We start from the raw sequence: 72089 nt of genomic DNA, 5'->3' as shown, positions 1-72089 counted from the left end.
CATCAACTATTGGCTGAAAGTGAAGCAGTAAGGAAAGACTTATGCAAAGCTGTGACTAACTGGTAGTTGGTGGCATCATCAAAACTAATATGCAGCTTCAGAGTATTATCACAGTTTCATTATTTGTATTCAGATATTCATACATGTGCAGAAATCATACTGCTCAAAGCAAACACAACATTTATCAATAAAGTTCGTTTTTTGTCATATAAGCTTTCTAAACTAATGGTGACTGAATAGTAAATATTCTAATGAGGCGCTGCTGTATTTCAGGGGAGAATGGAAGAATGCATTTTTGACCTGTGGCTGTATTTGTTTTCCTAAATAACGTGAAAGCATGAGTCTTCACAGTTGTATCCAAATAGTATACTGTATAATCAACACAAAAAGTTAAAATCCATAATAGAGAGTTACCAGACTACATTGTAATATTGCCCTCCATTGCAAGTCTGGAAAAACTAAAATATACTAAAAGGACTGCAAGTAAACTTTGCACCATACTGCTGGAACATCTAGATTGGTGACATATTTCACACCGTCATCTTTTGTTTCATCCTAGATAGTTAATGACCATGAAATAAGGTTAGGAAGTACATCAACATACAGCTGCATGTTAAACCTCTGAAGCCTATTTCACATTTGTCTTTTAATGCTTTTCTTGACAAAGACACATCAGGAGCAATTCTTTTGTTTTTAATGCACCACACTGGGCATGTTTGGAAGCCCTCTTCCCAAGCGATATTTTGTGATTTGTCATGTCTGAGTGAATGAAACATTTTAAACATTTTTTTACAAAATTATATATTGTAGAGAAATTACAATCATGCAAATATCCATTTGATTTGAGCAAGCACAAAGGTCCTCTGTGCTCAATAAATGTAATTGCATGTTTGCCATTATCTAAATAAAATCACAATAATGATTTCTCTCACTTAGTTTTCACTAATTTCCCTTCTTTCTATTTCCCTGCTCTCAAACACTTGAATGCTCAGAGTGGCTTTCTTTCTCTTTAACAAAGAAGTGATACTACGTGTTGCAATTTCAGCTGCCAGAGATTGTCGCCGATGAAGTGTTGCTCAAGTGCTCGTTGATGAAGTTATGTCGTTATATAGCACGAGGTACGTGAAGTTAGCACTTCAATGCGTCATTGGAGCTATGAAATGGTTGAGACCAGATCTACTTTGATTTCTATTGCGTCACGCAGCAACAAGTGTCTGTATCGCTCATAGTGTGAACACATTATAATGCCTGATTCATACTCCTGTTGCTGTGCGCCTATGCAGGCACCTCTTGCCATAATAATAAATTTCATTTGTAACGGACTTTTCATTTTTTCAAATCTCAGAGTGCCAAATAGAATAGCTGTAAAAAATAACAAAATCACACAAGCGGTAACAAAAGTGTCAAGAGGAGCGTGCGCCAGCGTACCCTCTTGTGCACGTCAGACATACATAGTACTGTGGTGGATAACGAGTATCATGTCATTTCTTTTCGATTTGGACCTTTGATTGGGCACCTTGCATGGTAGCCCCTGATATCAGTGTATGCATGTGTGTGAATGGGTGAATGATACCATGTAGTGTGTTGTGGAATATTTCTGTGAATAGTCGGGAGAAGAGTGTTAAAGTGTTAACAAATCAATGTCAAATGAAACAGAGTCTGGATGAACGATCAAAGTTGTAATAGTCAATTTATTTGCTTGCAAGCAAAGAGAACACAGTCTCACAGACACATCACCGTCATCTGCGAGAGGTGCTCTGACAACATAGTCAAATGCCTGGACCTTTATTCTCAGAGAAGGAAACCAGTCTTCCTTTGAAGCACAGTGTCCTGTCTTTACGATACCCTGAAGGCGCTTTATGGCCGGTTTACGAATCCCTTTGTTATCAGTTTGTCCCACAATATTTATGGAGACATCAGATGCTTCCTTTGATGTCACTGTTAACTAGTCAAAGAGTTAAGTCACAGTATTGCAGAGACGGAATAAACCGGTGAACCATCACCCATCATAAATACCTAAAGAGGGTCATGCTTTGAAGACAAATAATGCACAGGAAAACAGATACCAAGATAACAGATCACAAGACCCCTGGATCCGAAATTTACGAGACTCATTTAGAAGACACAAGGTTTAGTGCCTGCTCTTCTAAAACTCACATTTCTTAACCCTAAAACAGTAGACTGACATATTTTCCCATAACATTCCACTCTTTGATTACATAGTAATCACACAATATGGTAAAAATATGTTATAAGGACATTTCAATAACAACAGAAGTATTACCCACAAGTATGATTCGAAAATACATCACTTGAGAGAACTGCAGAAAAACTGTTCTTGTGAGATAAAAGATCCCATGAATGTAGCAGGCAATATAATTCAATAAACACAAAAGAATAAAAAGATAGAAATCAAAAACTGTCTTGAGTGCAACAGCCACCAGTTTGTATGGACTTCACCCGAGCAACTGGTTTGTGTGAGCAGCTTTGCTTGTGTTGACACCGTGAGGTTTCCACAAAACTGTCAGAGACACTGTTATCATAAAAAGTTTTTCGTCCTTTAGAAGCCTGACCGTTGTCCTTTTCTTGTGTTTGTTGGCATAAACACGTGTCGAGAGGGGCTCTTCCAGCCGTCTTCCTTGCGTGGCATCCACGTCGAGTTGTAGACAGTTAACACAGAACACGCACGCGTCTGTCGGCTAACTGCCCGTCGTGATCCCGTCCGTGAATCACTGCATCTCCTCTGTCGATGGCACCATCGTCCGTCTCTCGTCCCTCGGTGGTGCCGGTTGGCTGACACTTGGTGTAGGTGCTCGCTCACCTGAAGCTTCTCCTGGGTCTGGAACCTTTTTGCAGTGTGACGCATGAACCCAAGTTGCCATCTCAGCTACTTTGACAGCCGTCTGAGTGACGAGGAGGACCTGGAATGGACTTCCTTCTGAAGTCTTTCACCACCTCGAAATCACCAGCTTATGGAGAGGTCCTTCAGCTGGTCTCTGGAGGGCAGCTGCTACCTGTTGTCTTATGTTAGATAGAGCAAACGACAATTGTGCACAATATGTTTACATTTCATGTGTTCGCATAAGGCGGTTTGAGGGAAATGGTGCTCTCGGTGCTTCCGTGCCCACATGGGGAGGAAAACCAAAGCTTTTGTCCAAGGCAGACCTGTGTCAGCACAACATTTAGCTAACTTGGTCTTAAGTGTTTCATTTAATGCTTAACATTTAACATCCCCCCTTTTGACACATGGTCTAACCCATGAGTCAACTTAGTGAGAAATAATGTTTAGGCAAACAAGTTTTACCGTCAGATTTTAGAAAACTGTCTGTGTTTCCATAATGCGCCAAAATCATATCTGCAGCCAGTGTGAATAGTCACAGTGTTACCCTCTGCGAGTTTGCAGGCTTCCATGAGTACGATAAGCTCCGCTGTAACCTAATTTAGTGTAATAATGGAAGAGACCACATAGCAATCTATCTAAGCTAAGCCATACATAATGTTATAACAATTGAATATCATAAGTGAGAAATATTTCCGTAGACACACCGAACCTAAAAGAAAAAAAAAACAATCGCCTTCACAACATCAGCTTCAGCATTTCCTGTTGAAATGGGATCAAAGGCGTTAGTGGGAGTGTCGGTGAGGTCAGGTCTCTGTATGCAGACCTGTTGAAGAGAAACTACATAGTTCATCAGCCTTCCATCTGCTGGAGGAGAAAAGAGTGTTAGGATTAAGGGTAGTATCGTTTCAAAGTAGTGTTAGGCAAATATATTGTATTAATTTGCTCTAGTCTGTAAAAAAAACAGCATAAGGAAACATGTCACAATATCACGTGCAACAGCATGCAGACAGAAGAGGTCCTGGTGCTGTGAGGTCTAACCTAGTAAAGTAACCAGGCCTTTGTCTTCCCCCCTGTTCCTAAGTCTAAACTAATGTCATGTAACCGTCTCTCAGGTCAACGTATTGTATGAACAGTGTGTCAAGTTCAGATAGTCCAAGTGTAGCTGATAGTAATGCGTCCTCTATGTCATTAAAAACAGCAGTCAAGTAATCAGTCTGGGTCAGTTTGTCTTGCGCATAAAGATATTACCATGACTCATGGAAGAGAGGAGTACCTCTCTTTCTGACTAGTTTGGGATCCACTTTCTATAATATGACGTCATTCCTAAGAAGCTCATCATTCGTTTCTTAGGTTATAGTTTAGGCACAGTTTGAATTGCCTGTAATATTTTGGGAGGGAGGGTTTTTGTCCTCTGCTGTGATCACATGTCCCAGATATGAAACTTTATCGAGAGAAAATTGCAATTTGGACGGTTAGCCATTTACATGGCTGACCATTTACAGCCAAAACCTAAATAGGACAACTGTAATTCTAAATTATTCTAATTTACATGCTTCTTCTTTGGCCTGCAAATCATGATATCATCAACATATTGTAAAAAGGCTGAACCATTTGGTAAGTGTAAATCAACCAGATTGTTTCACAAGGCTTTGTGAAATACATCAGGGCTTTTGGGTGGCAAAAGTCTTTCCCCTCTGGGGATTAATAAAGTTGTCCTAATCTAATCTAATCTCTCTGAATAACCCTAAGGACACCTGGGTCCAGGTAGAGACTCTTCCTTTATGAGAAAGCAAATTAAAAATTGACTGTCCTTGTGCACAGGTACAGGAAAAATAAAAAAATCAAATCAAATCAAATAAAATAAAATATGCATTGGCCAAGTCGACGACGAAATAAGTCTGGAGGGATGAGTGACATAATGGTGTGTGGGTTAGAAATTTGAGGTGCTCGCGGCTGCACCAAACCTGCTTACAAATGTTAGCCAAATCGTCACTCAATTGGTTCCCTCAGATCATGAATTTTCTTTACCGGTAAAGTTTTAGTGTGCACACTGGTGAATCATCACACTCCATTATTATACAGCCTTCAATAAAAACTCAAAAACAGGTGTAATACTTTCGATAGCCTCTCATTTGAGACAGCTCAGTCATGTTGACAGATGTGTGTGTGTGTGTGTGTTTTATCAAACATAAGTTGAATGACTCTTTTTACTGATAAAATTGATTTGTGTAAGTCACCTTTGTTACTGTACATTACCAGGATCCTCAATATTGCTGAAGTCAGTGAATTGAGTCTGACTTGCTGCCAGTCAGACATGTCCTTCACACCAGTCCTGGGCTTGTACCATGTGGAAACATGTGGAAACATGTGGAATCCTCCCCCTTTACAAACTCAGATTGTGTGGGACACAGAGAAACAGACAGCAGCAGTACTTTTTTGTCCAACAAACTCTTATTATACCATTATATCATTTCCACTTCTCTAAATCATACTTCCTCTAACCTTGCATCTCGTTCACGTAACCCATGTGCTGTGCAGTGAAGTGAATCAGCCTGCATGTGACAGTCTGAACATTTTCTTTTTCTTTTTTTTTCTTAACAGTTAACGTGACTTGCTGTGACTTTCTAAATCCTTCAATCTCATTCGAATACATATGTGGGTGTGAGTGGTGTTTGTCTAGTTCCTAATGTGTGTATTAAATGTACAAATTTGTCATCTAAAGAATCTAAAGTTAACTCACCCTCTGTGTTGTATTTGTGTGCGGGTCGTTGGTCCAGCTCTGGTCTCACTCCGGTCCCTGCTGCACCCCCTTTGATGGCTGATTGTCGATCCCTCCCACCACTCCTTGTTCATGGAGCGTGAGCATCTGTTCCTCAATGTTCAAGCTGCCACATTTATGGCACACAAAGTCTTCAGTTGGTGTGTGTCAAAGTCTCAAAGTGTCTTTCAGCTTCCTCTCATGCCCCGATACATTATCAGCTGGGCATGCTTGCATCTGTGCTGACGAAACTTCTCTGTTCTCCGTTGTTGAACTGATCCTCATGTTCAGGATGCTGCATGTCACACAACTCTTGTGTGATGTTCTCCAGGCTTATGGATGGCGGAAAGCCTTCTTACAAAGTTCAGTCAGAGCTGTCACCGCATGTTTATACGGCCAGTTTTCACCATTGTCGTATGCAACTCACTGCAGGTTTGAATGCCGCAGATATTTTCTGTCATTGACATGGTACCTGTAGATTTTGACGAGTCTCGTTCGTCTTCTTCATCCTCGACGTGTTGAGTGCTGGGTGTTGTTCAAGTTGTTTGTGGCTGGGGAGCATACAGCAGGAAGCGGAATCCCCAGATCAGGACCAAGGACTAAAAATCAACAAAACAGCTGCCGAAAGTTCAGCAGTAAATGTTAGACAACGTCTCATGTAGAGATACAATTCTTAGATCCCTGTGTTTCTGTGTGTGCGTGCCTCTGTGCGTGTGTGTGTGTGTGTGTCCCCTCTTTCAGCTGCTGCGAGCGAGCATGGTGTCTGTGTGTGTGTGTGCGTGTGTCTCACCCCTGCATTCCTCTCTCTCTCTGCTCATATGCCTCTCTGTCTATTTTAAACAGTTACACCTATTTTCGTTTCCTCTTGGACATCAACTTATTTGTATCTGCTTCACCTTTTTCTCTGCTCCAAGCACGTTTTGAGTTGATCAAATTTTAATCGTAGGCTAAAACTGCCTCTTTCAGGGAATCCCAATTTTGTTCATTCTTCCAATTATTTGGCAGTCTGATTGTCCTTGTCCCACATTCATTTATTATCGGAGGTAAGACCTTGGCATCGGGCTGCTCAGACTCATTCTATGACTTTTATCATTCCCAAATGTTTCACTTTTATTTCTAAGTCTTTGACTCGGTCTTTCTTCGTACATTTAATCTGTTTCAATTTACCTTCGAAATCCCCTCTTAACATTTTGAGCTTAGCGGCGCTCAATCAGCCGTTTTCAGGAAAACCAAACTCCTTTAACCAGCACGTGAGGCATTCTAAACACCAGTTTCCATATTTCTGTTGCATCATATCAATTATTGGGCCCGAGGGCTCCGCGCTTTTACTACTTTTTCCACCCATCTTTCAGGCGTGGATACGTTAACGTTACCTTTACAGTACAGTCGTCACCATACAGCGTATGTTTATTCTCTCAAAGGAAAACTTTTTGCAAAAAACCTCGTTTGAAACTCACGTTATGTTGGAAAATCACGAATACCTTATTTCAAACTTGTTTGAAACTCACGCTATGTTGGAAAATCACGAATACCTTATTTCAAACTATTTGAAACTCACGCTATGTTGGAAAATCACGAATACCTTATTTCAAATTTATTTGAAACTCACGCTATGTTGGAAAATCACGAATACCTTATTTCAAATGTTATTTGAAGTTCACGTTAGTTAGTTATCACGATTCTTATTCTATCAGTATAGAATTCACGTAATTTTAACCACGGTCTTACAACAAACCAATTGTAGTCAAGCGATCTGTGTCTACTATCACCGTATAACACAATCCTGTCTTCTACGTAAAAGCGTGCAAATAGTGAGATGCCAGAAAATGAAAAAAAGGAGTTTAAATGAACCACATGTAAAACGAAACCACGAACGTCAAAAACAATTGTTACCCAAATAATAAAAAATAAAAAATGACTACTTGACCATTCATCTGTGTCTGTTAAATCATATGACCTTATGCTGCATTCACACCGGTCGCGTTGATTTTTTGACGCACTGCAAAAAAGCGTCCAACGCACTGCAAAAAAGATGTTTATTATTCATGACAGCAGCTGTGCAGTCATATCAATAAAAAACGACTTATATTAGCAGCTACAGTATGTTCAATAACTCTGTTAAATTGAATGTTCTTCTGTGCTGCAGATATCTTGCTACTGGTGACTCCTTTAGGACCATCGCAAACAGCTTCCGTGTCGGGGTCTCCACTGTCGCCGGTATTGTCCCAGATGTTGCCACAGCTATTTGGGACTGCCTTGTGGAGGAGTTCATGGCTGTGCCCACCACAGAGGAGTGGAGATCAATTGCTGTGCAGTTTGAGGAGCGGTGGAATTTCCCTCTCTGCTGTGGAGCACTCGATGGAAAGCATGTTGTCCTCAAAGCCCCTGCTAATTCCGGATCTCAGTTCTACAACTACAAGGGAACATTCTCATTAGTTCTCCTGGCAGTTGTGGATGCGAAATATTGTTTCCGGCTGATTGTTGTCGGAGGCTACGGAAGAACCAGCGATGGTGGGAGTCTGGCCAACTCAGCTTTTGGTCAAGCTCTTAAATCTGGCACCCTCCAACTGCCTGCTGACCTGCCACTACCAGGAGCTGACCACCAAGGACTTCAGCCGCACGTCTTTGTTGCTGACGAGGCCTTTCCACTGAGGAAAAATCTCATGAGGCCATTCCCCGGCCGCATCCTTCCAAGGGACCGCCGGATCTTCAATTACCGTCTCTCCCGAGCTCGGTTGGTTGTGGAGAATGCCTTTGGGATCCTTTCTTCTCAGTGGAGGATGTACAGGCGAGCCATTGAGGTCCACCCAGAAGTTGCAGAGAAGTGTGTGGAGGCTACATGTGTTCTGCATAACTTCCTGCGGAAAACCACCCCAACAACTGCAGTGACCATACCGGTTGGAGAGGTGGAGCCACTGCCAGATCTGGGAAGAATTGCTGCCAACAACTCTGCAAGAGAAGCCATCAGGGTGAGGGAGGCCTTCACATCCTACTTCTCTGCTGAGGGAACGGTCCCATGGCAAGACACCGTGTAATGCCCAAGCGCATCCAAAACGGCTCTTTTAAGAGCCACCCACACATTACTACTGAGCAAACTTCCTGCAATGTTACTTAATATATGTTGTAGCAGTGTGTCCTTCACTATATAACTATATATATATATATATATATATATATATATATATAAATAAAAGTTGTATCCTTTCTTTATTTCTTGTAAAACTACAATAAAGAACATGGACAAAGTAACATGAAATGAAGTGCATTTATTTATTGAAAATGTATAGAAAACATATACAAAAAACAAACTAATTTTTACAAAATACAAACTAATTGTTTTTTTTTAAATTCTTGGTTCGTTCCCTGGAAAGATTGTCCCCCAGATGTCTAATCCAAATGTTCCAAATTCAGCACCACAGTGCTGGCATCATAAAGTATTTTGTGAAATTGCAATTTTATATATTCCTTTTGCTGGCGTGGCAATCTTTCCAGGGAAGGAACCAGGCTCCTCATGAAGAGTTCATCCTCAGATTGTGGAGCTGGTGGAGCTGGTGGAGCTGGTGGAGCAGGGGTGTCTCTCTCCAATGCCTGCAGAAGGCGCTTCTCTATCTCCTGCTGCTTCTCGATCCCTGTTGGCCTTTTTGGGGCCCTTCTTTTTCCTGTATGACATGGAAACAACATATTTCGTGAAACTATTGCATCCCATCACTACAATAGCTTGTAAAGTAAATATTTGTAATTGTGAAAAACATACCATGAATGCATAAATTGTATTCATACAAAAAAATGCAATCCAACTTTTGTGATGTACATACCCATGGGTGGAGCAGGAGCGGGAGGAGCAGCAGGAGGAGGAGGAGCAGCAGCACCTTGAGGTTCTTCCTCACCGTCCTCTGATGACCAATCTGTTTCATCTTTGAACATGAACAATAAAACAATTTTATGACTCAAAAGTGCTGCTTTAATTAAATAGTAATTTGCCTTCAAAGCTATGACAGTATAGTGGTTTAAGATCCGGAGCCCAGGGTTCAAAGCTCCTTTATTATAACTTATTTTTGCTCATGAAACATTTTTTTTAATAAGTATGAAGACTATACAGACCCAGGCTTTGCCAAATGAAAAAAACAAACCTCTTGCACTGCTTTGGCCTGTCGTTACTACTTCAGCTGTAGTAATATTATCTGTATGACTTAACTATGCTGTGCTTTTGTGTCTTCACGTTCAACAAACCTCTCCTGTCAATCTCAGATGGCTCTGCTGCTGCCTCTGACATGTCGTCCTGGTCTGGTCCTGCATCTGTGAAGTACTCTGCGGTACTGTCTCCCTCGACCCTCCCCATGTTACCGCTACTCTCCCTGGGAGTCACGAAGGGGTTGAGGAAAGACATAACCGCAGAGTACTTCCACTTCTTTGATGGTCCTGCTCCTGAGCCACTCTTTCTCTCTGTCTCCTCTCTCCTCTTTCTCAAATAGGTGTCCCTGAGAGTCTTCCACTTCCGTCGGCAAATCTCATCTGACAAGGAACGCATAACGTATTTAGTGTGAAAGCCGGTGGTTGGGCTAGCTTTCATGCTAACATGGTTCATATAGCTAGTTAGTAAATTACAACCGATAGCTAGAATCAAGTAACAAAGACATAATAATAACTTACCAGGTTGTCCGACGTCCTCACCTACTTTCCTCCATGCCATATCTTTCATAGTTCGGTCGCGGTAGTGATATGACGACGTATCGTAGAGCTCGGGGAAGCCACAAACCGCCACTATTAATTTGTCCTCCATTGTTGTTTGCGATTCAGCACCGGCAGGAGCTACGGCACTGATGACGGGGGCAGCAACTCAACGCTGATAGGCTATCGCGCCACAGCGTCACGCGATTATGTCGCTGAAGTTGAAAAATTTCAACTCGCGCGTTGGCGATTTTGCGGCGTCCAACGCGTCCACCGCGTCCACCGCACTGCAATAACGCGTCCAACGCGCCGCGGGATCGCAAAATCGCGGCACGCCAGTCTCATCGCGTCTGTGCATAGACTTTGTATGTAATCTCGACGCGCGTCAAAAAATCAACGCGACCGGTGTGAACACGGCATTAGTATAATTTTACCATTACTTTTACAATTGGAATTTTAACTTTCTTACCCGTTTGTAGAAATTAATTCTTTTTCGTTGGATTCGCGTGCCGTCAATCAGAAACTCCCTCGGGTCTGCCGGCTCTCTCTCTCTCGGCTAATGAGGTATGAGACAGGAAACTTCAGTTTGTGGATTCCTGGAGAGGCCTTCTCCTCCGGTCAGTCCCTCTGGAGCTCTGATAGACAGTCAGCGAATCCTGCCGACAACGCCAAATTGTTGTGGAATATTTCTGTGAATAGTCGGGAGAAGAGTGTTAAAGTGTTAACAAATCAATGTCAAATGAAACAGAGTCTGGATGAACGATCAAAGTTGTAATAGTCAATTTATTTGCTTGCAAGCAAAGAGAACACAGTCTCACAGACACATCACCGTCATCTGCGAGAGGTGCTCTGACAACATAGTCAAATGCCTGGACCTTTATTCTCAGAGAAGGAAACCAGTCAAGGCAGATGTTTTCCTTTGAAGCACAGTGTCCTGTCTTTACGATACCCTGAAGGCGCTTTATGGCCGGTTTACGAATCCCTTTGTTATCAGTTTGTCCCACAATATTTATGGAGACATCAGATGCTTCCTTTGATGTCACTGTTAACTAGTCAAAGAGTTAAGTCACAGTATTGCAGAGATGGAATAAACCAGTGAACCATCACCCATCATAAATACCTAAAGAGGGTCATGCTTTGAAGACAAATAATGCACAGGAAAACAGATACCAAGATAACAGATCACAAGACCCCTGGATCCGAAATTTACGAGACTCATTTAGAAGACACAAGGTTTAGTGCCTGCTCTTCTAAAACTCACATTTCTTAACCCTAAAACAGTAGACTGACATATTTTCCCATAACAAGTGTTAAGTACTTTGAGTGGTCGGAAGACTAGAAAAGCTCTATACAAGTACATTTACCATGAAAGCTCCGCAAACCATATCTGCAGCGCTGCCAATGCTCTGTGCAAGCTTTTCCACAGGAGTATAAATTAAGCATTCGTCTGACTTCCTGTGTGTGGGGTGGCCCCCGAAACTTTGTTCTGAACGGGAATCTGTTGCAAATGAGTGAAAATCCTGAATATTGATGAAGTCCGTAATTAACGGTTCTGCTATCGGTACTTTAGAAGTTAAGGAGCGAGATTACACATCTTTTTATATACGTTTACATTCTATGTATTTTTTGTGGTATGGCTTGTTGCAATACTATTATGTTGGTCTGGTCTGACATCTATTGTATCAGATATTTTTACCTCCCTGAATTTTTACTTATCTCCTCAGCGAATCGCCACCTTAACGTGGTGGAGGAGTTTGAGTGGCTCAGTGATCCTGGGAGCTATGTTGTCCGGGCATTAGCCCCTGGTAGGGTCTCCCAAGGCAAGCAGGTCTCAGGGGAGAGCCCAGACTAAGAGCGGTTCAAAACGACCCTCATGAAAAGCAGCCCACCCGGACCAGGGAAACCGGAGCACCCTCCCGGAGCCAGACCCAGGAGGGGAGCTCGTCGGCGAGCGTCTGGTAGCCGGGCTTTCGGCCATGGGGCCCGGTCGGGCTCAGCCTGAATAGACAGCATGGAGCAGCCACCCTGTGGACCCACCACCCGCAGGGACAAGCATCGGGGTCGGGTGCAATGCAGACCGGGCGGCGGGTCAGGCGGGAGGCCTGGGTATGCCGATCGCCGGCGGCATAGACTAGCTCTAGGGACGTGGAACGTCACCTCTCTAGCGGGGAAAGAGCCAGAGCTGGTGCAAGAGGTGGAGTGATACCAGCTAGATATAGTTGGACTCACCTCCACACAAGCTCATGGAGAGGGGTTGGACTTTGTCCTTTTCCAGAGTTGCCCAGGGTGAGAGGTGCCGGGTGGGAGTGGGGATACTCACGAGCCCCCGGCTGAGCGCCGCTGTGTTGGAGTTCTCCCCGGAGAACGAGAGGGGTGCCTCCATGCGCCTACGGGTTGCGGGAGCAAGGCTCTGACTGTGGTTTGTGCTTATGCACCAAACAGCAGTTCAGGGTATCCGGCCTTCTTGGAGTCGGTGGGAGGGGTCCTGGAAAGGGCGCCGCCTACCGACTCCATAGTTCTCCTGGGGGACTTCAACGCTCACGTGGGCAATGACGGAGAAACCTGGCAGGGGGTGGTTGGGAGGAACAGCTTGCCCGATCTGAAACTGAATGGTGTTTCGTTATTTGACTTCTGTGCTTGCCATGGTTTGGCCATAATGAACACCATGTTTGAACATAAGGTGGCTCATAAGTGTACCTGGTACCAGAACACCTTAGGCCGGAGATCAATGATCGACTTTGTAATCGTATCATTTGATTTGCGGCCGTATGTCTTGGACACTCTGGTGAAGAGAGGAGCAGAGCTGTCAACTGATCACCACCTGGTGGTGAGTTGGATCAGATGGCGGGGGACCCGGTTGGAAAGACCCGGCAATCCCAAACGTGTAGTGAGGGTGAACTGGGAACGTCTGGCGGAGGACCCTGTCCGGGAGGTCTTTAACTCCCACCTCCGGAAGAACTTCTCACACATGCCGAGGGCGGTTGGGGACACGGAATCTGAATGGACCATGTTCAAAGCCTCTATTGTGGACGCAGCCGCTAGGTGCTGTGGCCGGAAGGTCATCGGTGCCTGTTGTGGCGGCAACCCGAGAACCCGGTGGTGGACACCGGAGGTGAGGGAAGCAGTCAAGCTGAAGAAGGAGACCTTCAAGGCCTGGTTGGCCCAGGGGTCTCCTGAAGCAGCTGACAGGTACCGATAGACCAGAAGGGCTGCAGCTGCGGTGGTTGCGAATGCTAAAACTCGGGCATGGGAGGAGTTTGGGGAGGCCATGGAGAAGGACTTTCGGTTGGCCTCAAAGAGGTTCTGGCAAACCATCCGACGGCTCAGGAAGGGAAAGCAGGGCTTACCCCAGGCTGTTCTCAGCAGGGGGGGGACTGCTGACCCGGACGGGGGACATCGTCGGGCAGTGGAAAGAGCACTTTGAGGAACTCCTAAACCCGACCAACATGTCCTCTGCAGAGGAGGCAGCGCCTGAAGATCTAGGGGGAGGCTCACTCATATCCCTGGCAGAGGCCGCTGAAGTAGTCAAAAAGCTCCTTGCTGGCAAGGCGCCGGGGGTGGATGAGATCTGCCCTGAGATGCTGAAAGTGCTGGACATGGTTGGGCTGTCCTGGCTGACACACCTCTTGAATGTCGCATGGGGGTCGGGATCAGTGCCCATGGACTGGCAGACCGGGGTGGTGGTTCCCATCTTCAAAAAGGGGGACCGGAGAGTGTGCTCGAATTACCGGGGTATCACACTACTCACCCTCCCGGGGAAGGCTTATGCCAGGGTGCTGGAAAGGAGGCTCCGACCGCTTGTCGAACCTCAGATTCAAGAGGAGCAATGCGGATTCCATCCAGGCCGTGGAACAGTGGACCAGCTCTTTACCCTCGCAAGACAACTGGAGGGGTTCTGGGAGTTTGCCCAACCAGTCTACATGTGCTTTGTGGACTTGGAGAAGGCTTTCGACCAGGTCCCTCGGGGGTTCTTGTGGGGGGTGCTGCGGGAGTATGGGGTGCCGGACCCGTTACAACGGGCGATCCGGTCTCTGTACGACTGCAGTAAGAGCTGTGTCCGCATTCTAATAAGTCAGACACGTTCCCGGTGGGTGTTGGCCTCCGCCAGGGCTGCCCTGGAGGTCATCAGGAGGGAGCTTGGAGTCGAGCCGCTGCTCCTTTGCGTCAAAAGGAGTCAGCTGAGGTGGTTCGGGCATCTAATTAGGATACCTCCTGGACGCCTCCCAGTGGAGGTTTTCCAGGCACATCCAACTGGGAAGAGACCCAGGGGAAGACCCAGAACACGCTGGAGGGATTACATCTCCCAGCTGGCCTGGGAACGCCTCGGGATCCCCCAGAATGAGCTAGAACATGTTGCCGGTGAGAGGGAAGTCTAGGTCAGCCTGCTTGGCCTGCTGCCACCGCGACCCGACCCCGGATAAGCGGAGGAAAATGGATGGATGGACGGATGAATCGGGGGTTTGAAATGACAGCGATGTCTTATGTTATACAGATTGTAAAGCCATCTGAGGCAAATTTGTGATGTTTGGGCTCTATAAATAAAAATTGACTGGACTTCATTGACAGTTGGACACAAATTGGGTTTTAACATGGTAATTTATTTACTTATTTTCCTTAGTGTTTAATTAGTTGTAATACATTTGTTGCACACTGGGTGGCAAGTACTTATAATGGGACTGCATTTATACAGCAAAGGAATGCAGCCTGGGGAGGCACACAGTTTTTGACCGTTGCTATGGTGTCAGCAGGTACCATAGCGGTTACTTGGTTGCAAAAAATGAGTTGGAAGAAATAATGTAATGGCAAACAGCAAATGTAAAGACTGGACATCGTTGGGTTGTGCCCAAGGTGTGCGTGAGCTAAAGTTAGCCGACATAGCAGCAACAAAGTGACTGATTGGAAGCCACTATAAACACATTTCCATTTTGTCTCGTATATTTAGCCGTTTTACAAAAGGAGCTATTTAGTATATGTCTGTTGCACCATGGAATCGTTTTCTTAATGTATTGCGTGATCATCATTTCTGTACAAAATAAAATGTAGGTGCCATAAACCATGGTCTCTTAAAAATTATGTTCCCATACAACTAAACATATTTTCTCCCTCATTATGATCACAGTTTTAAACCCTTGGTTAACGCTGTGAAAAAACACAACAAAACTACTTTGTTTTAGTAAAAGAAAAGTAAGAAAAATAATTGTTTGTTATGTCACTTAAGTTACATGCGTAACGTTAAACATTCAACATAACATTAAAATAAGTCAATGCTAACTTTTCATATTGCATGGGACAATAGCAGCGGTCTACTGGGTGAAAGTCCCGTGTTTTTGGACCCATCTGTTGTTTCCCTCAAAATGTAAATGACAATGCATTTTGTTGTATGAGAATGTAGTTTTTAGCAGACCAGGTTGAAAGAAGTGTGTTTTGAGCATGTGGAAAGATTTAGTGAGAGTTGGCAGAAAGTCTTCACCATTCACCCAAGGTCTACTTGGTATGGTCCTGTACCCAGTGACATAGTCTGAAGCAGTACGTTTGTGGACTGACGGTAGAGAAGGACCGGCCTGGATGTCTCAGCCTCTTCCACAAATGCTCCAGCCTCTTCTTACAACTGTAAACTGTGAAAATGTCAATGATGCCGATGAAGTAGCGCTGCTCAGGCCCATCAATGACGTGCAGAGGATTCTTTAGGTTTGGCAGTAAACGTCGGTTTTGGGCCCTGAAGTCTGGAAGATCAGCTGGGTCACTGCCTGGCCCTGAATGCTCTGGGCATGTTTGAATAGGGCCAACACCTGATGCAAGTCTTGCTTGTAATTGCTCCAAATCTAAGGTAGAGTCATCTTCTAGAATTGCCCCAGGGACAGGAGCTATGCCTGCGTGGATAGGGGGGGAGCCTGGATTCACAGATCTAAAATGAGAAAGTCACAGGGGAGATAAAAAGGTGTGAGTGACAGCAATTACTCCATGTAGCCTCATTTACATTACATATGTTGTGAATTATTCATGTAGCTGAGCTAAGTGGCTAACCTGGCTAGCAATCCTGTATTCCTGTAAATGTATGAGTGTTTGCTTTAGTTAAGAGTTTACAATTGCTAATACTTTGGTTCTGTAATTCATTTTCGGTGTTTATTTCAGAAACTCAGTCAACATTGTTCAAACTCATTCAACATCTGTAAATCTGTCACCAAACTATAAAACTGTATGCCAGACTGAATACAGAAACGTATGCACCAAACAGATGTCTGCGTGTTCTCTGACCGGAACCCTGTATTGGTCAATAATCACCTTTACACCAGTCTCTCAGGGGTCGAATCCCCAACAAATGGTCCTTCGAGCCAGATTAATGGACGACTACAGAATATGACATCTGAAGATAGATCTACCCATCAGCCTCATTTCAAAGATCAGCAGCATCATGTGAGACATCATCGCATCCCCAAACACCTTGAGGACTATGTCCTTGCCTACAATCCAGAGCGACCTGCCCTTTTGTCCCATTCTACAGAGGAGCAGAGAGGAGCAGCGGCCGCAGCAGAGCGTAGCCGAGCAGATGCAGCCTCTTATCTGGACAGACACAACCTCACACAGGCCCAGCTCCGATAACCTGCTGAACAGCACTTCACTTAAACAACTCATCGAATCCATCTCTAGGAACGAGAAGGAAGAGGACGCTGAAGTGGTTCAACTAACACACACACACACACACACACACACACAGAGTATGAAACCAGATGTCGTCAGGAGCTGTTGGAATACATCACTTTCTTCTTGATGGAAGAAGAGATAGACAAGGGTCATGACACCAGGAAGAGTGCCACACCCCCATCAATACCTTCATCTCCCGTGCCTCACCCCCAGATGTCCCTCTTCTCCCCAAGCCATTTGCTTTCATCGACAGAGGAGCAGGCTAAGGACACAGAGCCTCAGGCTGGTGGACCTATAACAGGACACATGTCTGGGAGACCATAGGTTGAGACTGAAGTTAGAGTCTACACTCCTATAGCAGGAGACCAGAGACTAAATTCTGCGTTTACCCCAGTGCTTCCAGCCTCATCGGAGCGGTTGGGCTTCTCGTGTTCTGTAATTTCATCAGCCATGAGGACACCTAGTCGGGTCCAGCAGTACCCTACTAGGCCAGACCCACTGCAGCCTCATACCTCAGGGCTGCCTCGCCACCGTGGTGATGTAGGACAAGCGCGTGGACAGTTGATTGCTACTGCTGCGGTCGATGAGCAGTCTCTTACAGCTATCCAACCGCACAGCATTACCACTCACCACAAGTGATGCCTCACGACCCTTCCAGCTATGGCCCGCCTCACTATGCTATAGTGCCTTCATCAATACCACCACTTCAGCAGACTCTGTGCCCAGAGGTAATTCATCTCCAGCTCATCAGATGCAGCTGCCATCAGGTCAGACTGTGACCCCATACTGCTCTGGTCTGCCACACCGCTCTGCATATGGTGTGCCAACACCCAAAATTCCAGAGTTCTCCACTGACTGCGAAAGAGAGTTTGCTAACCTGAAGCTGGCTGTAGACAATCTGCTCGAGCCTCATACAGAACTGCCTGAGAAGTATAAATATCACGTGCTACTTGAACATCTTAAGCTGCCTGAGGCACAGATTGGTCAGTCTTGCCACCACCATCCAAACCCATACTCAGCATCTATGCAAGCCTTGCAGCTACAGTATGGTCAGCCACACCAGCTGGTACAAAGCGAGATAGCAGCCATTCTGACCACCCCAGATGACCACCCCAGCATGGTGATGCCCACATCTTCCAGAGTTTCGCTCTACAAGTCCACCTCCTAGTGAGTATGCTGCTCTCCTTAGAGGGACCCAAGGGTATGGCGCTAAACTTACTGTTATGTTGACCGCTTACTTACTAAGCTACCAAAGTACCATAGAGATGGGTTTATTGAGTATTTACAAGTTCAGGGAAAGCTGAATAGCACAAGTCTCAACCCCTACAACCTACAAGATCTCAATGGATGGCTTCAAGGTAAAGCTCAACAGCAGCGCCTGTCCAGCAGATTGGTGCAGCGCTACCAAACAGGACAACCCCAAGTAAATGGAAGGCAGATCACGTCAAAAGGCAAAGGACAAGGTGTCTCTGTATATCACAGTACAGGGCCCCAGAGTCCCTCCAGTAACCACACACAATCCAAGAAACCTTTCAAAATACAATGCCTCTTCTGTGACAGCAAAGAACATATCAGTCGCTGTCGCAGTATCACAGAGCAGTCAGCAGTTGATCTGGATAAGTGGACAACAGAGGGAAGGCGCTGCTGGAAATGTGCACGTACACATGCGCCTGAGTCGTGCAACCTCAAGAAACCTCAAGACAGATACTTGAAGTTATTTAACCTCAAGAAACCCTATAGTGCAATGGTATTCACCTCCAAGTCCTCCACGGTGTAGCACAGCGTCGAACCAGCAACTCACAGCCAGGGGCCACAGAAAGCAGTCTACCTGACACCCAGCATTACATCAGGCAAAGTACTGCTGAAAGTAGTCCCCATCCTGCTGCACAACAAGTCCAAGTCTGTGGAGACCTTTGCTATCCTGGATGATGGCGCACAGAGGACCATCATCCTCCCACAGGCCGTCCAACAGCTCCAGTTGACCGGTGAGTCTGAGACTATTTCCCTACGCACAGTCTTGACGCAGCTACAAGGATCAAATGTCAACTTTGAAATCTCCCACAGAGATAACCCACAGAAGCACTACAAAGTGCAGGGAGCATTCACAGCTGAAGGCCTAGATCCCAGTTTGGGGCTAACTGGGATCTGGGGCTATATCTGGGGCTATATATATATATACATATATATATATATATATATATATACACACATATATATATATATATACACACATATATGTACACACATATATATACATACATACATACATACATACATACATATACACACACACACACATATATATATTGTCAAGAAGAGTTGAGATCACAGAGAAAGCCACCTTGGATACATGCATACACGTTCAGGGGAAAGTCAGGATATAAAAGCACGAAGCACATACTCAGAAATCAATAGTTAAAGTATAATCGAAAGATAAGGATTGTGATCATTATATAACGAATGTTTAATGCATAGAGTGATTTAACAAATGTAAAAACTGATTATAATAATGTTCTGTGTACCGGAGCTGAGATGTGGAAAAAAGTGTTTGTCATGGTGTGTCAGCAGACCGAGTGAGTCAGGAACAGATGTTTTGGGCGTAAGTTAGGAAAACAGTCATGGGACATGGAATTCTGTTGCAAGAGAGGACTCATAGAAGCAAGACGAAAAGTCTGGTACTTTCCAGAAACAAACGCACACACATAAGGGTGGGATGAAGATCATGTGTTCAGAATAGGTGGGGGGAGAACAGATGGCCCAAATCAAGGATAAAAGGAGACGCTTGCAAGCCCCAAACTGGGATTTCTACACGAGCCGTCCAGACGCTCTGAGAAGAAGATACGGACGATTGCAACTGAAGTATTCGAGGACTTCGTCTCGGTTCACGGAAAGAAGACCGCTGTTCGTGGACAAAGAATTGAAAGACGGAGATTTTCCTCTTCCCACTGCTCGACTTTAACAACTGAACAACGGAGGAACGCCGCAGCCCTAGAAAGACTTTGTACGGAGCCTTGAGGACTGTTGAACGGACTCTGCTGCGAGAGCAGGAGGACCGAGGGTCCGGCCGGACCATCGCTCCTAACAACTCCAAAAGAACTTTTTCACCGAACCATTGAAGATCCAGCTCCAACCGAGCCGTCTCGGCATCTAAAACTAATGAGTATAATCCAAGAAGAAAATTAAAGTAACGAATCAAGTGTAGTAACATTTTATGTGAGCTGTAGCTTAACCCTTGCAAACTAACTAAATATAACCTGCAATAAATACCTAATCTGCATTTAAAGTAAAATTCTCAAGTGCATTTATTTGCTCAAGTCGTAAAAGTTCCTCGTGGCAGTAAAAAGTTAAATCCATTGTATGTCTAACAACTGAGTTCTGTAAGGTTATCCTAGAGACCGAATCCACTTAACAATCCCTTACGGTTTTAGAAGTAATCCTAGCCGTTAAAACCTAACCTGGCATTTACCAAGAGCACGGATCCAGAAGAGGGAAGCTGCCATAACCGACGCGACTGGTAGGAGCGCCCGGGGTCAGGGTGGCCCCTCGACCGAGTGCACTCAGACCGGAGGAAGCAGGGTAGACGTCGGGAGTAACGGCAGTTGAAGAGCCAGGCGATTTTCCTCGCAAGAACACCAGCTCGACAATCTTTTAATAGAGAGCTGAGTCAGTAAGTAGCCCCGTATCGGGCCAGAAGTACCCCAGGATCTAACTCGTGTGTGTATATGTGTATATGTATATACACACACACACGCACGCACGTACGTATGTATGTATATATATATATATATATCAAACTCTTATGAAGAGGAGTTGTCTGCAGCAGCTGAGAAATCGCTCTTTTTCGCTCATCTCCAGCGTGACACTTTTCAGAACATGCTGTGTGCTTGTTCTGGAAGCATACAGGTAAGCCAGCATCGTTGGCAGTGAAAGCAAATTAAGAAGTCCACGCAGAGTTAATCTCTATTTTCCTCCGTGACCTTTCTTTTTTTGGATTTATCCATTGATAGTTTACTGAGGGTGGGGGTCTGAAAATCATGATTAGCCACCTGCAGGGAAAGGCTCTTGACAGGGGTAGAGGATTTAACTGCCTGTGGGAATAATTAACATATAAGATTCTGTTCATTCTTGCTTATAAATTATATTCTCTCTGAACACATTTCTCTTTTTGGAAAACGTCACGCGAGATATTTCCCTGCTCTTCTTTCTATTTCCTCTCAGCCCCGTGTGTCACGGTGTGTAAACCTCGCTCGAATCAAGAAACTTGTCAGAATACCCATATTTGATTGGCTGAGCTGCATCACCTGATGTGATTTGCAATGCATTGGGGTACTTCTCAAGTCTCTTAATTGCATCCCCGTTTCCCTCACTTGGGTCCTTTCCTTGCGTCTTAGTCCCTGCAGGGATGCATGGAGGAAACCATGCGAGGAGCGAGGAAACGATAATTAAGAGACTTGAGAAGTACCCTTGGTCGGTGTGTTTCCTGCACCGCCGAACAAGTACCATAACGGCTGAATAAGAGGCGCTGGTTAAAGTTTAAACTCTGTGCCCAATATGTATAATTCCGAATTATCAATCGGTTTTCTGATATTTTGTGACATTCCTAACAATGGAAGCTATGGCGCAATGGAAGCAATGGTGCAACCCTATAACATCTTACCATGCATTAGGGCAAAGTAAACTTAAAAAAGCAAAGATCACGAATCAAATCTTAGTGGTTTCCAAGAACCAAACTGTAGTTGCCAAGATCTTCCCAACCGACACAAGTGAAAGAAGCATGGTTACATGCGTGTTGACGTTGAAAGGCCGAGTCAAGTTCATTCAGAGTCAGACACTGTGCTTCGGCTGTTTGAGACTTGGCCATCAATCCAAGAGCTGCAGTAGCTGGATGGTCTGTGACACCTGTTCAAAACGTCATCCCACATGCCTACACGAAGATCAATTAAAACAAAAACCATAGAGAGAACAATCTCAATAAATAAGTTATAGCAAAGAAAGAAAGCCACAGAAAACACAACTACAAGACGTTATTAATGATGTGTCAATGTTAAGTGATTCAAGCAAGGAAGATTCACAAAGTGACTCTTCAATCATTCTTGAAAACATTCTAGATACGAACACAAAACAAGTGAAGCTGAAACAATCTACATTGTCATTGAAAAAGACAATTGTACCGTGTAAAAGACTCAAAGGCCAACAAATAAGAGGGCTATTCTTCTCGAAGAAGATCACAGTGCCGACAACTTACATTGGTGAATTTATCGCTCTGGAGCATCATGCAGAACAGATTGTGCCGCCAAAGAAATGTGAAGTTGGTCTGCTGATCGGGTACAATTGCCCTCAAGCGCTAAAGCCTCGAGGAGCTGTATGTGGGGTGGAAAACCAACCCTTTGCGCAGATGGTGGTATCAGTCAAGATGATGTCATGAAGGTGCTATCTGATTTCAGTAAAAGAGTTGACGAAGAGGCAACTATCTCTCCGGAAGATCTCCACTTCTTGACTAATCTGAGAGATTGGTTCAAACAGAAAACATGATGGTCATTATGAAATGCCCTTACTTTTCAAACAAGGCCAGAAATACTGCTCAGGCTACGTGAACTTAATGAAAGACATCATTGCTCGTGGTGATGCAGAGAGGGTCCCACAAAAATAATCAACCAGTCTGGTATATTCCCCATCCAGGGTAAAATCCAGGGTGCCAATTTTGATCTTAAACATCTAGTCGTTGAAGGTCAGGTTCAATTTGAAGCAAAACACTTCATCCAAAGTAAATTTTATGTTGACGATGGACTGGTGAGTGTTACATCTGATGCTGAGGCGATCCATCTTTGACAAGGAAGCAATAGGGCATTGAAGTGCAGGCAATGCTAAAACTACATAAGTTAATTTCCAATAGCAAGAATGTATTGAAATCAAAAACCTGGATATGGCTTTGGGAGAGTCGCTCATGGAAAGAACCTTTTATCTATACTGCTGTCACAGGTTAATCTCTGTTTAACATTTACAGCAAGTATGGTTTCATGCCACTGTTAAGCCACAGAATTACAAAAAAACTACAAAAGTACATCGCAATGTTAAGTTGCAGTTTCTCTTTCACAGTATAGTTAGTCAGTCTAACAAAACTGTATTCTTTCACTTCCATTTTCTATGGCCCACAGCTCAGACCAATTCACCTCACTCAGTATCTTTGCCGCAAAGCCTTCCCTTCGATGCCACCCTGGGGAAGCTTTTGTCTTTCTCTTTTGTCTTTGTCCTGCTGAATTTACAGTACATGTCTATTACAGACCACATCCTGTAATTTTAACATGGTTATAATACCACCCAGAACAATGAGTTAAATTACTGAGGACAACAGGAAACATTTCATTTGCCACATCCCCCTGTAATGTTAGTCCCTCCAGAATGGACCACAAAACCACAAAAGCAGGGTGACAAAATGTTGGGAAACCCAGTCATGAAATGTCAAATAAACAACTTAAAGACACTGACTTTTTGGTTCTCATGATGAGAGTAGCAAAGGAGAGACTCTGGTGGCATTCATCGTGGTGTAAGGGCTGATGGGCCAAGAGGAGACTGTAGTCCAACACATTGAGCCTCCGGAGGAAGTGCGTGTCGATCTCTACCTGCCTCAAAAGCCAGGGACGCTGCCGGTCTGCACACATAAACACACCACTACAACACTACAACTCAAACATGGCTACACAGAAATACACAGCAAACGTATGCAGCATGTTTAGTATTACCACTGGCATTTACACATACCATTGTTTTTTAAATTTGAATTTGATGTTTTCCCACAGTTCATCTAAGATAGATGCATTTTCTTGTTGGAAACGATATAGTGATTGACATGAAGGGGATTCAGTTATGCTTCCCGTACTACTACACAGCTTCTTATGACTCCCAGCACACAAATGTCCCATTGCTTTTCCTTACCCAAGATGACGTACTGGCCTTCAAAGTTGAGGTCTTTGAGAACCACAATAATCTGGCTTCCCTCTGGTGCTGGCTCTGTCCACCGACTCACCTCACAGCCCTTAATGTCGTACCTGCAACACAAAACCCACATCAAATAACACGAGGCTGGACTGTCTGTTTCTGTGCTGTTAAGACAGTAATACTATGCTTTTTTTCTGGGGGCAAGCAGATCAAGCTTACCTGGAATTGATTCGATCATCAGGATAGAACACACTTTGCATAACAATGAAGTATTTCTGCAACGGACATGTGAAAAAAGGAAATATGCTTTATTACACTTTGTAACATCCATTTATTTTAATGCTAGAACAGTAACACATTTTGATCTGTACCTTACGTCTGCGTGTGATTTTGATCCTGTGAACACCTTAAAAAAAAGTGAGAAATAACTCAGTCCAATGAAATATATTATCTGAAATATTGTTAAATTATAACATTTCTTATCATTATACATCCAGCAGACACAGAGTAACATTAGTATTCATTATTGCAACGGGTACAGTAAGGACCCAGGAGTAGTACGACAAAAACCAGGGATAGTTTGAATCAACGCTTTATTTTCCTCTGGACACAACAGGTAGAAAATCACAGGGAAACAGCGGCAGGATCTCGTGGTCGAGGACAGAAGGCTGAGGGAGTTACCGGGGCAGAGGCAAGGCGGGGTAGTCCAAAACAGGCAGGGTCGGCAATGGGGAATCAGTCCAAGGGTATTTGCTGGAAGGTCTTGCATAGAAGTGGAGAACGATCTGGCAGTGAGTGTGTGTGAGACTGGGGTCTAAATAGTAGGTGCAGCACAGTGAGCAGGTGAGAGTGATGAGCTGGGTGTGACTAGGAGGTGCACTGAATGAGCTGACTAGGTGAGTGACAGATAGAATGACAGGATAGAAGTGGCAGAGCTGTGACAGAACCCCCCCCCCCTCTCAAGGGACGGCTCCAGAAGACCCACAAAACAAAACAAAAATTAAAGCTGCGAGCAGCGATGAACGGGCCCTCGCCATGTGCGCGTCGGCGTGCCGGCGGGATTCATGCCTGCGCGTCCGAGAACGTCCGCGACCGTCGGACGGCACGTCCGCGACCGTCGGACGGCACGTCCGCGAGCGAGACGTGTTTAATCCCGCGTGGACCGCCTGATGCCGGAATTAACGCTTTGCAAATAGTCCGACGCGTCCTGCGTCCTCTGCCTGGCGCTACAGAACGCGTGTGTCGTGTTGCTCTGTGTCAAGTGTTATGAAATGTGTGGGACTAAGTGGGCAGTGAGGAAAACACAACTGAGAAATAGGATATCGATGCAGAGTGCAATTGTTGTCCCCGCCTAAACCCTTAACAGACGTGAAATGGTTGAGTGTGATAGACGGTAAGTGCTTGAAAAGGTGTAAATAGGAATGTGACAGTACTTTGCTGCAACAGATCCAGTTACCATTAAAATGTAAAAAATATGATATACAATTGTGGGTATTTATTTTATATTTTTTACTCTCAAATTGAAACGTGTTCCAGGCTGTTTCCTCACAAGATGAGAGGTAATTTCAAATATTGTATTTAGTTGTTTTAGTCGAAGGAGCTCAAAACACCAAGTTAAGTATTTGATGAATAAAGAAATGAATATCCTCTGATGTAATCTTTAATCTTGAATGTGACAGGCTGAACACCCATGTGCCGTTGACTTTGTGTTTTTACGTCTCCATGCTTCCATGTATGCGAGTGTGGGGATTGGGATTGGTCTGATATGTCACACAGGATAATATGAGAAATGGTTCCTTTGTTCAGAAAAGGGTGGGTGTAGTGGCCATTTGTCAACTAAAATCAAAATGAAACAAACAATCAAATGCCACTGATGCACCGTGGTCTGTATTGTTACGCAGCCAGAAGAGAGTGAACTGTCCAAGCAGGATTCCGATTTTTGTATTCATTAAATAAAGCAAAGAAAACAAACTAACTTAAAGACTCTCCTGTCATGTGCCATGCTGCTGCTGCTGTGCTGGTAAAAACTATACGCCCACCCCGCTGCATGCAGGTCCTATCCTTCTACTCATCTATATATAGCAACAGGTGGCCACAGTAATGACCCAAAAAGCAATATAACTAAACAAATTACTATTAAAGAGAAAAATAATCTTAATATATAAAACAATACTACTTCTAAATGAAATAACAAAATACAATATCAAAGTACAGGGCAGGGACATTGCTCATCCATGAAACAGGGTATCTGCTGAGTGGAATCACATGTCACACAAGATATTACACCAAGAAATCCATTTGTAATGAAAGGTGCTATGGCCAAGTAATAGGGGGTGTGGAATTTATGTATATCAAATACTTCACCGCTTCCTGTATCCACTGGATGGCGCTCGAGAACACAGCCAAACATGCATTATGTTGCTCTGTGTCAAATGTAAACCACATTGTGTAAAAGTCATGTAAATCGGATGTTGTTTATCACAAAAGTGCAGATTACCTTTCGCCAGCAGGTGAGTACTAGTGAAAATAAGCTTGTAGACATCCTCAAGGCGTGAGTGTTATCAAGCATGTGAAGTTTGAGACCGTTTGGAACAAGTGCAGCTGAGTTACATCAGCTTTTTTAACGGGGAATCACGTAAAGTAAAAGCCCGCTACGGCTAAACGATTCCGTCAAACGTAAAGCTTTGAGTAACTTTTAATCACAACGGTCTTGACATGGTACTGGCAAAATTTAAAGTGGATCTGATGAAGTCCCTAGGAGGAGTTCGTTAAAGTCTAAAGACTAGAAATAGGCCAAAATCGGTGGGAAAATGACAAAACTGAAGATTGCCGACTTCCGGTTGGGTTTAGAGCATGGTACCAATATACTTATTTGTAGGTCTCCATAGGATACATCTGCCTACCAACTTTCATACATGTAGCTGAAACGTAGCGCTGGTGCTGTTCTTTTGAAATCTTGTAGGGGGCGCCATAGAGGCAATTTAAAACGGACAAGCCTACAAACCATATACTCTATGTCTTCCTATGACCTACGACACATGTACAAAGTTTCATGACGTTTTGAGCATCCCAACACACCAAACCATCAGCTTCCTGTTTCATGGCGAACGATGCGTCGCCACGGCAACAGCGTTCAACGAAAGCGCATAATATTCATGATGGTCATCAATGTCTTAAGGCTTTTCATGATGGTAGGCAATGTCTTAAGGCTATCCATACCAAATGTGAGACTCATCAGGTCACCTGGCTAGGAGGTATAAAGAAAAGTATAAAATATGACATTTCCTTTAGCCAGTAGGCAGCGCTATGAGTTATTGCATTTTTTTCAATTTAAATATGTTCAAGCTTGATGTAGAATCGTGCATAAGAAGTTTTGTGCGGATTGGATAATGTGCCTTGGAGTTATAACAACTTACAAGAATGTATTTTTTCAAAAACAATGAGGCAAAATGGCCGCCACGCCACGTCAAGGTTCTTCGATGAAAGCGCGAGATTTTGATAACTTTTAATCACAAAGGTCTTAAGAGCATCCTGACCAAAGGAGAAGTTGATGGCATAAATTCTCTAGGAGGAGTTCGTTAAAATACGAAGGCTGAAATCGCCAAAAAGTGACAAAAAGCACAACTTCGCGGGTTTGCTGTAGCGCCCACTAGTGGTTTAATGCAAAACAATTCTCAGGGTATGTTACAGCATGCAATGTGCACATATGCTGCAAAATTTGGAATTTTAGGACAAACGGTTGAAAAGTTGTGTATTGATATTTTGCCACGCCCCGACGAAGTTTATTGGTCCATATCTTGTAAATGCTAAGAGATATCAGAAAGCTTTTGATACCTTTTGATGAGGTAGATCCAGTAATGATCCACAGCAAATTTGGTAGTAATGGGACTAAGCATGTAGGAGGACTTCGCAGAATTGTGTTTTACACTAAATTCAAAATTGCGGAAAATCTAAGTAGGCGGAGCTTAGGGGTCTGATTGGCTTTTTTTTTAGATCTAGCTGATTGGGACATGTGGGTCAAATTTCAAGTCAATCGGACATACTGGCCGAGGGGCCTCACCGGTACGATTTGTAGGTGGTGCTAGAGAGCCATTCGTTTACACACACATATGCAAATTTGGGCAGCAGAGTTTCTACCTCAGATCTGACAGGGGTGCAAAAATGGTGAGTTTTCATAAATTCCAAGTGCCCCTACAAGCTCCATCCCCGGCAGAATAATAACTGACCCCATACAATTTCAATAGGGCCTTCGCAGGCCCGACGTTGTCGGTGGCTCGGGCCCTAATAATACCCCATGCAATTTCAATAGGGCCTTCGCCAGGCCGACGTTGTCGGCGGCTCGGCCCTAATAAATGTCTCTCAAGGGAGGGCGGTGGGGGCCCGGAGGAAGGTTAGAACTCCTCCAAGGCCACAGAGTGAAAGTCCACAGCCGGGTGGGTGGAGGGGGTCTGGAGGTAGGGTTCCTCGGACCCGGAGAAAGGACCCTCATTGTTCCCACAGGGAGCCTGCTAAGTGGTCCCGGCAGGCGCCTTGGTCCTGGAAGGTTGTTCTGGAATGTTACGAGCCGGAACCCATTGACTCTACTCCGTACCGTATCCCTCCGAGTCGACCAGGTACTGAAGACCTCGCCCCCAGCGGCGGGAGCGCAGCAGGCGATGAACCGTGTAGACCGGACTTCCTTCGATGAGGCAGAGCAGCCGGCGGCACCAAGGGACTCTACCGGACAGGTTTGACATTGTATACATGGAATGTGGGGTGGATGTGCATGGATTTGGGGACCTTGAGCCTCACTGCCGCCGGGTTGATGATCCTCTTGATCTCGAAAAGGCCCGATGAATCTTGGGCCGAGTTTCTTGGACTCTAACCGCAAGGGTAGATCCCGGGTCGATGACCCACCTGTTAGGGCTGGAGTACGGTGTCGGTTAGCCGCTGTAGCGTAGAGCTCAGCAGACCGGAGCAGGGTTGCTCGGGCCCTTGCCCAGGTCTGGCGGCAGCGGTGGATGATAGTCTGGACTGAAGGGCAGGAAACCTTCTCCAACGCGGGAAACAGAGGTGGCTGGAACCCATATGCACACTGGAAGGGTGACAAACCTGTGGCAGAGCTGGTCAGAGTATTATGAGCGTACTCCACCCACATCAGCTGGTGGGACCAGGAGGCGGGATTCCGGGAGAGCAAGCGGCAGAGGACCGTTTCCATCTCCTGGTTCTTCCTCTTCATCTGACCGTTGGATTGGGGGTGAAACCCAGAGGACAGACTGACGGTGGCCCCCAGCAGAGCGCAGAATTCCCTCCAGAAGATGGAGGTGAACTGAGGACCTCGTTCGGAGACTACGTCGACTGTAATCCCATGCAGACGGAAGACATGCAGGGAGATGAGTTCTGCCATCTCTTTAGCAGATGGGAGCTTGAGCAGAGGAATAAAATGGGCCAGCTTACGAAATCTGTCGACCACCGTCAGGATGGCGGTGTGGCCCTCAGATGGTGGTAGCCCAGTGACAAAGTCCAGGGAGATGTGGGACCACGGATGATGAGGCACTGGGAGAGTCTGCACGAGGCCGGCTGGTCAGAGCCTTCTCACCAGGTGGTGAGAAGGCTTGTATTGATTGCAAACTGGCCAGGCATTGATGAATTACCTGGTGTCCTTGTTGAGTGAAACCCACCAGAAGCGCTGCCGCAGAACGTCCTGGGTCCTCTGGATGCCCGGGTGGCAGGTAAGTCTTGTGGAGTGGGCCCACTGGAGGATCTCGGACCGAAGACCCTGAAGTGCAAACAGGCGATTAGGGGGACACGTGCTGGGACCAGCTTGACCCCTAGTCGCGGCCTTCACTGATTCCTCAATCTTCCAGTCGAGGACAGCGACTTGGCAGGAAGGATGGAAGAGGAGCCAGAGGTAGGTTCCTCCTACCCCTGGAACTGACGGGAAAGGGCGTCAGGCTTGACATTGCAGGGTTGCTCAGGCCCTTGCCCAGGTCTGGCAGCAAGGCGATAGGAGAGAGTGAAGTGGAACCGTGTGAAAAATAGAGACCACCTGGCCTGTCGAGAATTGAGTCTCTTGTGTGTGCGTATGTACTCTAGGTTCTTATGGTCGGTCCAAACCAGGAATGGGAGATTGGTCCCCTCCAGCCAGTGGCGCCACTCCTCCAGGGCCAGCTTCACTGCTAGTAGTTCCCGGTTGCCAATGTCATAGTTTCTCTCGGCGGGGGAAAGCCGACGAGAGAAAAAGGCGCAGGGATGGAGCTTCTGGTCAGCCGCAGGGCGTTGGACAAGACACCCCCCCCCCCCCCCCAACGCCTATGTCGGAGGCATCTACCTCCACCACAAATTGTCTGTCAGGTTCCGGGACTCGGCGGATGGGTGCGGAGGTGAACCTGGACTTCAGGTTCTGGAAGGCCTCGTCAGCTGCAGAAGTCCAAAGGACAAAAAGGGAGTTCTCCAGTAGGCGTTGAAGCACGGACTGGATGTGGTGCACGTGATCCTCTTAGTTCTTGGAGGAGATCGGGATGTCATTGAGGGAGACGAATACGAAGATAAAACGACAAAAATGCACAGTATATACAATGAAATAGAATAGTGTTGAATTATCTGACTAGGTGAAGAACAGTAGTGCAAAAGTCAAACCCAGCAAACAACAGTGAAGCAGTGTGTAGTTATGTGGAGGATGATCTGGCCAGAGCTGTTTTATTGTAAACGTCTTATTGCAGTGGACAGGAATGTTCTCCTGTATCTTTCCGTGCGAAGTACACCCACACCATAGAAGGGGGTGTACACCCGCCCGTCCGCCAATACCCCCTGAATCCAGGGGCAGTTGCAGAGATGGACCTGATAGTCACGGAGCTCAGCGAACTAGGAGTGGTGCGTGAGGAGCCAAATCCCATCACAAACAGCCCAATACAGGCAGTCAAAAAGCCTGAGTCATCGGGAGGAGGATGGAGACCTGTTATCAACTTCAAGGCCCTCAACCGCAGGACTGTCGCCAACCGAGCCAGCCTGATCAACCCCCAAGGGACGCTGAAAACACTAAGACTAAAAAGGTACAAATCCTGCATAGATCTGGCAAACGGATTTTTCTCGTTGAGGCTAGCCAAAGCCTCCCAAGGCAAGACAGCGTTCACCCACAAAGGTAAAGCGTACGTCTGGGAACGGCTACCGCAAGGCTACAAAAACTCTCCGAATGTTTTCCAGTCGGCCATAATGGACATACTTGACGGCCTAGAGACAACAATCTACATCGATGATGTATTCATTGCAGATGACACCGAAGAAGAACATCTGCAAAAATTGAGAAAAGTCACAGAACGACTAACAGCGGCAGGCTTGAAACTAAATCTGAAAAAATGCCAATTTGGACGATTCCAAGTGAACTACCTGGGGTTCCAGGTCTCCAACGACCTGGGACTCTCGGACGGATTCCGGGAAAAAGTGGAGCAGATCGACCCGCCAACCTCGCTGAACGAACTACAGAAGGTGCTGGGACTCTGCAACTACGTTAGGGACCATGTCCCTAGCTACCAGAAGTATGCAAGACCACTGTATGTAAAACTACGAAAAGAAAAGCCAGAAGATGCCCACAAGAAGTGGGAATGGACCGCAACGGATCAAAACAGTTTGGAAAACCTGCGGACAGCCATTAAAGAAGCTTTGCGGCTGGAGCCACGAAGCCTTACAACGAAGCTGGTGGCAGAGGTCAGTTGCAACGACGACGACGCAGTGGTAAAAGTGTGCAACGAGGGCGGGGGAATAGTCACTTTGTGGAGCTACACCCTGTCCTCCGTGGAAAAGAAATATCCAGCAGAAGAGAAGGAGTTGGCAGTTCTGGCAAGGTATTGGAGCACCCTGAAAGACCTTGCTCAAGGGCAGGGCATCAGGGTCCTCACGCAAAGCCAGGTCCATCGATTCCTAAGGAAAGCCACGGTAGAGAGCACGAAGGCGACGAACGCGAGGTGGGGACGTTGGGAAGACATCCTGCTGGACCCAGACCTCGAAATCGGCCCTGCACAACCCGTGAGTAAGAAAAAGACGACTCAGGACGAGACGCCATCCGAACCGTTAGAGTGGACTCTATACACCGACGGCTCGAGAAAAGGACAAGACGAGAAAGCCTACTGGGGCTTCATTCTCAAGCACAAGGAGAAGGAGCGCTTCAGACAACGAGGCCAAGTCCCCGGCAGTGCCCAGACCGGGGAGGTGACAGCGATACTGGAAGGTTTGCTCGAGTTGGAGCGAAGAAAGGTGAAAAGAGCTAGAGTCATAACTGATAGTTATTACTGTGCTCAGGCCCTTAACGAAGACCTGTCCATATGGGAAGAAAATGGTTTTGAGAGTGCTAAAAACAAGAAAGTAGCTCACGAAAACCTATGGAGAAAAATAGCCGAATTGCGGCTAACAATGGAGCTCGAAGTGGTGCACCAGAGGGCCCACACGCGAGCAGGAACTCATTGGCAAGGAAACGAAGAAGTGGATTGTTTCGTCCAGATGAGACAAATTGTCTTTGTTGGGATCGAGAAATGGGAAGATTTGCCCAAAGGACGGGTAGTCCCAGAAGAGAATGTGAAGGAGGTGGTGCAAGCAGTGCATGGAGCACTTGGACATGCAGGCACCGTTCCAACGCGAAGGGAACTGGAAAAGCAGCGACTCTGGATTCCTGAAAAAGAAGTCCGCAGAATCCTTCAAGACTGTGAGTTGTGTGGTCGATACAACGCAGGAAGGAGAGGACAAAGAGTGGGAGGACTCACCATTAAAAGTACCGTACCCTGGGGTTCTATCTGCATGGATGTGGCAGGACCCTTAGGGGTACCGGGTAAAAGTGGAGAAAAGTACCTGTTGGTGCTAGTGGACTCCATGTCAGGGTATGTAACCACAAAAGCAGTAAGAAAAGCTAATGGCAACAGTGTTGTTAGCATGCTGGACCAAGTCTGTGGCTACTTAGGGTTGCCTAAAGAGCTCAGGACTGACAACGGAACGCATTTTCGCAACGCAAAAGTGGACCAGTGGTGCCAACAGCATGGGGTAATGAGGATCTACTCTCCCCCATACACCCCCCAGGCCATATGCAAAGAAAGGATTTCTCTCAGAAGAGAATGAAGTATTGACATGGAGAGAAATCAAGAATGATTGTGTGGTCTGCCTGCAGCCGACCACCCTTGACCTCACATGGCAGGGACCCGGAAACAAGAAACCACACCGGGTCACAGGACGAAGAAAAGAATTTAACCGTATGACCCACAAACCAGTGAAGGTTTTGGATGCATATGTATGCGGGTTGTGTCGTATAGAGATATCACCACGGTTGCACTTCGTCATCCAGTGGGATCTGCGGGGGACGAAGCTGAACCTTAAGGACTGTGTCTGCCAATGGGATGGACACAGGCTGCACCTCTGTGCGTCTTGCTCCGTACTCCAGCAGAATGGACTGCTGGTGCAAGCTGGAGCAGCCGAAGGATGGCAGGTGAGAAAGTTTCTTCAGCCGATACAAACCCTGGCACCCGCCTCATGGGAAGGTGCGGGTGCTGCCGCTCCTGTTGATATATCACACGAGGAAACTGGGGAACCCTCGGCACCATCTATGAGCCCACTCGACGGCGAACCACATGTAGCAAGTGGAAACCGGATTGCTGGCCCCATGGGATCTTGGAGGGAGTTGATGCAAAGGAACTGGCCATACAGCCCGGCTCAGGCCGAAGTTACCTACCCGCCCCTGGCTTCCGTACAGATCCCAGCGGCCTTCAGGGTCTTTCGCAGCCCTGATGCCCCAGGGTACGCAGCCACCGCAGCAACCTTACCCGATTGCCGCTTAGAAATGGCAACGCGGGAGGGGTGGCTGGGGCCCTGGGAACTAACAACCTGGCGCCTGTTAATCGAAGATGTGTATTGTGATCCAGATGTGCCAATACGTGAGCTAGACCCGGTGCCAACAGAGGCTGGTGCTCGCGGCACGAATCTCCGGTATAGCATCACGGATCTGGACGCCTTCCACCACACCGGTGCCAGGACCAAGGAAAAGAGTAAGATTTTCACGGTCACCCCAGAGGGGTGGCGGAGAGACGGTGTTATGCAACTACCGGGCTCTTGGGCGGGCAGAGCGGCAATGCCTGCATGGGAGGCCCGCACAATGCGCGTCATGGTGACGCTGAGAACCGTGATGGTTCCATTCGACGGTGTGTACTCCGTTGGGGTGGAGCTGACCAGAGCGGATGAGGAGGTGCCTCCTCCAAACCCACGCACAGATGCAAAGGGTTTAACCGCTTGGGCACGGAAGTCATTTCGCAAACTGCAGCGGGGTGGCAAGCCACGCAGTAGCAGCGCTTAAGAAGCATAGTTGCTGGAAAAACGGAACTTGATTGTCGACATGTCGCTGCCAAACCAACCAAACAAAGATTGCCGGGAACTAAAAAGAGTCTCTCCGTCTCTCCAAGCACGAAAAAGGCCATATCTGCAATTGCCAAACGAAAGAGTCTATTTGGACAGACCCGTACGAGATTTTGCATACCGAAAAGGACTCTGTGGATCCGGCGCTTATTACTGCAGCACTGGTGAATATGAGCGCTCCCCGGACCTGACTGTACCCGGGAAGGAGGCTTTACTGACTAATTTTCGCTCAGGTTGGGAACTCCAGTACGACAGGGCCACTGCCATGGTCCAGTGGACCCATCAAGGGCTGCTACAGCCAGTCCTCTGTTGTCCTGACCTGTCCCCCTGGATCCTGAATACCGCTTTCATCACTGTAAAGGGTATACGGCTGAAGTTGCGGTGGGGTCCTAACTATGCTGATTATTTGCAAGACGCATATGTTGATCTTTGGCTGGGTGAGAATTTGATCTGGACCACCAGCCCGGTCATGCAGCGCCTCATAGCGCTCCACGTGAAAAACAGCGAGCGCTGTGTAATTGAGAACCAAGACATGCCGTTGCGTACGGTGAGTTACCGCCTGCCAAGCCTCGGCCCACCGAACCCGGACCCGGGCCTGTGCATGAGGGATTTGCCTCCTACCAGATCGCGGAGTTGGATGCACACTGGTGCTCCAAGTGAGGCGTGGGCTACGGTGACAGAGCTCCAGATGGAAGACGGCCAGCCATTATACGCAGCCCTCGCTCAAGTCCGGAACCTTGTCAGCCCGGAGGACCGGGTGGCGTACGCATGGCTTGGGGTACATTCTGATGTGCCCGTGATTGCGTTGGACCCCTCCCACGCTTGGTCGTCACCTATTACAAATGGGTGTGGAGGGGGCTGGACTTCGGCATTGGCCAACACCCATCGGTTCTATATCACCAGCTCCTGAAGGGCAGGATTGTTCAGTACGATCCTGACTCTCCCCCGCGCCTCAGCTCCGGCTGCCCCGCTCCACTTCCGGAAGTGATACCGGCCATCACACTGCAGAATCCGAAACCATGGATCTCCCACTTCTACATGGGAGTGTTCAAGAATTTAGGCGATCCTCAACCTTTACCCCCGTCTCATTAAGACGCCCCGGCAAGCGACTGGACCAATCAAGTGAACGACCACGGAATGGAAAACGACTATGGCTTTGCTTAATGGCTAAAGTAGTATCAGTACTAACAGGACTGTGCATCGTCCTGGCTATACTGTACTACTATGGTAGTATCCCATGGGCCCTCACTCATGTAAGGGTGTCCTACACTACCACAAAGAAGTTCGACCAGACATGCTGGACGGTCGACTCTGGAACGATCGTTCTCTCCCAACTTGCTGGACAGAAGAGCACCTCGCCCCGGTTGGACCTTGAGGTTGGGTCTAATGCAACCGGTCAAGTCCAAGAAGGGGGTGGGACGGCACCGAACCTGACAGCTACCATCATCGCGTGGATGACTATCTGGGAACAGAAAATCAACGACACGGGTGAAGAAACAGACTGGGCAGGCGAATTCCAGAAGGTAATAGAGAATTCGACATGGAGGATAGATGAAGTATCTACGCTGGGAGCGGAGATGAAGATTACGGTAATGATGAAGAAAGCAGAAGAAGAAAAAAGGGCACAGTGTAATTGGATCTACCCCGAAAACGGTGTCCCAGGCTGGTACTGTTCATGGGCATGTGTCTCATGGGCAGAGCAAGGGAACGAGGGATACTGGAAACCCGAGGTAACCTATGCAGCGAGCCACCGCAATGATACGTGTTTGGTGATTTTACCGGCAGAAGGAATGTTCTGGGGACACTACAATCTCACCTGTGAGGCCACACAACCGCGACGTAAACCACGGCGGTTTAAAGTTAAAGTGAAGCCACTAGGTAACACCACCAACTGCCAGCAGAACAACATCACCAGCCGAGCTGTGAATGTCACGCAGGTGGAAGAAGAGGAAGAAGAGGAAGTACAACCTACGGCTCAAGAGGACAAAGGAGGGCAGCCGCCGCCGCCACGATTCAGGTCGAGTGACAGTCTTCGGAGAAATAGGAGCAGGATATGGACGAGGCATTGTAAAACAAACAAGCTCCCTCTCCTAGATAAGTGCTTCTGGAATGTGTTCTTTTATTGCGAAGGTCAGAATTACTTCGTAATAACTCCGGTTAACAAACCACAGTATCAGGCTCATAAGTACATCTATCTACCCCAACCTAATGCCCGGCACGAGGACTGGCTCAACAACACCCTGCCATGGATATGGATAACCCAGCTAACACATTTCAAAGGGGCCTTCACGGAGGGATACTCCAGAGCCAGCCACGGCCTTTTGGGACCAAGGACGACCGACATGTATGTACAAAAGCTGCCGAAACCCGAGGATTTAATGACAGCCCCAAGAGGGGATTTCCAAAAAATTTACACTTGTGTGACCACCAAAATGTTCAACGCTCTGAATGGAACAGAGTATCTAGCCGACGGCGCCTCCCCGAGATGCACACTCTGGCAAGAGTGGTATCGGGCTTGGGGAACGTGGCTATATGACTGCACAGGCCTGAAGACGAACCAGACGATCAAAGGAACCCTGCAGGCATGGAAAGAGGCCCACACCAGGGACGACAGCTCAACCTGGTGGGGCCTACAGAAGGATGAAGTGTTAGAATGGGTGGTGCCATGTCTAACGCAAACCACAAACTACTGGGTGAAGTATCAGTACCTGGCCACAGTATACTCGAAAGAAAGAGACATCTGGCCTGGGGTTTGGAGCCGACCAGAACCATATATAGGCCCGCGGCCCTGGAAGATGGAATGCAATCGAGGAAACACGACCTGCAACATCAGCCTGGCTGGGGGACATTGTGAGACTGTGCCAGGATGGAAAGACCATTGCCAGACCCACTATGGAGCAGAATATGAAACCCACGTGCAAGAAGTAACCTGGGTGAAGGATAAAGACAAGAAATGGAGACGGTCAGGGCCTCTGACCAGCAGCTGTACCAACTTAATCCTGGGCCATCGCATGTAAGACAGAGTGAACGTGAACGGCCAAATCATTCCCCCAGTAACCGACCCTACAGTCTTTTTAGCTGAGGGCCACGCCTTCAGGAAAAGCCTCTGCGAAGGTAAAGAAGACAAAGGATTTGAATGGGTAGGGGCTAACCGCCTCTATGGGAACGGAACATGTTACGAGCCAGAAGAACACTGGCTGAGTTGCGGGAGCGGCCGACGAGAACACGAGTGCAGTTGGATCGAACTAACAGGTGCCTCCATGGTCGGGACCGCAACCATCGTAGTGGAAGAATTGGCAGGGAAGATTGGAGAAGGATTCACGGTCATAAAGGGCTGGATGGGGAGTTTGTTCTCCTGGCTTTGGCCTTATTTGTTGATGATAATTGGAATTGTGATCGTGGGCCTAATAATCTGTGCCGCCATTAAGGGCGGGGTAGCAGCCACTGTTGCCTCGTGCTTTAAGGGGAAGTTGAAGGATAAAGGAGAAGTGAAGAAGGGACTCCTCCCACGGAGGAGGGAGGAGTCCACCCTCCTATAAAGGGTGAACCACTGGAGCGCCATAGCCATTGCAGACCCGGAACCTCAACCAAGAGCCTCATACTGAGATAAGAACGAATAAACCTAAAAAGCCAAGATGACCAACGCGACCAACACCACAACCACTGAACCTCCAGACATGACCACCTTCGGAGTGAGTATAACTGAAGCATTACAGAACTCCTCCGACGCAGCACGCAGATGCAGGCCAGTGATTCTATTAACCGAACTGGACTTTTGGGTCCTTGAGATCATATGGTTCTTCTACTGTTGCATGGGCAAATGGTCCATAGATCAGCCGCTAAGAATACTAGCCCTAGCTGTAGGGTGTCTGAAAACAGGAATCGAAAACATCTATCGAGGATCGATGTGGCTTACCCTGTCCTGGTTCGCTACTTACCTCCTGGGGAGAATCCACATCGACTCCACTCGCTTCGGTCTAGTAAAGGCCGGAATCGTGATCATCTGGATGGGAATCGACGTCGCTGCAGTTTTCTACAACCCCCTGAAGATGGTCTCGGCTATCGTCGAGGCCATGCTGGCGTTTGCGGCCCTGGCGTATCTCGTGGTCATGACCATGGCTATAAAAGAAAGAGGAAGAGGGCGTTGGCTCCACAAGATCGGCGCCATTGCTCTTTGGGGCATAGGTTGGGGCATAATTGTCGCCATCTACTGGGCGGGTTCTGAATCATCAATCGGGATAGCAGCTTGGCTCATGATGTATGAGCCTCTGTTTCCGAGAAGGAATGGGCCTACAAGCCCAGGCCTAACACCTCCTCCAATGGTGTTGGCGTCTCCATGGCTGCATTCTCTGGCTGAAAGGCGCTCTACAAAGCGCTCCAATACTGAGAGGGGGCCTTAAAAAAAATGAAAATAAGACCACCCCCTGCTTGCTACGCTTGGCTTGTAAAATGCGCTGAAAAATGTAATAATTAATGAAGTCTTTGTGTTCAACATCATTCAGGAGGAGGCCCGCTGTATCTGCTGTGGGATCCCCCCGGAGCAAACATGGCACCTGTGGGAGGTAAACCAAGCCCTATGGTGCACCCAGTGCTACCTGGGGCAATTCCCGATAGGAGCAGCCAGCGGCCTCTTCTGCAAAGGAAGTACCCCTTATATGCCTGCAATGAATGTGGTCGACTGTATGGAATTAGAGGCTAAGGCAAAACCCGTGTGGAGTTCCGCTGGGAGAACCCCACCAGGGGGTCCTGCTCTACACTGATGGTATATACTGCCCAGTATATACAAAAATATGGGCGTACCCTGATGGCATCCGAGTGTCCACCACCCACCTCACCGATGGCCGTTTCGTCGTCATTGGACCACGCCTGCCCGCCCTGCCGTATCCCGTACCAACTCCAGAAGAGGATAACGACGCAGCAAGCATCACGGGTGTGGAACACCGAGACGTGGGTAGCCAGACAACGATCGCAGGGATAATACCAACCCTGATGGGGATGTGGGGATACGACGAGGACTGCGGCGAGCTGGTGGAGGTTATCCCTGAAGGATTGGCGGTTCATCGCGGGTCCGAGGACAGAGCATCAACCAGCCCAGTCCCTACCCCGGCCTCCCTCTCCCCAGACAGCATTCTGGACCAGAATGTGTTAGCCCTGGTACTGAGCCTGGACGAGCAGATGAAGGATGCCAAAGATGACAACGCCCTCCTGGATTTCCAGCCACCAGGCCTGGATGGCCTGATGGTGATCGACAGCTGGCAACACGAATCAGAGCCGGAGGACGACGTTCTCATCATCACCGCCGAGGACGACGATGAGTTCTTAGAGGATTACTTGGGGCACAATGCGGCAGCCTGAGACCTCAAGAAGGGGGTGTCAAGAAGAGTTGACCCCTCAGAGCTGCCTCGGTAACATGTGAGCACATTCAAGGGAGAATCAGGATATAAGAGCACAAAGCATATACTCAGAATAAAGTGTAATCAAAAGATAAAGTGTATGAATTATATAACGAAATGTTTAATCAATATGTAACGAATGTTTAAATGCATAGAGTGATTTAACTATTGTAATAAGTGTTTAACAAATGTTCTGTGTAACTGGAGCTGAGATAGAAATGTATAGTCAGAATGACTTGCGATGAACGTACTAGTCAGAATGACTTTGCAGAAATCAGAGGCAGATGTTATGGGTGGAGTTAGGAGATGTTGCAAGAGATGAGTCAGAGGCAGGAAGCCTGGACTTGTACGGACTTGTTCAAGAACCCAACGCCCTTTCCAGAGGGTGGGGGGATGAGATCATGTATTGAACAAGGGGGGCTGATACAGCCCGAATGAGAAATAAAAGGAGACGTTTGCAGGCAGCACACTGGGATTTCAACACGAGTGCCGTCCAAGAGCACCGAGGGAAGATACGGACGATCGCAACTGATGTATTGAGGACTTCGTCTCCGTTCACGGAAAGAAGGCCGCTGTTCGTGGACAACAAGAATTAAAGACGGAGGTTTTCCTCTCCCCACTGCTCGACTCTTAACATCTGGACAACGGAGAAGACGCAGCAGCCCGAGAAAGACTTTGTACTGAGTTTTGAGGACTGTTGAACGGGCTCCGCTGCAGAGCAGGAGGACCGAGTGTCTGGCCAGACCTTCGCTCCTAACAACTCCAAAAGAACCTTTTCATCGCACCATTGAACATCCAGCTCCAGCCGAGCCGTCTCGGCATCTAAAACTAATGAGTATAATCGAAGAAGAAAATTAAAGTAACAAATCAAGTGTAGTGACATTTTATGTGAGCTGTAGCTTTAACCCTTGCAAACTAACCAAATATAACCTGCAATAAATATCTAATCTGCATTTAAAGTAAATTTCTCAAGTGCATTCATTTGCTCAAGTAGTAAAAAGTTCCTCGTGGTAGTAAAAAGTTAAAGCCATTGTATGTCTAACAACTGAGTTCTGAAAGGTTATCCTAGAGACCGAATCCACTTAACAATCCCTTACGGTTTTAGAAAGAATTAATCCTAGCCGTTAAAACCTAACCTGGCATTTACCAAGAGCACGGATCCATAAGAGGGAAGCTGCCATAACCGACGCGACTGGTGGGAGCGCCCGGGGCCAGGACTGGTCTCTCGGCCGAGTGCGCTCAGACCGGAGGAAGCAGGGTAGACGTTGGGAGTAACGGCAGTTAGCGGAGCCAGGCGAGTTCCCTCGCCAGAACACCAGCTCGACAATCTTTTAATAGAGAGCTGAGTCAGTAAGTAGCCCCGTATCGGGCCAGAAGTACCCCAGGATCTAACACAGCGGAGCTGGATCAGTCTGTTGGAGAAAGTGCTCCGCTGTCCCTGCAGTAGGTGGTGGAGAGGGTGATCCGGGTTATCCAATATGGATAATAGTTTCTTCCGTGTCCTCCTCTCCACCACCTCTTCCAGATTGTCTTGTTTGCAGCCAATGATGGAGCCGGCCTTCTTAACTAGTTTGTTAAGTCTTTTAGTGTCACCGGCTCCAATGCTGCTCCCGCAGCAGACTACGGCGAAGTACAGTGCACTGGCCACAACGGGCTTATCTCGATAAGCCCGTCCAGGGATGTGGGTAGCTCGAACGAGATTAGTTAGTCTTTGACGTAATCTGCTAGACCGAGCAAATATGCGTCACACTGGGCGGTCATGTTCCATGAACTTAATCATGCCTTGGTCTGGAAATCAAAAGGCATAGTCCGTGACAGGTTGGTGACCCTGCTGAACCCACATTAGCCCTTCGGTGACTTCCGGTCCCCTGGACACCACCCCGAAAACCTTGCGTAGTTCGTCGGCGAAGGACTGGAAGGAAGCACAGGCAGAGTATGACGATCCCATTCCGCCGTTCCCCACAGGAGAGCTCTCCCCATCAGGTGGTTGATGGTGAATGCCACTCTGAAGTAAAGGTCTGGGGTTGCAACGCAAACAGGATGGAACAGTTCGTCAGGAATGCGTTGCAATCCTCAGGATCCCCAGCGTAACGTTCTGGCGCCCCTACCCGGGGGTCCGAGACCGGCGTTGAACGTGCTGGTTCGGCCCCAGAGTGGACCGAAGCAGGTGACGGCGACCATGCTGCGTTGGTCTGAGTTGTGGCTGCTGAGAGTTGCTGTACCTGGTCAATCAAGGTGGTCAGGATCTGGTTCTGATTCGCCAGAGTGTGGTGAACCTCAGCGGTGTTGGTGACCACCAGGGTCTCGTGTTGCTGTATCGCCTCTTCGATCAACACGAACCGGGCCTGTGATGTGGTGTCGTATGCTGGGTCCATGTTATGGCCAGATCGTACTGTAATGGGTATGGTAAGGACCCAGGAGCAGTACGACAAACACCAGGGATAGTTTGAACCAACGCTTTATTTTCCTCTGGACACAACAGGAAGAAAATCATAGAGAAACAGCAGCAGCATCTGGTGGTCGAGGACAGAAGGCTGAGTGAGTTACCGTGGCAGAGGCAAGGCGGTGTAGTCCAAAACAGGCAGGGTCGGCAGCGGGGAATCAGTCCATGGGTATTTCAAACGAAAAATTAGTGATGGCCTATTAGTGCCACTGCTATGCATAAACATACTTGTTGTCTTGCATACAAAACTGAGCAATTAAAATAATGGAAAGATTCATGTTTTTTGGTCGAGTTACAAAACAATCCATTTTCGCTCATAACAATGGCCATACACTTGGCACAATAATATACTGGTCTCAGTAGTTGGCTGTTGTGGATAGGAGCTGCAGTGTTTTAGCCAGGAATATCTTGCAAAAATGATTGCACAAGGATTCGTTGTTGAAGTATCTTCTTTTCAAATAATATTGCAGGGTGCGTCCTTGTGTCTGGGATCTTGGTCAGCTGGGGACTGAATAGGCTCTCTGTCAATCACGGGGAACCTGACAGAGCCAGCATGTAACATGCGGCCTCGTGATTGGCACAGAAGCGATAGGGCCGGGTTCTGTTCTTTGTGTGCAGGAGGCTTGGAGGGACAGGTTCAGGCTAGTCTTACGCTGTCAGTGAACCGGTGCCCAGCTTGAGAGAGCTCCTGTGTGTTGCTGAATGTGTGCATTTCTGACTGAAATATATTTCATACTGCCTCCATTTATCCATTCGCTACAATATATTGGATTCATGTTAATGTGTATTTAAAGACATTTAAATTTGTGGGGAAAAAAATGTGTCTAATCAACCAAAAATGTTACGACCCCCCTGCAGTACCTCCGCGGACCCCCTGTTGAAGACCTCTGATATAGATAAATATATAATTCAAAAGACAGGATAAGAATCAATAATAATATATATTATAATTGTATATGTATGTCTCTATATTTCAATGGGGGTGTAGATTCTGATACAAACAAGGCTGTGTTTAAACTACGATTGGTGGTGTTTCAGATGTGTGAAGCCTTTATCGGTCCATGTGTGGAAATTTTGTCGTATCTTGTTGCTCAGAAAATCAGGATTGTTCCAGCTAGGTGCATATTAGATGGTGCAAAAGTAGTGTTTGGGACTTTGTTAAATTTTCAACAGGCTTTCAGAGTTTCTACTATGTTTTGAAACAAGGATGGCATTTGATAGACTGGAGCAGAGGTCTTCAACAGGGGGTCCGCGAAATGTTTGGTTGATTCGACAATTAAAAAAAAGAAATTAAAAAAAGTTTTTATTTTTTTTCTCTAAATATGAATCTGTCCATTATTTTAATAGTTCAGTATTGTATGAAAGATAACAGGTATGTTTATGCATGGCAGTGGCACTAATAGGCCATCACTCATTTTTCATTTCCACGTTTAAAATGAAGACATCAGTTTGAATATCTTGTATGCATGATTATCATGCAGTTGACAGACAATGTTGATATTGGCATTGGTATCAGCTGACAAGGTATGTTTCTAAATGTCAGTGGCACGGCCACCCTACTCACTATACCTTACACATGTTTAAAATAAAAACATGAATATATGAACCTGTGTATTATTTGAATAGCTTAGTATTGAATGCACAATAAAGAGGTATACGCGGTACTAGGCCCATTTAATATAAAACACATTTTTATACAATATATATCGTCGGGGGTCCCTGCTCCATCTCTCTATCTCAGTTTGGGGGTCCTTGGCCTGAAAATGTTGAAGATCTGAAATCGAATGCCTTTACAAACTGTTTGTTCTCTGTATAACCATGTGTTATCTGACTGATTTGGGTGGATCCATTTAAAAATGTATTGAAGTTGATTTGCTAAAGAGTAATGGAAAAAAGTGGGGCTTCAAGTCCATCTTGTGTTTTTGGTTTTTGAAAGATGTGGCCTGTTAAATTTTTGGTGTTTTATTTTCTTAATTGAGCAGTGGCGGGCTGTGCATTTTATACCTGGGCCTTCACTGCTGGTCCTGCAGCTGAAATACCACCTTATAACCACATTGTGGTACCACAGCTAATTTTTAAGTCTAACTACGTACATCTTCGTATTAAACCGTTCGGTACGAGTCGTTTGATTAACGCTCGAGCATTTAGAGAATGCAAAAGCCTAAATTCAGGAAAATATAATGTTCTCAGCTGGTCTGGCTGTGGGATCCACCGTCATTCCTGAATGACAAGCCGCGACCCAAAGAGATTATCATAGGATTTTACTTTCACAACTTCAACGTTGAACGTACTGCTCTGCAGTGTCTTTCCTCCTCTCAGCACCCTGTGTCATGGTGTGGTACAGCTTCCTCGGGCAGAATGCCCATATTTTATTGGCTGAGCTGCATCACGTGATGTGATTCACCATCTATCAGCCTTTGCTGTTAAGTTTCGCGGCAGAGCTACACATGGACACTGAGCTGCATGTAATGCTGACGTCATTATAGGACGGCTCGCAGACGCTGATACATCAAAGAACACGCCCAACATGTCAAACTAAAGATCTGATTGGTTGAACACTATGACAATCAACAGTATCGTCCCCATTCACTTAACCTGCACATGGATGCACTTGTGAGTCTGCAAGCCTCTGGCTCTGTTCTACCTAGAGACACAGAGGTGAGATCTGATTGGATAAAAGCTCTACTTAAAACAAGCTGCACTGGAAGCAGAGCAACTGAGGAAGACAGTAGCTGTGCAATGAGAACATAAGATAATGGGGAAAATATTTGTGTGAATTATAATACATGTAATGTATTTAGGAAAAATTATTCAATTATAAAATAGATTTTTTTTTTTTATATATATAGATTTGTGATACTGTTTAGGCCAGCAGAGAAGGCCTTGCAGGCCCTGACGCCCGCCACTGCAATTGAGTAATGATCAAGAGATTTGAACCAGAAGAGGGTGGGTTGCGATGGGACCATTCATTTTAAGAAAGCATTTTAACTGTAGCTAGTCTTGAATCAAGTCAATGCGCAGGCGTTGGCGTTGTGTGCTTGTCAGTATCACTATCACAAATTGACATTTTTATCCAGTTTTAAGCCACATGTTATACAACACTTCTAGATCTTGGTTGTTTTGATCCATACGTTTTTAACCAAGCGCACAATGTTAGCCATCACATTCTAGACTTTTTAAGAGTGTATTTGCTACTTGACTTGTTTTTTTTTGTGAATCAGCTGTCACCTCTGCTAAAACCAGAACAAGACTGTGGGCTCCATGTTAGAAACCCCTGCGTGTAAGGTTCTGTGACCTCCCTTTCAGCGGCTGCTACCACCTACTACTGGTTGCTAAACTTTAAAACTTTCATGCACGTTTAGCACTGAACTGCCATTTCAGTTAGTAATTCCTAGTGCTCTGCTTTGGTTAGATATCTGGGCCAAATACAGTTTATTATTGTGTGTGTGTGTGTGTGTGTGGTGTGTGTACCTAGGAACTTGACCAGCAATGAATGGGGGAACTTCTTCAGATGTTCCATGTAGATCTTCAGGTTGGCCAGAAAGAATTTGATTTCCCTTTTGTTCTGGGTCTTCAAGAAGAAGCGCTTATCATTTCTAGAAGTCCAAAAGCACAGAGGAAATAGATTTCTATCCTCTCAGTAACAAGAAGCCACACTCGGACCCTTAAATAAAGCGTTGCTATTTTGATTCTATATTTTATCTTAGGTTAACCAATTCCAAACAAAATATTGGAGGTATTCATTACATTGGTCATTCAGCTATGAGTTGCAACAACTTACTTTCTTAAACTGTGAGATAATAGAAGCACCTGTTGCACACCAAAGTACACTTCTGTCATTGACCATGTGTAAATTGAGTTATTCCTATGCAAGGTGTCAGGTTTAGAGTTATGGTTAGAGATACATTCAGGGTTGGAGGCTAGGTAAATAGGTCTGTGATGACTCACGTCAGGAAGAAGTCTGCCTTGCTCTTGGAGTTGCTGATGAACTGGAGGTAGCAGTTTTCAGAGCAGAGCGACTGCTGATATTCCTGCTCAGTCATTCCTAAAGAGCCACGCAGGCTGGCAAATACCGGGCCTGCAAATGTCTTCATTGTAAAGTCCTACAGACACACACATACACACACAAACAACTAAATATGCAGGTGGAAGCATTCCACACAATAACAAATTTGAGTTATGTTAGTTACTGAGACACAGCCACCTACCTTATGAAGCCAAGTGTTCTCTAATCTGTAATCATCATCTGACAGTTCATTCTAAAGTAGGAACAAGAGGAAAGTCATTGAGAATAAGAAGGCCTAATTATGTATTAACTAAGCTTAACAATAATATCTATAAATATATATCATGGATACTAATAAAAAAATCTAATTCAGAAAGCTACAACAAGCAACCATGAAGAATAATTGTTGGCAAATGTAATCAGAGTCATAAACAAACTTAAACAATTATTAAGCCATTATTATTTCTACCGGTTAGACTATAATGTTGTACCGCATGTCTGCATGTGGTTTGTCCAAGTGATGTTGCCGTGCCCCAGCAGAAGCTGTTGCTCGACGTATCACATGCAAGCGCCTGGTTATTATGTGCGTGGGTTGAGACTAATTAATTCTCGTTTATACTTTCCGCAAGGACATCAACTGATACATCAACTGAGCAAACTGTTGCATCTTTAATCCTTCCTGAGGGTTTCTCATCGTGGCAAACCAATATTTTACTGTAGGGGGCGGTGATCAGAACTCACGTCTACATCATGGTTTCATAAAAGAATAGAAGAATTTCATTGTTTACAAAATGGCAACCCAAGACAAGGAGCTGCTGTGTTTATTAATCCCGCCGCAATTGAAAAGAAAGGAGAGGAGGTGGTCCGCACAGACACTAAATAAACTAGCCCCATTCCGGCACAATTCCTCTTCTTTTACTGATACAAGTGAAATTTCCCTCCAGACATTTTAGGCCATCTGGCTATTTCTATGATGTTTCATTGAGGAGTTGTACAGATGCCTGTACTTCCTCACTTCTTCCACTGGCAGCTCATGGAGATTCTCTATTTCTCCACCCATGCGCTTCCACGTACTTAGGAAATGTTGGATGTGCACAACAGGCAAAACAAGACACTTGCAACCCCCGCAGAAAGATGAATCTCAATCACTCTCGTCACAGTGTAGCTGACTAAATGGTAAATGTCTGTACTTGTGTACAGTGGCGGGCCGTCAGGGCCTGCAAAGCCTAAACAGAATCACAAAGTTATATCTATTTTATAATTTAATCATTTTTCTTAAATACACTACATGTATTATAATCTATAAAAATATTTTCCCCATTATCTTATTTTCTCATTGCACAGCTCCTGTCTTCCTCAGTTGCTCTGCTTCCAGTGCAGCTTGTTTTAAGTAGAGCTTTTATCCAATCAGATCTCACCTCTGTGTCTCTAGGTAGAACAGAGCCAGAGGCTTGCAGACTCACAAGTGCATCCATGTGCAGGTTAAGTGAATGGGGACGATACTGTTGATTGTCATAGTGTTCAACCAATCAGATCTTTAGTTTGACATGTTGGGCGTGTTCTTTGATGTATCAGCATCTGCGAGCCGTCCTATAATGACGTCAGCATTACATGCAGCTCAGTGTCCATGTGTAGCTCTGCCGCGAAACTTAACAGCAAAGGCTGATGGATAGTGAATCACATCACGTGATGCAGCTCAGCCAATCAAATATGGGCATTCTGCCCGAGGAAGCTGTACCACACCATGACACAGGGTGCTGAGAGGAGGAAAGACACTGCAGAGCAGTACGTTCAACGTTGAAGTTGTGAAAGTAAAATCCTATGATAATCTCTTTGGGTCGCGGCTTGTCATTCAGGAATGACGGTGGATCCCACAGCCAGACCAGCTGAGACCATTATATTTTCCTGAATTTAGGCTTTTGCATTTACTAAATGCTCGAGCGTTAATCAAACGACTCGTACCGAACGGTTTAATACGAAGATGTACATAGTTACAGCCTTAAAAATGAATAATAGCTGTGGCGCCATAATGTGGGTATAAGGTGGTATTTCAGCTGCAGGACAGCAGCGAAGGCCCAGGTATAAAATGCACGGCCCGCCACTGTGATTGTCATATTCTTCAATGAATCAGATCTTTAGTTTGACATGTTGGGCGTATTCTTTGACGTGTCAGCGCTGCGTGATTGGTCAGTGGGCTAGCCTGACATGTTGGGCGGTGACAATCCCAATATCTGCTGCCTCTGTCGAGCTGACATTTTCAGCCCTGAAACACATTAAAACGTATTCAAGAAATACAACTGGGGAGGCTCGACTGTCTTCACTGGCGTCCATGAATGGAGACTTTTTTTTGTCAAAAGCTACTAGTGACAAATCTAGCGACTTGTTCTGGTGTTGGACAATTTTCTGGTGTTTTGACGTTAGTGCAGAACGTACGTGCTTTGTCGTGAATGAGCAGCGGGTGCTGCCGTGAGCCCCTCCTCCGCCGCCCACAGAAGCCTCGCGCTGCAGTCAGAGCAGAGAGTAGACGCACTCTCGGCAGATAGTGTATCTATAGGTGTTGGCTTCATTTTTACACCAAACAAATAATAACCGTAGCTGTGTTTCAGCTGCAGGACAGCAGTGAAGGCCCAGGTATAAAATGCACGGCCCGCCACTGTTTTTAGGACAGCCAATAGCTACTTTCCTTACTGCGGAGTTGGCAACACTGCCTCCTTCGACACGTCAGAGTCTCAAGAAGACAGTGGGCGTAAGCTGGACAGAATCGTTAGCCAGTAAAAATCAAAAATGCGCCGTGCCACGCCGAGCGTAAAAACCGATACGCCATCAGTGAAATCCCCCCCCATGCTTGTCTGAACCCCCTTTCTTCAGGAAACAGTTAAAAAACACACAGGATATACGTAGCAACAGTGTTTTTAGCCGGGAACCGGAATATTATTCTTTTGTCTTCATTCTCAAAGTACGAAGCATTTATGATTTTTTCTGCGGTGGAGCGGCTTGTTCTTCTGGTGCTTGTTGGCTGTATCTTTGTAATGGTTTCACGGAGAGCAATTCTGAAGTTATCTCTGGATTCTGTGTCGAATTCTCTTGCTTTCAGATGTATTGGTTGGTCGTGTTAGCCGTTAGCTTTGTGTTCATAGCTTTGTTCGGAGTGCGTAGCTCGCCGAGTCATGGCGAAAAATACGTGATATTGTGGTAAATCTTCCAGTTTATATTAGTTTGTGGATAATTGTGTTTGCAGTGTGTAAAATGGCTTCGATGATATTTTTGCCCAGAATCTCTTCGTTAAGTCTGTATATAACATGTGTGTAGCATTCATTATATTGGTTTCTGAAAAGTGCATTCTACGACACTCTCTTCGCTTAACTTTCACGCTGAAACCCCAAATGGTCCTCGCTCGGTACCAGAAGGTTGTGTTCATGTGGCTGTTCGGAATTTCACTTTCAAGACTGTGTGCGTGCGAACAACAAGTAAGCAAACGTAAATTTTGGTGTTAGTTGATGTCATACGTTTTAGTGTGTCATCTACACGGCAATCTAGTCTGATATATTTAGCCGCTCGTTCGTTGTTGGCTAAGTGGCGACTGTAGGAGATACAATGTACAGCTTATTCAGCACGATGCCTTATCATTGCATGTTTCTTTCTACCAAAGCAATGTTTGTACAAAGGTTTCAGAAATGATGCCTGAGTTACTCTTTTATTTCTGGTTTGTATTTGTTCATATTAGGCATCTACTATACATCTATGCTGACATGTATGGTACAACAACCTGTTACTTTATACAAAGGTTTTTACTAATTACATGTATATCTGTTTCAGAACCACACACTTGCTTGTTTGACTACTGTCAATAAACCTCTCCAAGGAACATCTTGTCTGGAGTGCATTTAACAAGGAAAGAAGAGGAAAGCAAGTGAGGTAAAGGAAGTGGTGAAGAAATAATATAAAATAGGGATCTTAACTTCATTCATACATGAAATGTGTATGCTTCTCAGCAGCAGGATCCTTGAGAGCTGGGATAAAATACTGAATAAACGGTTTGAAAGGAAATATCTGTAATTATTATTATTATCAGGCAATGAGTGTAAATTGATGGCTAAAGCATTTGATCAATGATATGTTGTTTTCCTTTAATTCACGGGTAAAGCATATATCTCAAGCCACTGTATGTTCTAGGTAGAAGGTGTGTGTTGTGTTTTTTGGGGGCTCTGCAAATACAACACAACGGACGGGCAGTCATACATCCGCCAGCTGAGTCAGCAGTGTGTTTGACTGGGATTAGAGTGAAGCAGCACCACACAGGGCAGTCCACGGATGTTGGACTGCCCTGTGACCGTTCATTCAGCAGCAGCAGGGTGGACACTGCATAACACTCTCTGGGTTAAGGCTTTGTTTCGGATGCCTTTCAGCTGTGGTATTTGTACATTTTCACAGCTGCCTAGATGTCACAAAACTGGCCACAGAAATCTAAAAACTGTTACAATTGATTGATTCACTCTTGATACTGACTATGCCCTAAAGTAGAGGACACATAACACCTATTTAAAATATAATAATAATATAATTATTATATAATCACTTTATTATTTTGCACCCGAGTTGTCTGACATGCTTTCAATAAATGAACCAGGATGGCCCTTCTGGTCCTGTTAATTGAAGCAACTGATTGTGCTCCCAATTATTGCCAATGCATTTCAGGTGTGAGTGTGTCATGTGACTGTCTATTTAAGCTGATGCACCCGCGCAGAATAAAATACGTGTTTTCTCAGAACTTGACCCAGTGGCTGCAGATTGTTTGTTCTCCCAGGTTTAAATGTGTTGAGTCGGTATATCTCTAGTCAAGCTCTGCAGAACAGGTTATGGGCCCAGATGCGTTAGACGTTTGTGCAAAGAGATATCCGGCGTGAGTAGCCACTGAGAGACATTTGCTTGTGTGCGTATCTCACGGATTGGAGTGCCAGCACCATGAGCGGACATACGAGTTCACGTTGGTCTCGTCTTGTTTTTAATGGGGACGAAAAGAACTATGAACTGTGGGAGACAAAGTTTTTGGGACATCTGCGGTTGCAGAAACTGAAGGACACCATTTTGAATCAGCCCGCCGATGGCGCAGAAGAAAACGCACTGGCTGAGGATGCGGCGAAGAACGCGGAAGCGTACGCGGAACTGATCCAATTCCTTGATGACAAAAGTTTGTCTCTGGTCATGCGAGAGGCAGCGGATGACGGGCGTGGAGCGCTCAGGATTTTGCGTGACTATTATGCAGGCAAGGGTAAGCCCCGCATTGTATGCCTGTATACAGAACTGACTTCTTTGCAAAAGATGAGTAGTGAGAGTGTGACTGACTATGTCATACGTGCTGAGATTTCGATCACAGCGCTGCGTAATGCTGGAGAGGTTTTAAGCGATGGACTATTGGTTGCAATGATTTTGAAGGGGCTGCCAGACTCATTTAAGCCTTTTTCCATTTTTATCACTCAAAGTTATGAGACTCTCTCTTTTGCGGAGTTCAAGACTAAGTTGCGCAGTTATGAGAGCACTGAAGGTATGCGCACAGCTGCGGCCGACGACAATGTCATGAGGGCCCAGGCGCATCCAAGGAGGGCTGCCCCAGCAGGCGCAGGTGCACGCAGCACCGAGAGCGGGGACATTGTGTGTTTCCGTTGTGGCCAGAGAGGTCACAAGGTAAGAGACTGTCAGCGTGGTCAACAGTGGTACGGCCAGGGCGAGAGTACCGGACGGCGAGGAGGATGGCGACAGTGGCAGCGGGACAACGCGCGTGGAGTGTCCGAGGAGATGGATGACAACACCTTCGTGTTCAAGCTGGTGACCAGCGAGCCAGGAAGCGGTGTCACCAGAAAGGGCTTGATGGTGGACACCGGTGCGACGGCGCATATCATCACTGACCTGGCGAAGTTCAAGAACTTCGATGACCGATTCCAGTCCGAGACGCACTGCGTGGAGCTGGCCGATGGCACAAGCTGCACGGGGTCGCGGAGCGCAGAGGAGACGCCGAGGTGTGTCTGATCGACAGCAGGGGGCGGCACCTCAGTACCACACTGAAGCAGGCGCTGTACATCCCCTCGTATCCCCAAGACATCTTCTCCGTGAGAGCTGCAACTTATCGTGGGGCAACGGTGATCTTCAAGGAAGGAGAAAACGTCTTGCAGTATAGAGACGGTACGCGCTTCCTCATTTATGAGCATAACAGACTGTTCTATTTGCCTACTGTGTCAGTAAACAATGACTGTGATGATCAATGTATGAGCTGTCATGATATTCAGACGTGGCACGAGATTTTGGGGCACTGTAATTTTGATGATGTCATGAAGTTAGAGAATGTTGTGGATGGAATGTCAATCAGGGGTAAAGCGTCCAAACCCATGATATGTGAAGTGTGTACTCAGGGCAAGTTCACTCAGAGCAGAAACAGGAAGCCTGATGTGAGGGCCAAATCAGCCTTAGAGCTGGTTCACACTGACTTGTCAGGCCCCATTGACCCAGAGTCCAAGGAAGGGTATAGGTATGCACTTTCCTTTACTGACGACTATTCAAGTGCAGTGTTTGTGTACTATCTAAAGTACAAGAGGGACACTGTAGAAGCCACAGAGAGGTTTCTAGCCGACACAGCCCCATATGGGAAAGTGAAGTGTATCAGGTCTGACAATGGTACAGAGTTCACAGGGCAGGGTTACCAAGCTCTACTGCGTAGGAATATAATCAGACATGAAAGATCAGCACCATACTCACCACACCAGAATGGCACTGCTGAGCGTAACTGGAGAACCCTTTTTGACATGGCGAGATGTATGCTCTTGGAGAGCCAGTTAGCCAAGGAGCTATGGCCGTATGCGGTCCAGACAGCAGCAGTGGTGAGGAATAGATGTTTCAACAACCGCACTAGAGAGACACCTTACTTTATGCTGACAGGAAGGAGACCTAATGTCTCCAGGATGCAGAAGTTTGGTACTGTATGTTACGCCTACAGGCAGGACAGGAAGAAGCTAGAGTCAAGGTCTGACAAGGGCATCTTCGTTGGTTATGACAAGAACAGTCCAGCCTATATGGTCTACTACCCTGACAGCAGGAAGGTGATGAAGCACCGACTGGTGAGGTTCATGTCCTGTGTTGAGGGACAGCAGACTGATGACATGTCCGACGATGACACTGGTGTGCAGTCTAACGCAACCAGACCTGACCCTGACCAACCCGAGCAGAACGACATCCCAGAAGCTAGGCCAGGTCCAAGCCAGATAGGCCTACAGACAGGTGGAGTCAAGCCCGAATCCCAGTCTCCACGGAGATACCCTGCTAGAGAGAGGAGGAGGCCAGACTTCTATGGGATAGAGAGTGATCAGGCTCAGATCAACATTGATTATTGCTACAGGATGGTTTGTAATGTACCACAGACGTTCAGAGATGCTGTGTCTTCATCCAACTCAAGTAAGTGGATAGATGCAATGGATGAGGAGATGAAGGCACTGAGGGATAACAACACATTTACTCTGACCACCTTACCTGAGGGCAAGAAAGCAGTGGGGGGTAGATGGGTGTATACTCTCAAAACCAATGTTGATGGATCTGACAAGTACAAGGCCCGCTATGTAGCCAAGGGATACAGTCAACGGATGGGTGTAGATTATGGAGAAACGTTTTCTCCTACTGCCGACCTGACTAGTGTGAGAGTGTTGATGCACAAAGCTGCCCAGGAGGATCTGATCCTGCATCAGATGGATGTTAAAACCGCCTACTTACATGCACCAATTGATTGTGAGATTTACATGGAACAGCCAGAGGGTTATGATGTAAAATCTCAGACAAATGGGAAGATGGTGTGTAGACTAAAGAAGTCACTATATGGGCTTAAACAATCAGGTAGAAACTGGAACATAATGTTGCATGACTATCTATGTGAAAATATGTTTGTACAGAATCCAGCCGATCACTGTGTTTATGAGAGAGAAACGGAACATGACAAGGTGATCCTACTGATCTGGGTTGATGACCTGGTTATTGCAGCCAGTGATGAGAGTGCTTTAAAAGCAGTAAAAAAGATGCTTGCTGTGAAGTTCCAGATGAAAGATTTGGGCAGACTGAAGAATTTTCTTGGTATCACTTTTGACCAGTGTAATGGATGTGTGACCATGTCACAGCAGAGCTATGTTGACAAGCTGCTTGACAGGTTTAATATGCAGGATTGTAAGCCCAGGTCAACACCTTGTGAACCAAAGCTGCATTACACTGATGAGAAGCTAGGTGACCCCAGAAAATACAGAGAGGCAGTGGGTAGCCTAATCTACCTAACCTCATGCACCAGACCTGATCTGAGCTTTGTTGTAAGCAGACTGTCACAGCATTTCAGTGAGCCGACAGAAGAGCAGTGGACAACTGTTAAGCATGTACTGAAATATTTGAAGGGCACAAATGACAAAATGTTGTGTTACAGAAAATGTGATGAGCTGAGGTTGTTTGCTTACAGTGATGCAGATTGGGCAGGTGATGCAACTGACAGACGCAGTACAACTGGTTATTGTGTTAGTCTGAGTGAGAATGGTCCTCTGATTTCCTGGAAGACCAAAAAGCAGCCAACGGTAGCACTGTCAACTTGTGAGGCAGAGTATATGGCGTTGGCCGCAACCACACAAGAGTGTCTTTACTTATCTCAACTGCTTGAACATCTTGATGACTGTCTGTATGATGTACCTAAGATTTTTGAAGATAACCAAGGTACAATTGCATTAGCCAAGAATCCAGTGAGCAGACAGCGATGTAAGCACATTGATATAAAATACCATTTTGTGAGATCAACTGTTAATGACTGTAAAGTATGTTTGGAGTATTGCCCAACAGACCGGATGGTAGCTGACCTGATGACAAAACCAGCTACTAAAGCAAAGCTACTTACTTTTTCCATGTTCTTGTTTGGGGCATAGCCAGTTAAGTGCAGTTAAGTGCAGTTGGTTTCCATGTTTTTCCCCTTGTATGATTTATGGTTGTCAATAATGTGTGATCAAGTGGGGGTGTTAATTGAAGCAACTGATTGTGCTCCCAATTATTGCCAATGCATTTCAGGTGTGAGTGTGTCATGTGACTGTCTATTTAAGCTGATGCACCCGCGCAGAATAAAATACGTGTTTTCTCAGAACTTGACCCAGTGGCTGCAGATTGTTTGTTCTCCCAGGTTTAAATGTGTTGAGTCGGTATATCTCTAGTCAAGCTCTGCAGAACAGGTCCTCTGGCTGGAGAGGATCCGAGCAAGTGTTGATCTTTAGACTAGTGCTGGGCAACGATTACAATTTGTAATCGCATGTTTTTTCTGCGATTAATCTCATTGTTATGCGCAACATTCAATAATTAATTCAAAAGTAGTGTATTGCACACTTTGATTTTAAAGTACTGCTATATGAACAAAAGTGCAATAACATTTGGTTTGTAAACACTTGAAACAAGTAAGGTGTTGTTCCAATTCTGCAGCACTTGCTGGACTGTGTTTAAAGTGGCCCACAACTTTTCTGCATTCTGCAGGACATTGTCAAACGCACTGTTCTGCAGAGATACTGTGACAGAACGCTGGAGACGTGCAAAGCAGGGGACGTGTTCAAAAGGCAGATGTCTCGCAGCAGCGATCATATCTCTTCACTATCTGTGCTCAGTGTGTGACTTCATGTCAAAGGTTCCACTGCTGTGCAACAGGAACAACATGTTTCATCAAAATGTCTGTCTTGTGTTTTCATGACAGTCAGACCATGTGAATGCAGCTCTGCTGTTCATCAATGTAATGCTGTAAATACATTCATACAACTCGTGTATTCTTCTTGTGATGGTGCATCTTGAGGCTCATACGTGCTGTCATTCGTTGCGATCCTAACAACGTTCCTCAGACAGACATCTTCCACAACACTAACCTGCAGTTTGTCTCCACTTCTCTGTAGCATCTGTTAGCTTGTCTTGCTTTTGTTTATCTCTACTTCTCCCAACGTAGTCGCACGAAGCCTCCCTCCAACGTTGCCAGTGAGCAACGGACTTTCAAAATTATAATTTAAAAAAACTGCGTTAATGCGCGATAAAATAGTTGTCGGCGTTAATTAATGTGTTAACGCGATAATAACACGTTAACGTGCCCAGCACTACTTTAGACACAAGATGTTTTGGTTGTTATTGTCTCGTCTATTTTATAGTCGGAGCAGAGGACCTATTGTTAATCTAATGTTTATTATCATTCCGTGTCTTTCGTCGCAAAAAGGAGGTGCTTGGGATACTGGGAATTTTTTGAAATTTGTCCAGGTGGTATGAAATATTGGCTCGCTAGCGCCCCCTATTAAGTAGCCGCAACATTGGGTTTCACCTAGCTGTATGAAATTTGGTAGGTATGTGGAACGTGCAAAATATCCTCTTGGAATTTTTCACTAAACCAAACAGGAAGTCGGCCATAGAACACATCTATAAGACAATTAAAATCATAGTAATGGCACCACCTAGTGGCAACTGGAAGTTGCAAGTTGTGTACTTTGACATCCTGCTCCTCACAGATCAATCACATCCCTCTCAAATGTTGTCAGAAAAGCCTTAGGACCTTGATAATGCTTCATTGTGAAGATTGTAAGAAGTTGTCGAAGGGCGGCGAGGCGAATTTCGATCCTTCGCCATGAAGAAATAAACTGATGTAACTCGACTCCTACTGGTAACAGGAAGTTAAAGTCTTTATACTTTGGCTTGTTTCTCTTAGTAGGTAAATCAGATCAACATCAAATTAGTTCCACACAAATATAACAAGTTCATAATGCCAGTTCATGAAGATTTTGATGTTTCGTAGAACGCCATTGCAACGCCGTGAAAAATGGTAATTTTGAGAAGCTAAAAATGCTCGAAACATAAGCAAACTTGGCACACAGACTACAAGCCCAATATTTAGTTATACAATATGATTTTATTGGTTCACAGTGGCAAATCGGCTCAATAGCGAAATAGCAAAAATTCTCTAAACATGAATGTGTCCATTATTTTAATAGTTCAGTATTGTATGAAAGATAACAGGTATGTTTATGCATGGCAGTGGCACTAATAGGCCATCACTCATTTTTCGTTTCCACGTTTAAAATGAAGACATCAGTGTGAATAGCTTGTATGCATGATTATCATGCAGTTGACCGACAATGTTGATATCGGCATTGGTATCAGTTGACAAGGTGTGTTTATAAATGTCAGTGGCAAGGCCTCCCTACTCACTGCACCTTACACATGTTTAAAATGAAAACATGAATATATGAACCTGTGTATTATTTGAATAGCTTAGTATTGAATGCACAATAAAGAGGTATGTTTATACACGGTACTCGGCCCATTTAATATAAAACACAATTTTCTGCAATATATACTACAATATATATAGTCGGGGGTCCCTGCGCCATCTCTCTCAGTTTGGGGGTCCTTGGCCTGAAAAACGTTGACGACCCCTGCTCTAAACCCAACCGGAAGTCAGCCATTTTGAATTGTTTATGAATTTCTAGTGTCGTTTTTGTCATTTCCAGGCGCTGGACTCTAACGAACTCCTAGGGAAATAATCGAATCAACTTCAAATTTGGTCAGAACAATCTAGAACTTTGTGATGGAAAGTTACTCAAAGCTTGAGGTTTCATCGAACGACGTGAATATGGTGTGATGGCCATTTTACATGGTTCACCATCATCCATCAAGCTGTTGTAACGCGACTGTACTTTGTCAAAACTGTCCCAAACTTGACATAGCAAATAACTTTCATGTAAGTCCAAATGCAATCAGCAGGACACTGCAGGGAGTTGAACCTCATCCCAGTAAACTGACAGTCTGTTATGTTACAAACACTGAAGCGCATTCACGCACATTCATTTTCTTCATGATCTTTAAAGGCTTACATTTATGATTGTATCGGATGTACACTCAAAACATTTGAGGCTTAAGACCTGGCAACATGATCTTGCTACGCTGCTGGTCGACGCATGGAGTGTGGTCATTGAATGTATTGAGTGTCTGTGTGAGGGGGTGAGGTATGTGCTAAGAGCGGGGGATGGACGAAAGCTGGCTGCAAGGAGCAACAGGTCAAAGGCCAAGGGTGAACTTATTGGATTTCAGCCAATCATTGAGCTGATCGATGGGCTAAGGAATGTGTAATATGAGACATTTCAGAGACTTTGGAGGGACAAAGGAACTGTGAATCCCCGGAGATAATCAGACCTCTTCCGGACCATGGGGCAGATACACCAGTCTGTCATGTGGTGCGGATTGGGCCTCTATTTCATGAAATATATATATATATATATATATATATATATATTTTTTTTTTGTAATTCATAGTGTGCTTCAGTTTGTAACTGTTTTAGCTTCTGTTAATTATTAAATACTTTTGATTTAAATTCTACCAGCTGATTCGGCCTTATCTTTTTTTTTCTAAATTTTATATTGAAAGACACGAGACAATATTAAGACAATACATAACAACAAGAGGATGACAAGAACAGTGGGATAAAAGCCAGCAAATATCATATAGTCAGTGTGTGTGTATGTGTGCATGTGAGAATGTCCTTGAGCCTTTTGAGATGGAGGGAAAAAAATATAAAAATAATGATAATAATGATTCGGCCTTATCTTGCTGACGGATCAGGAGTTGTGCTGTGATCAGCTGTGATCAACTGTGATCAGTGGCCACTGTCATCAGAAACAAACGTCGCTTCACGTGACGCAACTGAGGAAAGGACGTCTCATATCTCTTAAAACATGTTTCCTCTCTCCTCGCATGGTTTCCTTGCGTCTCTCCATGTATCCCTGGTGGGAGGGACTAAGACGCAAGGAAAGGATGCAAGTGAGGGAAACGGGGATGACATTCATAGACTTGGGATGTACCCTTCGACTCAGACTTAAGTTTTGTGCCCCAAAATAATAAAGTGACCAAACTGGCCTTCTTCCATCGTCGACATATTGCCAAAGTACAGCCTTTATTGACACAGCAAGACACAGAACAGAAAAGAGAGAACACATCACTTCAGTCTTAGCTACGCTGCACTGGCTGCCTATAGCCTCCAGAATTGATTTGAAAGTCCTTTTATTTGTGTACAAAACTCTAAACAAACCCTTAGATCCTCCACTGCTGGTTTATTATTCGTCAAGAGATTTATCATTTTCACTTTATCATTTTCACTCCCAAACAGCCTACCCCAAAATATTAGAGAGGCAACCTCTGTTAAAGCATCATGTACAAACATATCTATTTTGCCAAGCCATTCTTTTGTAAACAGCACTTTATGTGCAGTCCAGAGTCCCACATCTGTCTTTCAAATGATCTTTTATGTATTTAAACACTTTTATGTCAATGCATTTGTCATTTTAAATGTAAAATGTTTTCCAGTTTTTATTTATCTGTTGAAATGTATTAATTGCACCTAAAATGTACGTGCAAAAAGCATCCTCTGGAAAAGGAAGTTTTTGTTTTTATTTTTTAAATGTACAGCACTTTAAGCTACATCGTCTATACCAGCGGTTCCCAAACTTTTTAGGCCACGCACCCCCTTCTACATCCAGACCGGGTTCACGCACCCCCAATCACCCCCCCCCCCCCTCCCCCCCACACACACACCTTAAAAAAAGAGCAGCAACAGAGCCGCATAAAAATCGGACCAATGAGAGAACAGTTTGCTCACGCGTGGCGTTTGTTTACAAGATAAAGAACACAAAAACTCTTCCTGCACCGTGCCTTCTGAAAGGTAACGGACATACACCAGACGATTGGCCAGATTGGCCACATCTGTAGGCTCGTCTACTTGCAGAGAGTAAAACTCACTCTTCTTCACGCGACCGATTAATGTAGCCAGGATGTCTTCGGACAAAGCATCGATGCGCGCGACACAGTGTTGTTGGACGCGGGATCACGTCCAACTTGTTCGCTTCTCTCTCCAATCATACATTCCACCATCTCTTTAATAATTTTTTCCCTCTCCACCACCGCCTCTCCTTCTCCCTATTACGCGGTCAGAATACTACCACAACACGCCACCTGTCAGAAATGTGCTCATACACACACACACCTCCCCAGCAACGAGGCACATCACCCGGTCACAATACCTCCACAATATCCCCCGGGTGAAATCCGGGACATGGTTTTATGGTTCCGGCGCTCACCCGTTTGCGCCGGGACGCGAGGTCTCCAGCCGCCCCCGCCGCGAGGCACCTGATCGTCAGGTCTGTCAGCCCTCGGAACAGGCCGCGGGGCAACAACCCGTGGGTGGCGGGGCAGAGGCGAGGCAGATCACAGAAAAATAATAAAGACTAGAAATAAATAGTGACAAAAAATATTCAAAATAAAGGTTTCACTAATTTTTTGCTTTTATAGTATTGTAATATCTCGAGTATCCCTCATATCAAAAACCAAATGTCAAATGACATCTGATGTTGCTATGAAGGCCAAGATGAACTGATCATAATGTTTGTTTTCTGTGTCTATGATTTGATCTTGCTTTGTTCTTTTTCATTGGAGTAGGCGAAGCTATTAAAAAGGAAAATTTGCAGATGTTCAACCTTATCGCCATCTATCCGAGTCAGTTACTGATGTGCTCTGTCTCTAGGGCGCACCTGCAAAATGTGTTGCTCTCCCTCATCCCAGTGATGTTCTTGGTATGAGGAAGAACTACAGAGTGCTACTCTCATCTGTGCTAGCTGTTGGGAAAAGCGTTGCTCCAAAACTTCCTTGTTCTCGTCTCTTGTGTTATGTTTCCAACCGTGAAAATGGCTCCCCAAATAATCAGTGCAGAGGATTTTATGGACAAGGATTTTTGACAATGACACCTCCTAATAACCTCATTATGACGACACAGCTACGGTTATTTGTTTCTAGGGGTTTAACAATACACGAATTAGAATTAAACCGTTCGGTACGAGGCTTATGAACGAACAATACGTTTGAATAATACGAGTGCATTTGGAAAATGCACTCGTTTTTTGTTTCGTTAAATTGTAGGAAATATTATATTTTCTGCGCTCACGTAGGAGACAACGGTCTGTGTGACCTCTGAACCCGGAAGAAAAAGAACAAACAAAAAACAGCTGAGTTACCGCACATGTGTTCTGGGAGGCTACGCTAAACTAGCTTAACAGGAAAACAGCGGATCAAGCATTCTGCTACACACTCGAGGGCCATTCAGATATTAGATGTAAAAAAACAAATGCAGTTGACTTAAAGACAAACTCCATCCTCCTTTCTTTGTTGAAAAATAGTTTAAATCCAAACTCACAAATCCGTTTCTCCTCCTTCAGCCATTGACCGTTAAAAAATAAATAAAGATCTAGGTAAAAAAACAAAAATCTACACCAAGCAAAATGCTAAAAATGTCAGAATTTATTCCATATCTTTCAATTTGAACTCTTACTCCTCCGACTAAGCTCTGCTGGCTACCTTAAGTTTCGTTTTCCAACAGTCACGTGCTCACCCACTGACCAATCACAGCACACGCTGCACCTCACTGCAGCGCGTTAATGCTGACGTACTTGTAGGCCAGCTAGCAGCTCCGATACGTCAACGAACACGCCCAACATGTCAAACTAAAGATCTGATTGGTTGAACATTATGACAATCAACAACATCGTCCCCATTCACTTAAACTGCACATGGATGCGCTTGTGAGTCTGCAGGCCTCTGCCTCTGTTCTACCTAGAGACACAGAGGTGAGATCTGATTGGATAAAAGCTCTACTTAAAACAAGCTGCACTGGAAGCAGAGCAACTGAGGAAGACAGGAGCTGTGCAATGAGAACATAAGATAATGGGGAAAATATTTGTATAAATTATATGTAGTGTATTTAAGAAAAATGATTAAATTATAAAACAGCTCTAACTTTGTGATTCTGTTTAGGCCAGCAGAGAAGGCCTTGCAGGCCCTGACGGCCCACCCCTGCATTTAGCTGATTTAGTGGTCTGCCTCTGACGAAGGAGTTAGAGCTGCCAACGAGCCACTTCAGCGGGGCAGCTGTCCACAGCAGAGACAGCTGGGGAAACAGTGTGTAGATCCACCATATTTTCACATCTTACTCTGTGAGTTAAGGATGTATTTTCAACCAGTTTAACTGAATTGTGTTTTACAATGAGTTAACAAGGCAGTGAAGCTTGTTGTAGTTCAGTGTAAATGAGAAACTTAAATTCAGAAGATGTGCGGTTGTATTTTTCTATTTAGGTGGAAGAATATTTCCTTCATTAACTTTGTGTTTATTCATCAGCCGTAGTGAAATAGCTGCTTGCACAATGCACCCTGGTACATGTAGGCCGGAGAGATCAGCTTTCTCTGTCAATATAGCAGCCCTGGAATGTATTTATTCAGTGAACTACAGTTACCACCAACACTGATTGGACATCCACATAAAAGGAGGGGAATTTATCAAAGCTCATTTGTTTTTCATTTATGGAATTTTACTTGCAAACTTGCAATCTAGTTTTAATGCACAATGACTGACACCCTATTACAGTTAAAGTAAAGCCCTGCCTGTAATATTACAACTCTTAATACTATACATCCAATTGAATACTAAGTGGGTAGATTTTAAATATTGCATATGTGTAGGTGATGGAAATGGTGCCTCTGCTGACCCGTACTCACTGTAGGTGCATTGTTAATGTTGTTTTGGGTGGCTGCTGCCAATCCCTCCTTCATCATGCAGGTCAGGCTGTAGAACTCATGCTGCTGATCAATCTCAAACAAGCCCAGAAGCTTCCACTGCTGCCTCACACCTCCCCACAGCCTCCTCTTCACCGTGCCGGAGTGCTGACGGTGACCAGACATTCCCAGGCCACCTGCAACCGCTGACCTCTCCATCTGAGATACAAAAAAAAAATACACAAATCCCAAACATATGACTGCTGTACTCTAACTCTACCCACTGCACTCTAAACACAGAGGAGGTTTTTGAAGCTCCAGCAAAAATAACTCAAAGAGTAAGTGGAGGCCAGAGAGGCCAGTGACAAACACAAAAGACAGCGGACTGCCAGCTGACTCTCTGATAGGGTAGCTATAGAAAGCAACACAAAGGAACAGTACTTTCATGAGTGGTGCTGTGGTAATGGGATGATACTGGCCCTCCAATCACCACATCTCTTCATGAGAACACATGTATGTCTACGTTAGAGAAAAACAATCTCGCATTAATTAGTGTGCCTGCAAATTAAAGTAGTGTAGACAGTAAATGAACATGGTGCCAAAGACAAGGAGGGCAATGGTGGACTACAGTGGTGCCCATGTAAAATGTAGTAAACAATATTAAGAGACTAAACATATTTGCTCAACAATTGATAATTATGTACAGTACATAAAATAAGTTAAAGGTAAATGACCAAAAACATTGTTTTAAAGGTTAAGGCTGGTGATATTCCATTTTTTTTCTTACCATCAACAAGTCTCATAAAATCCAAAACTAACAATGAATGCATTTACAAACTAGTACTGCAAGATCAATGAGCCTCACTGTTGCAATGGGTCAGAAGTTTCTTTCTTACTGTGACGACCTGTCTGCCTGTTACTCTTGCGTGTGGCTGCTCTCCCTGCAGGTGTTGGAGGTGGGCGTGGCGGAGGGTCATCAGCGGAGTGGGAACACCTGAGCTCATCAGCAACACTGAACACATGGGCCCTGTGTGCCAGTGCACTCTGCTAAAAACCCTCTCGTCTCAGCTGGCCCCTCTCTTCTTCCTGAGACACCCATTTGGTCTTTGGTTGACATTATGCTGAACTTACTGACTCCACATGCCACTGTTAGCTGAAGCTTACCTCTTATGTTGCCTTTAAGTAAATAACTTGTTCATTTGCTTGGTTGTCACACTTCTGTCATGGCTGTGCAGCCCAGTTACCATCAACACACAGACACACACACACACACACACACACAGCTTACTTTGACTCAATCCCACAAATCTGATCGGAGTGAACTGGTCCTTCAACCATTGTGGTTTTCAAGGGAACACAAGAATAAAATAATAATAAAGGGATATTGAACTAATTTGGCCCTGTGTGCATTGTTAAGAGCAGTCTGTTACACTAAGAGGTGTGTTTAAAGTCTTGATATGATGCATGTCCAAATTGTATCTTTTATTATTTCTGCAGACTGCTTCAGTGAATTATTTGAAAGCAATGTGCAAGGTCAAAGGAGAGCATTTTGTTCCTCTTCGGAACATGATAACTCTCATTGAATCATCATTTCTGGGAATTATTTCTAGTATAACTTTTCAGCAACCAGAGCTCATGTCTGATTAAAACACCTGGCTTTTAATCATTTGCAATATAAATGCTATGCACCAAACAGCTGCAGTGTGATGAGGCTCTGGAACTCTATTCTGCACTTTGTTTCTGGTTACCTTGAGTTGAAACATTTTCAGATTTGGTTCAAACACTGCACTCACTGTCACTTTTTACCCAGTAGAGGGGCAGGACATGCTTTGGTGGACATCGCCACTCACCTCTTTTATAAATTGGCCAGATATGCTATTGGGTAATCTCATAGCAACAAGCTTCAAGCACCTTTTATGTTACTAGCAACGCTCACAGCTTCACTTTGCGTTTGACCGTGAAACAAAAGCAGTGACCATGTTTGATGTCTCCTTGAGTGTCCAGGCTGCTGGGGTTTGAACACATCTTTAAGAGAGCAGTTCAGAGAGGTAGAGGGTGTTACATTACAGTTCTAAAACACAAACAGCACAAACAACACAATAAATGTGGCTGAGGTTGAGCGTCTAGTTTTTTTCTGGCAGTAAAGCTCTGGCTTAGTGCAGCGGAGCGCTTACAGTGACGACACCAGCAACTTTCTGAACGTTCAGAGATTAGCAATTGGAAGCTACGGTGGCCCTGAGAGTCAAATTACATCACCATTTCAAACGATATTTCAGGAAACACAATATTTCAGGAAATACAACCGCATTTAACAAAACACAACCTCAACAGAGAGAACCAAACTACATCAAGGCGAGACTCAAACCGGAAAAGGTAGGTACGAATTGGACAATAATTCCTCATTGCTGATTGCATGCGCTGTTTGTCAGTTTGCGACAAACGGAAGTATTTCAGCTTCTTTTAGATTTCCAGCAGACTGGATGCTTAAGATCAATTAAAATTGTATTAATGCCGAGAAATGACTGTGCAGTAGTTACAATACATAGTGGGAAGACTGTAAATACATATGGGGCATATATTAAGCAACACTAAATACAACAAAGATAAATATATCTATAAACCTATGGTTCTCCAGCACATCAAAAACAACATCCCAGCCAACCTGGACCCTTACCAGTTTGCATACAGAGCCAACAGATCCACAGAGGATGCCGTCTCCACTGCTCTCCACTCGGCCCTCACTCATCTTGTTGATTTCAGCTCAGCCTTCAACTCAATCTCTCCCATGAAACTGATTGGTAAACGTAGCACTGTGGGCTTGAGTGCCTCACTCTGCAACTGGTTATTAGACTTCCGAACAAACAGACTCCAGGCAGTTTGGATTGGCAGCCTCCACTCTAGTGATAAACACCGGAGCCCCCCAGGGCTGTGTGCTCAGCCCCCTCCTGTTCACGCTGTACACCCACGACTGCTCCCCCAAACATCAGGAGAACTCTGTTGTGAAGTTTGCAGATGACAATACTGTCATTGGCCGGATTACGAACAACAATGAGACTTCATATAGAGAGGAAATCAACAACCTTCAGAGTGGAGCTCAGAGAATAACCTGCTGCTCAATGCCAGTAAAACCAAGGAGCTGATTGTTGATTTGAGAAAAAAGGAGGTGAAGACGCACACCCCTGTCTACATCAATGGAGCTGAGGTGGAGCAAGTTAGCAGCTTTAAGTTCCTGAGAATCAGCATCACAAACAAGCTGACATGGTCCTCACACATCTCCATCCTGGTGAAGAAAGCTCATAAACAGCTGTATTTCTGAAGGACACTTAAGAAGGCTAAATTCTGTGCCAAGTTCTTGTTCACTTTTACAGAGGAGCACTAGAAAGCATCCTGACTGGAAACATTACAAACTAACATGGGATGTTCACGGTCCAGGACAGGAGGCTCTACAGCAGGTGATAGAAACCACCAGGAACATCACTGGTCTACTGAGCATCAGTGATATTGGTGAGAAGAGGAGCCTGAGAAGAGCTCAAAGGATATTAAACGACTAAACCCACCCAGACACAACCTGTTCACCTGCTGCTGTCTGGAGAGAGATACAGAAGTATCAGCTGATCAACCAGCAGACTTCAGAACAGCTTCTTTCCTCTGGCTGTGAGACTCTTTTAACTCATCTCCAACCGCCACGATGTTTCTTTTCGTGTTTTGTTGTGCAGCAGAACAGGACTACAATCTGCATTTCGTTGTGCAACCTTGTTGTACAATGACAATACAATAACCTTGTAACCGTATGATGAATAATGTTTAACGTGACAGAGGAAACAGAACTTAACGTTTAGCTTCTCAAATCAATGAAGCTATGCTGCTGTTCCTTGTGAATGAGCACAAGGAACTCAGCGGCTCTGCTCTACTCTCTGCTGCACATTTTAGAGAATGAACCATAATTAATATTTCCCTCATTAATGATGTATTATTTCATCCACCCGCTCCGCTTTACTATCAATCAGAATGTTCATTTTTATGACCCCTTACGTACAATCTGCAGATTAACCACGGTGCCCGCAGATATATCACACAAGTTGAAGAGCTGACAGGATTGCATGTTACTGGAGTTTAATAAGATTGAATAATAATCTAAAAGAAGAAGAAGTACTTCCATTTGTCGCAGACAGACAGACAAGGAATTATCGTCCGATACATACCTAGCTTTTTCGGTTTGAGCCTCATCTTAATGTCGTTTTTTTCCTTCTCTGTGGTGTTTTCAGAAATGTTGTTGTGTTTTGTGAAACAATTGTTGTTTTGTGAAATGTCGTGTCTTGAGAAATGTTGTTATGTTTCATGGGAGACATTTGTGCAGAAAGAGCTGTTGCTGCTGGATGCTGCGTGTGCTTGCAGGATCAGGAAAAACCCTGTTCAGAGAGTTTGGTAAGTCCAGTCTCTTGTGTGGCAGCCGAGCGTGGGTTTAGCATTCAGAACAAAGCTAAAACAACTATGAAAAGATGTCTGTCCAAGGCAAATACAGAACAAATAGAATGAATCGTCTTTGTGTCTCTTCTACTATTCCTTATAAATATACAATTGTTGATAAAATTAGCTTATATGCAGCTTTAAGTAGCAGCTAGCTTATATGCAGCTTTAATCAGCCACTAGCTTATATACAGTTTAATTAATCACTAGCATATTTGTAGTTTTAATAACCATTAGCTTATGCAGCTCTATTAACCACTCATACAGTGCCCACAGCACACACTAGGGCCAGGAAGAAGCAGGAGGGAGATTACTGACTTAACTGCGCCACAAGGAACAGGACGCCATCTTTAGAGAAGATAAGGAAGGAACAATAGACAGAGAGATTCAGGGACAACGCCCCAGCAGAGCACACTTTTCCCAGGTCCGCTCTCATGCAACATCTCACACACACTGATAGAAGAAGACGCCTTCTGGGAGGGGCCAATGTGAACGGACGTTCAGGTCTCCACCCAGGTGTCATACACATACAAATGTGCCACGCCTGCATCTTTGATTTTGACAAATGGACATCAAGGGGAGGAGCCCTATATTAAGCTTCACACTGCCGTGTTCAAGTGTGTCTCATGGTGAATCTCTGCGAAGTGCAACCATTAGCACCCATGCATGTTTAATTGTTTGGGCTGAATAACTCTGTTGATAAATAAACTATTGCTTTTAATATAACTATACGCCTCTTGAGAGCTTCTGTTTCATTCTTAAATCCGCTCTAAGTGTGAAAGACAGCTTTATTTTCACAACAAATTGGTGGAGGATGCGCAGGCAACTTTGATACAGAGCATATCGGATTGGAATGTTAACCGACCTCTCTATTTGTGATTTCAGAAATAAAATGCGAGTCTCCCCGGAGGCTGGGAGCCCTGGTATTTTCCACCAGGTCGTGCCTGCAGTTCGGGAACAGTCTGATAGTGTCGACACAACTAACAAGGTGAGCAGAAGCCTATTTAACTGAATTCTGCATATTGTATTATAGACATGATCCAAATTTTATCCGACTGTCCGAACTGTGAGTATGGCATAGTCATAGAGTACTGGTAAAGAATAATCACACTGCTGCGGAGTTATTCAGCCCAGCCATTTGGGGGGTCTGTACACATGAGTGAATGAGTCCAGCAGAAAACGTATGATAAAAGGCGAAAGATCGCGCATCTGTGGTATCGTAGGGTGAAGTAGGGTGAAACGCACACACGCGTGGATCACGAAGCACTCGAATCCATGCCACAAATAGCGTGATCTTTAACGTAATTTATAAGACGTTTTGGACTACGAAGAAATTGTATAACATGACGGGGATATATGTATATGTCATTGATGTCACTGTATTATAAACTGTATTGAGAGAATTGACCGTGAAGTATTACCGTATCAAGACGACATCAAGTCTCAGGACACTAAACCCGTGTGTTACTTGTGGTGTAAAACCAAGTTAACTCTGCGAAGAGTAACCTTTAGATAGTTTCTGCACGGGAGCACAGGTTTTAAGTTAACCGATGAATCGTTGATAGCGGGCGAAGAGAAAAATTACCTTATCAAGACGACATCAAGTCTCAGGACACCAGGCTTGTGGGGTAGCGTGCAGTGTAAAAACATGATATCTCTGCTTAGAGTATCCTAGACGTAGTTTCTGCATGAGAGCACAAGGCTTGAGTTAACCGATGTATCGTTGATAACGGACGTTGTGTAAAATAAAAGTAACCAAGAGGACAGGTCCAGAGCAGAGGCCTAGGCTACTTAAAGTGTATTAAATTGTGTTGTTGATGTACTGCGCTGATAGCGAAGTGGTTAACATAACGGTCTTCCACACAGTAGGCCCAGGTTCGATCCCCGGCTGTAACTTGTATTTTACAAAACGCAGCGGCCGTTGTGATGTACTAAAATAGCGCTGTTTTGTTTTGTGTGTAAGATAGGGAAAGAATTCATTATAATCTGACTGTTTTTTGATTGCTGAAAAAGCAGTTTGTCATTTGTGTCGTGGTCAACAGGCCAGCGATGCCACAGTCGGTTTGCTGAGTTTGAGTAAATAGAAATTGCTGTTGAGATACGCTGATGTGAATGTAGTGTGTCTGAAAGACTGCAAAAACGCCATTTCCTAAAAGGACCACGAACGTGCATGTTGTACACTGTAAAACGAAGCTCCATTCAGAGGTTTGTGTACCAGTATTGCAGAAGTGGCCGTGTATGGGTTTGCATGCAGCATAAATGTATTCAATTTTGTTTGAATGAGTGTGAGTATTTGAAGCGTACATGAGAGAGCTGAGAGCTGGTGCTGAGTTGATACAAATGTTCGTGCGTTCCTATGAGAGAGAGACAGCTGAGATCTTGAGTTGTGGTTGAAAATGTTCGTGTCAGTTGAGCAGAAAAAACACGCATGACACACAGGCGTTGCAATCACACACAAACATAAAAAACACTAGAATAGACTGAGAGACAGCTGAGGGTTAATATAAGTGTCAGTTTTATTGGAATAGTTACAGAGACTACAGGTTTATTGGAACATTGTGTTCCCTAGGGACCGTGAGCAAAGTTTAAAGCGGAAAAAGAGCAGGGATCCATTCAGTCAGACAGACGCTGAGAAAATAGGGAGGAAAGCATTCCTGATAACAAAACAGGTGCAGCCGTAGGGAGTGTATCGGCTCCAAGGACAGAGAGCTGAAGAAAACTAAAAAGGGGGGGGTTATGGGCATATTAGTTGCCATACTAATCTGAGAAATTCGAAACCACGTAACACACACACCAGCACCTATCTAATTCAACTGCCCCTCTTCCCTCTCTATCCCCGCATCAGACACACACACCCGTACTAGACAAAGCACCCCCACCAACTTCTGATCCAGACGATTCAGATGATAGAGACCTAAAACATCGAGTTACAGCCATTGAATGAGTAATTCCAAAAAAAACAACATAGAAGTTCACACCTAGCAGGGGTGAAAAGGGGGATTTGTAAATAAAATATATTCATTCACTGTTAAATAATATGCGTTATACTTGTAAAGCTTATATTGCGGAGTTGTGAGGTCACTGTAAGTAGGTCAAAAACGCCGAATGGGGCATTCCGTCGCCCGTTCGCACGATAGGAACAGATACAGTGACCCTGAAAGTAACGCTTGCTTAAACCATCAGATTAGGGCAGAAAACTGCCATCTTAAAGTAGGAGAAGAGTTTCCTTCTTATCTATTCACACAGAGACTTCGAAACAAGTTTAGAACTGTACTGATTTCGTTCTCTTCACCATAAGTGTTAATAATAAAGTGGATCAGCATTTCACACACACTGACGTTCCAGAGAAGGCAGGGTTTTGGACGTGAGCCAGTGTGAATGAAGCTGTTCAGAGCTCCATCAGGCACAAGAAAAGTTGGGAGAAGTTTTGGCTCTTTCTGTGGCCACTTCAGGAACTGCAACAAGAACAGTGGACAGGAGCTTTGGCTCCATCTGGTGGACATTTGGGAATACTGAATCCAAACGTTTTATATTGCATATTAGTGAAGAGCACTGCAGACATGGCAGGCAAAGAACACACTTATGATAAACACCGAGCAGCAGTAGATGGATCAGATGTGGAGCTCAAAGCATGGCAAGTGTCACTAATGAAGAGACAGCTGGCAGAGCTTGACGTGGCTCAAAAGACTGCTAAAGACAAAAAGAAGCAGCAAGGAGGAACTTTCTACTGCTACAACTGTGGAAAGCCAGGCCACTACGCACGAAACTGCCGCTCGCGGGGTCAGCAACAACTACAAGGCCCACCACGTGGAAGAAGAGGAAATTACCAGAGAGGGAGAGGCAATCAGCATCCAAGAAGCCAGAATCAAGCTGAACAGCAATATCTTTCACCACATGCCTGGCAACAACAGAGACAATGCTGCAACTATTAGCCTCAAAAGAAAACCAAGGTCCAAACATGACATGTAGGAGACAAGTCACTTTCCTGGGTCGCACTCTCTCATCAAGCAGCCCACAGACCCACAGCCCACAGCCCACAGCCCACAGCCCACAGAGAAAGCATCCTCCATCATGAAACACCTCAGCCCCACTAGTTTATGAAGCTGCTAAAGAAGAAGGAGGATACAGACGAAAACAGATGGTTCTGAAAATAGTCATACAAGAGCCAGAAATCACTGAAGAAACACTGATTGAGATACAGAAGAAGGCTGGACCATACGAATGGTCCGAATGGCAAAGAAGAGGAGCAACAAGAGGAGAAAGTGGACTTTGGAGATCCCATGATGACAGAGTGGTAGCACCAGCAGAATTGTGTGTCTCACTGATACCAGAGGCACATGGACCAACGCATGAAGGAAAGAAAAGAACATTGCAAAGAATGCAAGTATTGTGGTGGCATCCACACATGGAAAGTATGGTGTCCCTCTTCTGCGACGAATGCACCACCTGTGGGGATCACAATGTGAAGAAACCGTACAAAACACCTATGGGCTCTTATCCTGTACCATCAGCCTGCTTCCAGGACATCGGCATAGACTTTACTGACATGGGACATGAAAACAGAGTACAAGGAAAAAGGTACATCTTGGTAATGGTGGACAGATTCTCAAAGTGGGTGGAGGCAATCCCAACTAAAAGAGAAGACGCACAGACAGTAATAAAGTGGTTGCAAACAGAACTGATACCTCGCTATGGTGTTCCTAGATGCATAAGGTCCGATAATGGTTCACATTTCAGTAATAAGCATTTGCAGGAAGTGGAAGCCAGACTAGGAATCAGACATAGGTATGGATCAGTGTATCATCCACAGTCACAAGTTTGGTAGAGAGGGCAAATCAGACGCTAAAATCAAAAATAGCGAAGACATGTGTAGCATCAAAGCTGACATAGGTTGAAGTTTTACCACTAGCTCTAATGGCAATGAGGAGCGCAAAAGGAAATGAGACGCATCTTTCACCACACT

General features: G+C 45.3%; 1 protein-coding gene across 1 annotated transcript; it reads right to left on the bottom strand.

Moving 5' to 3' along the window:
• Positions 1-15752: 15752 nt before the first annotated feature.
• On the bottom strand, positions 15753-62845 carry pip5kl1 (phosphatidylinositol-4-phosphate 5-kinase-like 1; the record flags this gene model as incomplete). The annotated part of the gene is made up of 9 exons (XM_079289060.1): positions 15753-16173; positions 23397-23559; positions 23844-23956; positions 24066-24121; positions 24218-24252; positions 45519-45643; positions 45996-46150; positions 46256-46306; positions 62663-62845. 9 exons carry the CDS (start codon positions 62843-62845, stop codon positions 15753-15755), a joined length of 1302 nt encoding a protein of 433 aa, XP_079145186.1.
• Positions 62846-72089: the final 9244 nt, after the last annotated feature.

This window comes from Melanostigma gelatinosum, assembly GCF_949748355.1.
Source record: "Melanostigma gelatinosum genome assembly, chromosome: 18".
NCBI classification, from domain to species: Eukaryota; Metazoa; Chordata; class Actinopteri; order Perciformes; family Zoarcidae; genus Melanostigma; species Melanostigma gelatinosum.
The sequence above is the reverse complement of the archived record's forward strand: the minus strand, read 5'-3'. Positions and strand labels throughout refer to the sequence as shown.